Source organism: Schistocerca nitens, chromosome 1, assembly GCF_023898315.1.
Source record: "Schistocerca nitens isolate TAMUIC-IGC-003100 chromosome 1, iqSchNite1.1, whole genome shotgun sequence".
Classification (NCBI taxonomy): domain Eukaryota; kingdom Metazoa; phylum Arthropoda; class Insecta; order Orthoptera; family Acrididae; genus Schistocerca; species Schistocerca nitens.
In genome coordinates this window covers 161,814,024-161,886,112 of record NC_064614.1, presented here as the reverse complement: position 1 = coordinate 161,886,112, position 72,089 = coordinate 161,814,024, and the positions used below count along the sequence as shown (strand labels likewise).

The 72,089-nt window shown below is 40.9% G+C and overlaps 1 protein-coding gene across 1 annotated transcript; it reads right to left on the bottom strand.

Annotated features, from left to right (window-relative positions):
- Positions 1-26,854: 26,854 nt before the first annotated feature.
- On the bottom strand, positions 26,855-67,481 carry LOC126244214 (dynactin subunit 4). Its single transcript, XM_049948219.1, has 7 exons — positions 67,241-67,481; positions 66,881-67,130; positions 58,151-58,474; positions 54,630-54,813; positions 44,199-44,403; positions 34,113-34,303; positions 26,855-28,126 (listed from the first exon to the last, which is right to left on the bottom strand). Exons 1-7 carry the CDS (start codon positions 67,367-67,369, stop codon positions 27,910-27,912), a joined length of 1,500 nt encoding a protein of 499 aa, XP_049804176.1. The 5' UTR covers positions 67,370-67,481; the 3' UTR covers positions 26,855-27,909.
- Positions 67,482-72,089: the final 4,608 nt, after the last annotated feature.

Here is a 72,089-nt window from a genome sequence, read left to right as displayed (position 1 = left end):
AAATTAGAGACCTTTGGAGAAAACAGAAGCAGCCATATGAGTATCAAGAACTGAGAGATGGATCAGGAAGGGCTGTATGAGGGAACTTCAACACTATAGGTAGGTAGGTGAAGATTAGATGGCAGATATACCATGAGAAGAATTTGACAGAGTACTGAAAGTACTATACGTGTCACAGTTGCTATTTCTTTGAGGTGACTGTCGTTTCGGACAAAAAAATGCAAAGACTGGCAGTGGCGACCTTGAAGAAGTTCAGGTTCCTTAGAACACACAAAGCAACAAAGGTAAATTTATGTTTATACTTGTGCGATTATAATTTTGTATGATCAGAAAGGCTTAGTAGTAAAGTACCAGACAACAAATTCAAAGGTCTTAGGTTCGATCCCCAGTCAGTCTTAGGAATTTCGTCACTTATCACTTCTGGCAATCTTTGTTGATGTGAAAAACGGCAAGTTTCATCGTGGTTTGGAATCCGTGGTAAACTGTAGATCTTGCTATAATTGGTAGCTAAGTCTGTTCAAAGCCAGAGAAAGGCAGCGGCATACTACCTCCAACACGACCATGTCTAGTAAAGCACCATGGTGTTCAAAACAAGCTTTGGATCGATGGCTGATTTACTTTTATGATGAGAAACTGATAACTGCAATGAACCAACTAATGAAGTACTGGATGTTTATAAATCAGGTGCAACTACTCATGGAGGTCTGGTGGTGTAATTATCATATGGCAGCAAAACTTAGTTCCAATTGTGGCAACCAGGTACAAATTTGGCACTGTACACTGTTTGTATGACATCCACGCTGTCACTTGACAAGCCATAATGTGAATTAACTGCATGGCTATAGAGAAGAGAGACTGTGTGCTATTAGTAAGCGCTTATGGGAATGGCAACAATTACAGCGCTGCATTGAGAGAGTATTGTCAACTGAAAGCTATGAGGGGAGGCTTATGTTGCATCACAATCGAGGCATAGTGCAAAAAGTGAAAATCAATTAAGGATTCAGTTTTCAATATCTTGCACATTTGAACATGATAAGGATTCCTGCTCGCTGGATTTCATGACTCTTCACACTCATTCAAAACGCATGCTGCATGGCAGCAGTGGAAATGTTGCAGCTGTATTGCACTTCTTTAGCTACCTGATCACCGTGTTCTAAACAGAGGAAACGTATTCACCGCCACCCAACTGTCACAAGAGCTCACCATCAACATCTGCTGACAAGATTATGGGAGGTTGTCAATGCAAAGCTGGAAAAGCAGGCGTTTCTGCTCCATAACAACACCCCAGCTGCACAGCATGGATACTGTCTCACAGACTGCTTCTTTGAGCTATCAATTTTTTCTCCTGAGATGGCACGCACTGACTGCCTTTCCTAGGATAAAAAGAGCATTGTGTGGCAGGCATTTTCCGAATGGTAATTTGATTTTCACAATGGAACGTTTCCTGACCAGCCAAAATGCTGACATCTACAACTAATTGCTCTTCCAGGTCATTCATCGTTAAGAAAAAGTGTCGTATTGGAGGATGAATATGTGGAGGAGCATTAACACCAAGGCCAAGTTTAATGGTCCAAGATGTGGCAGTGGTATGTCATCTCACAGCACACACTTGTCTCAGAGTTAGTAGATAAAAATAATGCTGGAGAGCATGCATGAGGTGAAAACATATGAAAATGGCAGAGAAATTTTATTAAAGTGAGATGGTGAAAATCACATCCTGGTCTGAGGTAGGTAGCATGATATATTTGATTTTCGGTTGAGTACAATAATCCCAATTCACGGTAGCTGCAATAAGCCACCTTCTGAGCAGGAGGGTGTAGGCACGTGTAGAAAATGCATGTCAGTGGAATGGGAGTTTAGACTATGATGTAAGAGTACTGACAGGGACAAAAATCAAATCAAATATTGTGTAATTTGCAGGGACAGCCACCCCTCAGTGATTACTTTGGACAATTGAAAGCGATGCAGAAGGGGAAAAGAAAAATAGTTCACTATAAAATTATGGACTATCAGAATTAGGAGAAATTATATATCATTCTGATAGTGTCTCCAATATTGAATTAGGCCATTATAATATGAGAGGTATTAATATTCCTACAGTGGATTGTCTGGTATCACTGCAGCCAAGAAAGGGTAACAGTGTGGATGACAAGCCATTGTTCAGGGAGAATGTGGCTGTTGAAAGAGTGCCACTTCTATGGCATAAAAAGCTTTGTTTTTACTCATATCAAGTTAACAATATCTAATTAAGTACAGCCATGTAGGCATTGAATTTTATTGGTATTGATAAAGAATATTTTGATTTGTGACAAATATATTCATACTTAGACAATGGTAGGTAATGAGTAAAGTTTATGCTGTGCAATAAGCTATCGTTGTTCTCGGGTAGATCTTCTCTAGTTGCTTACTGTTTCAGTGTTGTTATTATATTGTCACTGATGATTTCTTAGTTGGAATGTCGGGTTTTTAATTGCCAGCAGATCCTAAACTGTCCTGGTGTAGTGGTTTTAAGTCCATGTGGTTAAGAGCATAAATACATATGCTACATAGTATAGAAGTGTTGTGGCAGCTCAGACTTGTAAACTAATATACAAGTAATAGTTTTAGTAGCAGAAGTAGTGCCACCATGTTGACTGGAAGTAATTCCATACTCGTGAGCTCTGTAAATTTTGAGAAATGACTTGTAACTTTGTGCTATTGACGTAATGAATGCACATCTAACAAATTGGAGGACACTGGGCCTAACAATATATTCAGATTTTACCACATTTATTTGCTATTCGTTTACACATGTACCAACCTCTCTCAGAGTGTTGTCTTAAGAGTAATACATCATCAGAGTTCTTATTTTGGAGTGAAGTGGATAGCAACTGCATTGAAGGTAAGTTTAACACATGTAGGATGCATGGATGAACTTCGAAGACACAGTATGAACAAGTAGGTTTATGTCTGTTATTCTTCTACTTCCTCAAACAGGCAGTTTGTAAAATAGTACGTTGTTGGGTAGGGTCAGGGTAGTTATTCTCTCTCAAAGCAAATCAGTGTGTTGTGTTTGGAATATCGCCAAAACACGCTAAATTCAATTAACTTCAAACATGAGATGAGTGACATGTTCCAGGCCACAGCCTGATTTTTGTGAGATAATGAAAACTTAATGACTACCTCTTGTACATCTACTGGAATATAAAGTTTTGGATCAAATCACTTTTCAGTCATCTAAAATTTCCAATTGTTATTAAAAGTTTAGATGATTGATACATGTTTTGACATTTTTTATTGAATAGTCTTGGTCCCGCAACCGTTGTGTAAAGGTGGACTTGATGGTGTTTGGTTTGGGGGGGCACTCAACTGTGCGGTCATCAACACCTGTGCGAAGTCCCAATTTTACACAGTCCAATCCAGCCACTGTCACAAATGATGATGATGATGATGATGATGATATGAGGAGGATAACACACTCAGGCCCCAGGCAGAGAAAATCCCCAATCCGGCTGGGAATCAAACCCAGGACCCCGTGATCCAGACGGAGCAATGCTAGCCACTAGAGTACAAGCTGCAGACGTAAAGGTGGACTTGCAGAGACTATAGAGGAAGAGTTTGAGAAGCTTAGTATGAAGGCTGTAGCAACAGTAAGGTTTACAATAAGCTACAGCCTCGAGGGAAGGTGCTAGACTAAATCCGATAACAGTGCTGTGCACAGTGATTCCCACACTCCAGAGCCCACCCGTCTGCGATTCGCTACATTGCTCAGTGTTGGCTTGGCAGCCATCACAGATGGGTGTGTTGATCGCACCTCCCACCAAGTGCGAGGCTCGAGCAGTAATCTGGTTTCTCCACACAAGGAAATTACCGACCATAGAGATTCATCGGCAGCTGAATGAGGTTTATGGTGAAGAGTGCAAGTCCGTTCAGCATGTCTGAAAATGGTGCAGGGCTTTTCCTGAGGGTCACATGTAAGTTCACTTTGAAGAACGGAGTGGAAGACCGCTGGTTTCGGATGTGATTGTCCAGAAGATCAACAGTGAGCTGCTCAAAATCGGAGGGTCACTGTCTGTGATGCATTCCTGAAGCTTCCCACTGCACAACTGAAAAGAACAGAAACATTGGGTTATCACAAGGTGTATGCTCGCTGGGTCTCCTGGATGCTGACTGACGGACAAAAGGAGCAAGGCTTTGACTGTGCTCGCAAGTTTCTTCAACAATGTGAGGGGAGAGGCAACAAGAAGTTGTTGGACTCTATCGTCAAGGGAGATGAAAATTGCATGTTTCATTACACCCCTGAAATAAAACAACAATCTCATCAGCCGCATCACCCTGGTTCTCCGCCACCAAAGAAATTCAAACAAACGCAGTCAGCAGGAAAGGTTATGACTATTGTGTTTTGGGATCGGAAGGGGGTACCCCACATTGATTTCACGCAACCTGGGATGACAATAAACTCAGACAGATATTGTGAAACATTGACCAAACTCTGGCGAACAATCCAGAATTGCTGGAGAGGCCGACGTAAGGAGGGAGAAGTGCTTCTTCATAACAATGCTCAACCCCAAGTCGCTCTTCAAACACAGGAGCTTTTGAAGAAGTTTGGGTGGACTATTATGCCCCATCCCCCATACAGCTGGACTTATCCCTCAACGATTATCACCTCTTCCCCAAGCTAAAGGAACACTTAGGTGGTAAATGCTTCAAGAGCGATGATAAAGTCTGAGCAGAGATCACACGCTTCCTCAGTGTGTTGGCGGGAGACTTCTTTGACTTAGGAATACAAAAGCTGGAGCACGGTCTTCAAAAGTGTGTCGAAAAAAATTGAGACAATGTTGAAAAATAGACAAAAATGTAAGCTTTTCAATGATGTATAAATTAATAACAATAAACAATGTTTCCTATTTGTAAAAAATATGGGAACCTTATCTTGTGGTGCAACACTCGTATGTATGTTTGTATTTTACATGTTCTCTCTTAAGCCTTTTTTGTTATCCTTTTCACAATAATTGGTTTTACTTTTGTTGATATTTGCTTAAAAATTTCTTCTTCTGAAATATCAGAAAAAACCATGTTTATACTCGGATTTGACTGCATGCATGGTGTCATTTGTGAAGCCCAAAGCAGAGATAAATTGATCACTTTTCAGTAATTATATCTCTTGTTTTGATTTTTATTCAGTTATTATCTATTTAGAGAATATTTACAATATGATCTTTCTTTCCTGCAAACTGGAATGAATCACTTTACTTGTGGTCATAGGGTGAAGATGGCCAACATTGTCTGACACACTTTCAATAATCACTACCTGACAAAAAAGGTGAACCACCCAGGAGACAGGATTGCATGATGATCTGTGTTTAAAGAGACTAAACTACTGGGTCAATAGTGCCTCCATTTCACGACAAACACATAAACAGCGAAATAAGTGGGGACTTTGCCACTCCAACAGTATAAGCAAGACAAAGAATTTAAAAAAAGGGTGTGACAGTAGCAGTAACACAACATAGGAAAGAAAATAGAGATAACCGATAACCCAGGCAGCATCTTGCATAACAGAGTTTAAAGGCACAAAAAGGCAAGGGGAGGAGAGAGTAACCTGCGGTCGCATGGGGGGTACCTGCCGTGGAGGTGGCTCTCCCCCCCACCCCCACAACCTCCCCTAACACTGAAAGTGGGGAGTATTATAGTTTAGTGTAAAATCTGCTCTCATCAGGAAAAGCAACACTTTAGTAGTGGGTGTCCTGTCATCTGCAAGCACATGAGGTAGTGGGGTAGGCAAACTGACAGCATGCCACAGATCAGCCAGCAGGGCACACTCAACAAGAACATAGACTATCATAGCAGTAGTGAGGAGGATCTCCCACTGAAGAAGGAACTCGTGGGCAAGTTTCATACATGTGGGCGATGTGCAGTTGGAACAACACAATGGCATCTTTCCAAGAGTCCTGGAAAGAGGCATGCCTCACCTAAGTGGACCCCTTAATTGCTCTTAACTTCTTTTGGGTCATAGTAGCCTGCCATTCCAATTCCCAGAGTCTCAAAATATTGCATCAAAATTGTAACCTTAAGTTTGTGCTCAGTATTCAGACGTCAAGATGATCTCCTGTAACTGCATCTTTAGCTAGAGGGTTGGTGTGTTCATTTAGTGGAATCCTATGTGGCTCACTGTCCCGATGAAGGTCACTCTTTTACCAGAGCTTTAGGGGTCAACCATTAGGTCCTGGATGTTGGCAACTGAAAGATTTTTGGGAATAACACAGGGATATGTCTTTTTAGCAACTCGGGGAATCACTACAGATCAGAAAGTTTATTATGGCCAGGGATATGACACACCCCAAAGCCTGAGATATGGCAACCAAATCTGCAGTGGAGCCACAAAAGAGTTCCATCTGTATCACAGGACAGGATACAGACCATGGGGAGGGGGGGGGGTCGAAAGAGAGCCCTAGGAACACAGACTAAAGGAGGCTGTTGAAGGTCCTTCGGTGGAGTATTGAGGCAGCTCCCAGCTGGTCCACCCGGTTTTGGCAGTGCCCAAAGAGTCTGAATTGTTGATTGTAGAACAGAGTTAAGTGACATGGGCGACTAGGCATTTGCCAGATTCTGACTACATAATTAGGCAGAAGCTGCTGTTGTCTAACCTGCATTGGTAGGACACCAGGAGGCTGTCAACAGGGCCCGTATGGAAGGCCCCAATTGCCCATTGCATGCCATGTGGTGAACAGTGTCCAGCAAGCTTGGTATGGGCAGTGCTGCCGACCCATAGGCAACATATTCATAATTGAAGCAGGATAAAATCAACACTTTGCACAACCTCAGAAAAACTGTGTGGTCCGTGTCCCAAGAAGAGTTACCAAGAAAACAGAGCATGTACTTTATTCATGGAAGTTGCCTTGAATCGGTGGTCATGTGGCAGCCAAGTCAGCTTGTTGCCAAATAAAATACCTAAGAATTGAAAAATTTCAATGACTTCAAGTAACTGGTCACCAGATAAATTTCGGGGTGTGTGTGCACAGTTCGGAGTTGGCAAAAATGCACACCAGGTGATTCTGCAGGAGAAAATTGATAGCCATGATTCAAAGCCCAGTCATAGTCATATATTTCCAGACAGCCCCTTGAAGTTGGCACTCAGCAGTGCGCTGTGATGCAGTGACACGGTACAGGCTAAGATCATTCACATACAGTGACAGAGTGACTGTTGGGCCCAGAACCGATCTCTGACAGGGAGTATGCGCGGACAAGGAAAAAAAAATTCCCGGTAAAAATAATACACTTTCTCCCGGATAAAAACACACTTTTTCCGTATTATTAAGTGACAGTATATTTTGGTTCAAATGGCTCTGAGCACTATGGGACTCAACTGCTGTGGTCATTAGTCCCCTAGAACTTAGAACTACTTAAACCTAACTAACCTAAGGACATCACACACATCCATGCCCGGGGCAGGATTCGAACCTGCGACCGTAGCAGTCGCACGGTTCCTGACTGCGCGCCTAGAACCGCGAGACCACCGTGGCCGGCACAGTATATTTTCCCTAGCAAATGTAAAACTTATCAATCCTTTAAATGGTTATGTTTTTATACACGTGCGTAGAATTTCCCGGCGCTTTAGAAAACGATACTCAGGGAAGAAAACAACTTTTGGAAAGATTTTGGTGTGCTGCATATTTTCGTATTACGAAAGTATAAATTCGAATTCCACCAAACACCTCATGTTACTTTCCGAACCATTGTAATCGAGATTGCGATGCGCTTTCGTAAGCCAGTCATAGCTCATGTCACGTGATCCCGCCAGCCGATGACAGCGGATTTTCAGACCACAGGACACGTGATGTCGTCAGCTAACAGCATCACTGTTAAGTTCAAAAATGGCTCTGAGCACTATGGGACTCAACTGCTGAGGTCATTAGTCCCCTAGAACTTAGAACTAGTTAAACCTAACTAACCTAAGGACATCACAAACATCCATGCCCGAGGCAGGATTCGAACCTGCGACCGTAGCGGTCTTGCGGTTCCAGACTGCAGCGCCTTTAACCGCATGGCCACTTCGGCCGGCTCACTGTTAAGTAGCGCGGATACACAAACAGAAAAGTTAATGTCTTAACTTACATAGTGTTGCTACAAGAAAAGCAAAGCTTTCACATATAATATTGGTCTCTAAGGTTAATAAGCTGCAAGAGAAGCTAAGCTTTCACATATAATGTTGATATTTTTTGCGCGTGTTACACTTTACGATACATCACACAAATGTACCAGTAAAATTTTTAGGTGATTTCAGTGACTTGTCCTCACAGTTTTCCACAAACAAATTAGCTACCTCAGAGGAGAGAGAGCTTCCCGTAGCACTACATCAATTTGCTCATAATAACGACATGAATGTCTGATCTTCTGGGCTAGAAATACTTCTAAAAGGCTCGTTATCAAACGCTCTGTGATTAAGAAATTCATCGTACATTCTTGCACGTAGTTCAACTTGCGTAAAAGTAAACTTACTTTGAAAGTAACGCTTTTCAAACAACCATTCGCAATATTTTCCCGCGACCTGTTAGAAATAGGTTCGTTTCAGTAGCCGTCAGAGAGCGCCAGATAACAGGCGCCACCGCCACTTTGGCAGCAGGAAGCCCGTATGTTCGTACGTGTAAAACATTAAAAGATCTTAATTATGTCCTAAAAGAAAAAAGGCATCAGAGGATACTTCAAGAGTATCGGAATTTCGAGAACCATACTAAAACGGCACATTTAAAGTGCATACTTAAAGAGCACATTCATATGTCCAGATTCCCAATGAAGTAAGTCTCGACCTGATATTAAGCTTTTCATTGTGGGTTTCGGGATGTAAATTTTCTTGGAGTACCAGTACTGTATTAACTCATTTTTGATTCATTAGATTAGATTTACTTTCATTCCAATTGATCCGTAGTGAGGAGGTCCTCCAGGATGTGGAACATGTCAGATTTATTATGGCATAATGCCATACGTGCTAGAAGATGAAAACGTGCACTTGAAATGCAGTGAGCAGTTGAAACTAGCCAACAGTGTGGAACTAAACACTTTGTTTCAAATATATTGACTGCCTCGGCGCAAAAGATTAATAAAAACCAAATTTCTTTAGCAAACCGACAAAAATAACTTCATTGTTCTACAAGGTAATTAATGCATGGCTGTCAGAAAAGTGGAAATAAAATAAAATCTGAAACTAATAACGTATGTTAGCCTTCCGTGATTATGTGAATGTATTTTAATTCACTTGATACCTCCCGGCCACAAAAATCCATTTTTTTCAGCAAAATCACTAAATGTAAACACGGGTCACATGGAGACTACACACTTCCCCACTATAATTCAGACTGCTCTGCCCATCAGCCTCGGATCTACGATATTTCCGAAGATAGTGGAGCCCCCCCCCCCCCTTTCCCTCGAGCGCTTGAGATGCGACGTCAAAAATTTAAAAAATCGAATTTTCAAAAATATGTCCATTTTGTAGCGCACATCTTTCTGAAGAGTCTGATACGTAAGACATATATGTTCGAGGAAATATAAGACATGTTATTTGGTCTTCAGTGCGCCACAGTGCCATCAATCTACATTCAGGACAGTGGAAATTAAAATGTCCCGTAGTGCCTCTCCTGCTCCCAGTCGCCCGGTTTGACATCCTGCCCCTCGCAATTAATACTGGATGGGACTATTTGTAATCGGGAGAACAAGAACTCTTTAGAAAATTTGCATTCTTTATTGCTTGTTAGCTAATAACTTTCTGTTTTGGGTGACATAAAATTAAATATAGGATACATAAAACCAGTAAAGACAAGAGAGCAGCAATACATTACACATATCTTCAATCCTTAGCTCCTAGTATTGCTTTCTCTCTAATCTTGCTACAGCTTTACATGGCGTGCTTTCCTTTCTGCGACAGAATCTATTACCTCATCAAAGTTCGTCAAACGTTTTGCTACATGAAAAATCGGAATATCACTGTCTAATACTGCGTAAGCTGTTAATACAAATAGTACCCAAGACTGGTGTGGTTTCTCGATCTGATTACGTCTATTTTGTTACTGTCTGCTAGATAAAACAAAATAGACCTTTATAGCACTGCAGAAATTGTAACACACACACACCAAATAAACGAGACTGTTTTGGCACAAATGGTTGCTTTTAAAACACGACAGAATATAATTCACGAAGGCCAGCATAAAATAATGCCTATTAGGCCTACAAGCAAAAAGCTTTATGTTAGAAAATACATCTACATCTACATCTATACTCCGCGAGCCACCTTACGGTGTGTGGCGGAGAGTACTTATTGTACCACTATCTGATCCCCTCTTCCCTGTTCCATTCACGAATTGTGCGTGGGAAGAACGACTGCTTGTAAGTCTCCGTATTTGCTCTAATTTCTCGGATCTTTTCGTTGTGATCATTACGCGAGATATATGTGGGCGGTAGTAATATGTTGCCCATCTCTTCCCGGAATGTGCTCTCTCGTAATTTCGATAATAAACCTCTCCGTATTGCGTAACGCCTTTCTTGAAGTGTCCGCCACTGGAGCTTGTTCAGCATCTCCGTAACGCTCTCGCGCTGACTAAATGTCCCCATGACGAATCGCGCTGCTTTTCGCTGGATCATGTCTATCTCTTCTATTAATCCAACCTGGTAAGGGTCCCATACTGATGAGCAATACTCAAGAATCGGACGAACAAGCGTTTTGTAAGCTACTTCTTTCGTCGATGAGTCACATTTTCTTAGAATTCTTCCTATGAATCTCAACCTGGCGCCTGCTTTTCCCACTATTTGTTTTATGTGATCATTCCACTTCAGATCGCTCCGGATAGTAACTCCTAAGTATTTTACGGTCGTTACCGCTTCCAATGATTTACCACCTATGGCATAATCGTACTGGAATGGATTTCTGCCCCTATGTATGCGCATTATATTACATTTATCTACGTTTAGGGAAAGCTGCCAGCTGTCGCACCATTCATTAATCCTCTGCAGGTCTTCCTGGAGTACGTACGAGTCTTCTGATGTTGCTACTTTCTTGTAGACAACCGTGTCATCTGCAAATAGCCTCACGGAGCTACCGATGTTGTCAACTAAGTCATTTATGTATATTGTAAACAATAAAGGTCCTATCACGCTTCCTTGCGGTACTCCCGAAATTACCTCTACATCTGCAGATTTTGAACCGTTAAGAATGACATGTTGTGTTCTTTCTTCTAGGAAATCCTGAATCCAATCACAAACCTGGTCCGATATTCCGTAAGCTCGTATTTTAATCACTAAACGTAAGTGCGGAACCGTATCAAATGCCTTCCTGAAGTCCAGGAATACGGCATCAATCTGCTCGCCAGTGTCTACGGCACTGTGAATTTCTTGGGCAAATAGGGCGAGCTGAGTTTCACATGATCTCTGTTTGCGGAATCCATGTTGGTTATGATGAAGGAGATTTGTATTATCTAAGAACGTCATAATACGAGAACACAAAACATGTTCCATTATTCTACAACAGATTGACGTAAGCGAAATAGGCCTATAATTATTCGCATCTGATTTATGACCCTTCTTGAAAATGGGAACGACCTGCGCTTTCTTCCAGTCGCTAGGTACTTTACGTTCTTCCAGAGATCTACGATAAATTGCTGATAGAAAGGGGGCAAGTTCTTTAGCATAATCACTGTAGAATCTTAAGGGTATCTCGTCTGGTCCGGATGCTTTTCCGCTACTAAGTGATAGCAGTTGTTTTTCAATTCCGATATCGTTTATTTCAATATTTTCCATTTTGGCGTCCGTGCGACGGCTGAAGTCAGGGACCGTGTTACGATTTTCCGCAGTGAAACAGTTTCGGAACACTGAATTCAGTATTTCTGCCTTTCTTCGGTCGTCCTCTGTTTCGGTGCCATCGTGGTCAACGAGTGACTGAATAGGGGATTTAGATCCGCTTACCGATTTTACATATGACCAAAACTTTTTAGGGTTCTTGTTTAGATTGTTTGCCAATGTTTTATGTTCGAATTCCTTGAATGCTTCTCTCATTGCTCTCTTTACGCTCTTTTTCGCTTCGTTCAGCTTTTCCTTATCAGCTATGATTCGACTACTCTTAAACCTATGATGAAGCTTTCTTTGTTTCCGTAGTACCTTTCGTACATGATTGTTATACCACGGTGGATCTTTCCCCTCGCTTTGGACCTTAGTCGGTACGAACTTATCTAAGGTGTACTGGACGATGTTTCTGAATTTTTTCCATTTTTGTTCCACATCCTCTTCCTCAGAAATGAACGTTTGATGGTGGTCACTCAGATATTCTGCGATTTGTGCCCTATCACTCTTGTTAAGCAAATATATTTTCCTTCCTTTCTTGGCATTTCTTATTACACTTGTAGTCATTGATGCAACCACTGACTTATGATCACTGATACCCTCTTCTACATTCACGGAGTCGAAAAGTTCCGGTCTATTTGTTGCTATGAGGTCTAAAACGTTAGCTTCACGAGTTGGTTCTCTAACTATCTGCTCGAAGTAATTCTCGGACAAGGCAGTCAGGATAATGTCACAAGAGTCTCTGTCCCTGGCTCCAGTTCTGATTGTGTGACTATCCCATTCTATAGTTTCACATTTCATTAATACGCTCCAGTTTCTCAAGCATGAGATCGAAAAGTAGTAGTATGAGATTTTTATACAAATTTGGAATCTTAATATTCATCCCTAATTTGTGAGATGTCCACGTTTCTTGTCCTTCCTCGTTCTAGCAAACAATCTTGTCCAGACTAATTCTGGAACTATTTCTGCCTTTGTCAAAACTTATTCGCCGGATAATTTCACTAACCCTACCAGAATCACCGGTTTAATTATCCGTGACTATTCTCCGGTTAGGCGTTGTTATGTTCGTACAAACCATTTTCCACGCTACTTCCAGAATAGAACTTACGCGGCTGCTAGCCGGGGACTGTACAACTGGCCCTTTCTAGTGTAGCGATCTGGCAAAAATTTTCTAACAAAATTTCATTTTCCGGGATACACCGAGAGGATAATACGTAATCTTTCTTACCTGTTAGTCGTTTATTTCCACTCTGGTAGTCTGAATCTATGGATTTCCCTAGTAATTATAACAACGCTGATCATTCGCAAACCGGTCCCTAGGCTTCCGCGCTACCTAATCTAACTTACGCTAAGGACAACACATACACCCATGCCAAAAGTAGGATTCGAACCTGTGATGGGGGCAGCCGCGCGAACCGTGACAACTCGCCTGAGACCGCACGGCTACCTGGCGCGGCTTATTATTCATTCAGAAATCAGCTTTGTAGAGTGTGTTCAAAAACCAACAGAGATGCGCATCAAAGTCGATAGACCAACGCGCGCTGGATGCTAGGCGCTTTGTGAAACGAGTCCTCAAGAATATGAATTTGCGACCCCCCCCCCCCCCCCCTACAAAGGTTTGGGCCCGCTGCGCATGCGTGAATCTGGCAGATTGGGCGCGGCAGTAAAATTTTTCCCGGTTGTATCTAGCTGCTTCCTGCGACTGCTTACACAGCCAACAGCCATATTTCTGTAGCCAGGAACCATGGAGGTAGAATAAGGGGAGATGACGCTACAGACTTATTACGCTGTTTTCAAGTCAGTGGTCGGGGCCTGCCGCCATCTTGGATCCCCCAAAACATTAGCAGACGAGTGTTTACAATTGCTTCTTGTTCGTTATTTCTGTCGTGTGCACGCGATATTTGATATAGTAAATGTTACACTATTTTAGTGAACACCACAGCACAAGGAACGCAAGTTCAAACGTTTTTCTGCTCTTAAATGCGGATTCGATACAGTAATATGTCACGAAAATACGACTCTTCTGGCCGCAGTACTGTAATTCCTTTTTTTTTTTTTACACACTTCGAATAACCAAGAAGAGAAGTATGTGCTAAGAAAAGCGTGCTTTCGTAATCCATTTCAATTCACTTTGATTATGTTTGTGTCGATAATTGATAAAGCCAGAACTCCAAAAGCGATGGTTGATAGTTTGGAGGCACCAATTTGTATTAGTTGCATTTTCAAGTCAACTGCCAATTTTCAATGTTCAAGAAACTTAACTTATTTCCTTTGGTGTCCCATAGATGTATGCAGGGATGATATAAACAAGCCAGCTGTCATGTCACCAAAGTGGAAGATTTGTCAGGCCCATTGTAGTTTACACATCTCCTTTGTTTTTAAATTGTACCTACCAAGTGACATTCAGGGTGGCAAATAACAGCAATTTACAAGGTGACATGACGACACAGTGATTAATGTAATGATCTAAATAGATCTGGACTTAAATAGGGAACTTTGATTTAACAAATATGTAACCCTTTAAGTACTTAAAATTTAACCACTGTGACAGGTGTTCCACATATTTTACTGAAGATTTAATTAACTAAATGTAGTTACATTACTTTTATATTAAATTACCGCATTTTAACATGTTATTCCCCATTTCTTGCCAGGACTTTTCAGTTACTTGGGAATTACCATACAATGAAAACCAAGTGTATTGCTGATCTTCAGAGCTCTTCGCATGTGATTGATTGGAAATCTAAAGTCAAATCACAAAAATAAAACCATACTGTAAAACTTTACAGTGCCTCAGAATTTCAAGTTGTTGTTGTTGTGATCTTCAGTCCTGAGACTGGTTTGATGCAGCTCTCCATGCTACTCTATCCTGTGCAAGCTTCTTCATCTCCCAGTACCTACTGCAACCTACATCCTTCTGAATCTGCTTAGTGTATTCATCTCTTGGTCTCTCTCTACGATTTCTACCCTCCACGCTGCCCTCCAATGCTAAATTTGTGATCCCTTGGTGCCTCAGAACATGACCTACCAACTGATCCCTTCTTCTAGTCAAGTTGTGCCACAAGCTCCTCTTCTCCCCAATTCTATTCAACACCACCTCATTAGTTATGTGATCTACCCATCAAATTTTCAGAATTCTTCTGTAGCACCACATTTCGAAAGCTTCTATTCTCTTCTTGTCTAAACTATTTATTGTCCACGTTTCACTTCCATACATGGCTACACTCCATATGAATACTTTAAGAAACGACTTCCTGACATTTAAACCTATACTCGATGTTAACAAATTTCTCTTCTTCAGAAACGCTTTCCTTGCCATTGCCAGTCTACATTTTATATCCTCTCTACTTCGACCATCATCAGTTATTTTGCTCCCCAAATAGCAAAACTCCTTTACTGCTTTAAGTGTCTCATTTCTAATATAATTCCCTCACCTTCACCCGACTTAATTCGACTACATTCCATTATCCTTGTTTTGCTTTTGTTGATGTTCATCTTATATCCTCCTTTCAAGACACTGTCCATTCCGTTCAACTGCTCTTCCAAGTCCCTTGCTGCCTCTGACAGAATTACAATGTCATCAGCGAACCTCAAAGTTTTTATTTCTTCTCCATGGATTTTAATACCTACTCCGAACTTTTCTTTTGTTTCCTTTATTGCTTGCTCAATATACAGATTGAATAACATCAGGGATAGGCTACAACCCTGTCTCACTCCCTTCCCAACCACTGCTTCCCTTTCAAACCCCTCGACTCTTGTAACTGCCATCTGGTTTCTGTACAAATTGTAAATAGCCTTTCACTCCCTGTATTTTACCCCTGCCACCTTCAGAATTTGAAAGAGAGCATTGAAAGAGAGTATTCCAGTCAACATTGTCAAAAGCTTTCTCTAAGTCTACAAATGCTAGAAATGTAGGTTTGCCTTTCCTTAATCTAGCTTCTAAGATAAGTCGTAGGGTCAGTATTGCCTCACGTGTTCCGATATTTCAACGGAATCCAAACTGATCTTCCCCGAGGTCGGCTTCTACTAGTTTTTCCATTCGTCTGTAAAGAATTTGTGTTAGTATTTTGCAGCTGTGACTTATTAAACTGATAGTTCGGTAATTTTCACTTCAGTCAACACCTGCTTTGTTTGGGATTGGAATTATTATATTCTTCTTGAAGTCTGAGGGTATTTCGCCTGTCTCATACATCTTGCTCACCAGATGGTAGAGTTTTGTCAGGACTGGCTCTCCCAAGGCCGCCAGTAGTTCCAATGGAATGTTGTCTACTCCGTGGGCCTTGTTTCAACTCAGGTCTTTCAGTGCTCTGCCAAACTCTTCACGCAGTATCATATCTCCCATTTCATCTTCATCTACATCCTCTTCCATTTCCATAATATTGTCCTCAAATACATCGCCCTTGTATAGACCCTCTATATACTCATTCCATCTTTCTGCTTTCCCTTCTTTGCTTAGAACTGGGTTTCCATCTGAGCTCTTGATATTCATACAAGTGGTTCTCTTTTCTCCAAAGGTCTCTTTAATTTTCCTGTAGGCAGTATCTATCTTACCTCTAGTGAGATAAGCCTCTACATCCTTACATTTGTCCTCTAGCCATCTCTGCTTAGCCATTTTGCACTTCCTGTCGATCTCATTTTTGAGACATTTGTATTCCTTTTTGCCTGCTTCATTTATTGCATTTTTATATTTTCTCCTTTCATCAATTAAATTCAATATTTCTTCTGTCACCCAAGGGTTTCTACTAGCCCTCGTCCTTCTACCTATTTGATCCTCTGCTGCCTTCACTATTTCATCCCCCAAAGCTACCTATTCTTCTTCTACTGTATTTCTTTCCCCCATTCCTGTCAATTGTTCCCTTATGCTCTCCCTGAAACTCTGTACAATCTCTGGTTCTTTCAGTTTATCCAGGTCCCATCTCCTTAAATTCCCACCTTTTTGCAGTTTCTTCAGTTTTAATCTACAGTTCATAACCAATAGATTGTGGTCAGAGTCCACATCTGCACCTGGAAATGTCTTACAATTTAAAGCTGGTTCCTAAATCTCTGTCTTACCATTATATAATCTATCTGATACCTTTTAGCATCTCCAGGGTTCTTCCATGTATACAAGCTTCTGTCGTGATTCTTGAACCAAGTGTTAGCTATGATTAAGTTATGCTCTGCAGAAAATTCTACCAGCCGGCTTCCTCTTTCATTTCTTAGCCCCAATCCATATTCACCTACTATGTTTCCTTCTCTCCCTTTTCCTACTCTCGAATTCCAGTCACCCATGACTATTAAATTTTCGTCTCCCTTCACTACCTGAATAATTTCTTTTATCTTGTCATACATTTCTTCAATTTCTTCGTCATCTGCAGAGCTAGTTGGCATGTAAACTTGTACTACTGTAGTAGGCTTTGGGCTTCGTGTCTATCTTGGCCACAATAATGCGTTCACTATGCTGTTTGTAGTAGCTTACCCGCAGTCCTATTTTTTTACTCAGTATTAAACCTACTCCTGTTTACCCCTATTTGATTTTGTATTTATAACCATGTATTCACCTGACCAAAAGTCTTGTTCCTCCTGCCACTGAACTTCACTAATTCCCAATATAACTACTAAAAAGGCTGCTGCCCCTCTTCAGGAACCACACGTTTGTCTGGCCTCTCAACAGATACCCCTCCATTGTGGTTGCACCTACGGCAAGGCTATCTGTATCATTGAGGCACGCAAGCCTCCCCACCGACGGCAAATATATATAAGAAAATATCTCTTAAATAAGTCCACTTATGAATGAAATGTGATTTGTTTAAACTTTAGACAACAATCAGTATGATTAGTACACCCGTGAGTGACGCAAACCAGCATTTTTTTTATCAAAACACTTCATGACTACACGGAATCAAACCATCAGAAGCGAATGTTTTGGGGTAGCTAACATGGCGGATCTTCACTTGGGTCGGCTTCAAGTATGTGACGTCATGACAACTCTTTTTTTTTTTTTTCCTTACCTCCATGCCAGAAATGGGAGAAGGTCCTACTCATATGCCACTCAACTGCACATGCGCACGAGCCTGCTCGTAACTGCTAAAACGAATCTAATGTAAACAGTTGTGGGTCACGCTCATCGGAGGCAACTTGCTGTTGGCAAATGTTTGTATGAACACTGTGTTTTGTTGTTGTATATGGCACATTCCCTTTGCAATTTATGTTTTATTTTCGGTTTTTTTCTCGTTCACGTTTTATTGTTGCAGTATTATTCTGCAGTAGAGGGTTGCAGTAATATCCTTTGTTAGAGTATCAATTCTTACCAGTAACAATTACAAAAATTTAACTGAAAACTAAAACAACGAAAAATTCCCGGTATTCTAAGAAATTCCTGAGTTTTTCCCGGTTTTCTCCCGGATGAAAAAATTCCCTGGCTTTTCCCGGATAGTATACACCCTGCTCTGAGCTACTTCAGTTTCCTGTGCATACTGGACGCTGACAGTCAAACCGATCCAGGTCCCAAAAAGTTGGAGAGATGTGAAATACTGGATAAAAATGTGTTAACTGCTCCAGAAACCCCCCTTATGCAGTGTACACAGGACATGATGTCATCAGGTGTTACTGTATGTCTTCTGTAGATCAAAGAACACAGCAATCAGATGTTGGAGATGTCCGAAAGCATTGCGCACTGCACATTCCAGATGAACCAGGTGATCTGTGGTAGAGCAGAAAGCCCGAAAGCCACTTTGGAATCACGACATATGCCCTCTGGCTTCAAGGCACCAATAAAGACGACGGTTAAGCACTTGTTCGAATAGCTTACACAGCCCACTTGTCAGAGAGATTGGCCGATATTTAGAATATGTGTGTCCTTTCCTAGTTTCAGGACTGGAATGGTAATGCCTTCCTGTCACTGAGAGGGAAATTCTCCTTTCCACCAAACACGATTAAAAAGCCCTAGGATATATTTCATGCTGTCAGGATAAGGATGTTTGAGCATTTGGTTGCGATTTTGTCGGTCTAGGGGGGCCATATCTCGCCATTCAGCGAAGATGATTGACAGGCAAGTGAATGGAAGGATAGCAAGTGGCACTCAGACACTGCAGCAAAGTGATCTGCAAAACAGTCAGTAAGTACCATGAGACCAGTGCAGATGTTACCATTAACAAGGATCCCAGGAACCACTGCAGGTAGTGGATGGCCGCAAATGTGGCAGGGTTTAGTCCATACTTGGGACAATGGCATGTGGGATTGCATAAATGATAAATATTGTTTCCAACAGTCCTGCTTCTTTTTCTTTATTAAAACCACCCTTTCACCCAGTCTCTCTTGAATGCTATTAAATTATCCATTGAAGGATGGCACTTGTGCCATTAAAGCACCCTGCAGTGTTCCCTGACAGCTGGGGCTATATCTTCAAACCACCACAGCACCGGTGGACATCGGGAGAGCTGGAGCAGGTGATCTTTGCTGCTACAGCGTGAATAATAGTATCTCGAACCGCTTTGTCAATATCTGTCACACGACTGGCTGCAGAAGTGGCTGTGGAGAAGAAAGCCTGCCAGTCAGCTTTCCAAAGCGACCAACATTCCAGATGTCTGAAAGTGGAGAGGGAGAGAGCAATAGGAAAATGGTGGTTGTCACAAAGATTGCAGTGGGCGCATCACTGAATCAGGGGTAAGATACTCAGGACGCAAACTGTGAGATCAATAGTTGAGTATATTCCGTGGGTTCGACTTCCGCAGCTCCATTGTTTAGAAGTCACATGTCCAATTCTGAAAGGAGGTGTTCTAATACTCGGCCTCAGTGGAACATAGTGTTACCGTCCCACAGAAGACAGAGGATCATGGGTATTAAAGGACCACCCCCCCCCCCCACCCCCCAATAAGAGGAAGGGGGCAGGGAGCTGTCGCAATAACTCTAACAGCTCATGATAATGGAAAGATCTGTCTGGTGGTAGATAAACATTACAGACTGTCATCTGAACCAGCAGATAGACACTAACAACCACAGCCTCTAGTGCAATGGTAAGTGCAACTTCTCACTGAAAATATCAGAGCACTCTTGACGGAAATGCAATTGGTACAGAAGGTTTTGTAGTTTTCCAGAGCAGGAAGATATGCTGTCGTAAACCGTGTTTGCTGAAGTGCTACGCCAATTACGGAATAAAGTAGCCAGTAAATGACGGAGTTCAGTCAGATGGTGGCAGCCATTACAGTTTCATTGAAGGAGTGTTCCAGTCAGGTCCACGAAAGTGGCGAATGGAAAAGATGGGTGTGATTACTTTGCTACCAGGTTGCAGTCCGGCTGATTATGTGATACATATTCAAGGTGCATAGGCTTTACATTTGCGGGGGTGGGGAGCGAGAACCTTATCTTTTTGCTTATCCTCCTTATCCTTGTGAGACTTGTGTAAAGATTTCCTCATGTTATCTTCCAGGAGTGAAGAGGACCATATTTTTCTTCGGCCTGCAGCTGCTGATCCTTATCTTGAGAGGAGGGCACCTTGACAGGTATCCTCATCCCTGATGACACCAAAGGGTGACTCGGCATCTCTGGCCACACCGATGGTCTGGGAACTATTGGTGCTACATGGATAGGGGGCATGGGAGCTGACATTTCCTTCCCCAATAGTGGGACAGGCTCTGGAATGTGACCAGGGCCAGGAGGTGTCTTGTGAGACCTTGTCCTTGCATGAAGTGTGGACTGTGACACACACACACACAATTTGAGACTGTATCAGTCAGATGAATTCTTTTGAACTTTTTCTTTACATCTTGTAAGATAGGCGGGAGTGTTTTATTCTCTTGACTTTACTTCTCTCTCAAACACTGAGCAATGGGTGTATGAGGAGGGTGCGATTCCAGACAGTTGCCACATTGAGGGGGTTTGGTCACTAGGGCTGCCCTTCCACATGCCAGACAGCCTCATTAGAACAGCAGGAGGCCCTGAGTCTGAACCCAGCCATGTGAAACATCTCATCTGAGGAGGAAATAAGGCCTGACATCACATCTATAAATGATGACCTTCTAAGGCAAAATGTTGCTGTTGAAGGCCGGGACAAAAGCTTCAGTATCCACTCTATTATCTTTGCATCTCTTCTGGATGCAGTGAACAAAATGGACTCCACTTGACACCAGATTAGTGTGCAGCTCATCATCAGCTTGTAGCATTAGGGCATGATGGAAGATAACACCTTGAATTCTAATGAGTTTTTTATGACAATAAATTGTGCTGTATATCTCCTATCTTTATACAGGCCTGAAGCACCTGTGGTTGGTTGGTGTGCAACGTTTCAATCGGCAAAGATCCACTTCTCATCTTTTCTATTGCTGCAATCTCCCAAAACCGATCTTCAATATTTTCAACGAGAAACAGTGGCTTCGTTGTAGGAAAAGATTCGCAGTCAGTTTGGCGAACTCGGAAAACTTTGAACTTCCATTTCTCCTTATCTGGCTCTCATCTGGAGACATGTTCGAAGGTGGAAATTCTGTAGGATTGTAAACCTCTGCATTAAAATCATTGTTACTGACTGTTTAGACAGGCGTGTCGGCAAGGCCACCATTAAGTTTAATCCATTTCATTGCAGATCATCCGCCCCTATGCCGCTTACGCCGATCAGAGGCTCTCCCCGTGGGCACCACCCTGCCACGGCAATGGCCACCTGTCACAGTAGCCACTGTGCAGTCCTGGTATCCCACAGTGGATAGGCAGCTACTTCTCGGCTGACATGCGGAGGTTAAGGCTTAGGCATTGGCAGTGCGATCCCTGCGTTGCAGAGGGCTACCACTGAGAGGGTACATGACAAACCCACCACAACAGAATGGCTACTGCACTGGATTTCAAGTTCGGGGGCAGATACACTTGATTAGTAGGTGCAAAAGATAGCAGTGCACAGCAGAGAATTAATGCACCTAAGTAAGGCAAAAAAAAAAAAAAATGTGAGGGAAAAAGGCATTAAAAAAAGGGAAAACCTTTGGAAGTCCAAAGTATAGTCAAAATATCAAGATAAAAATGTGAGCAAATAAAGATTCTTCTGAATCACCTCTTATAACAAGTAAGGAAGCGTTGCGGGTTTATTCTAGCCCCAGACACCACATATGGAGACAGGGTTAGATATCAATATAACTTCATACATGTATACATCATCAGTGGGTTTGTAAATGATTACGGTTGCAATTCTCTGTGACAGGTAGAACAGTTACTATGATGAATTAGTGTTGTTACCAGGTGTGGTAGGGTATATAAGTGGCGTGTACAATGTCAGATGTTGAGTGAGCACTGCAAAGAACATGGAGACGCTGTATACTCATGAGAGACAACATTATCAGCAACTAAGAGAGTATGAAAGAGCCTCAGTGTGTGTGTCCATTTGCTCCGCTAGTCGAATTGTGCAATATCCAAATTTGAGGGGTATTTAGATGTAACAGTGGTCCGATGGTGGACTGCACGATAATGTAAGAGCAGGCATACACGTTGTCAAGATTCACGCTTGGCCATCACAAGAGAGAATTACCTTATTGTGCATGAAGCACATCACAACCAATTAACATATATGACTGCCGCCCAAGAACAAATAACGTACTCCCTGGAACATTCTGTTTCATCCTGCACCATTGATGGAGACCTAATAGCAGCCAGCCCAGGAATTATCGTCCCATACATTGGCTGCTGTTAACACCACAATGCAAACAGTTGAGCTTGTAGTGGTACCATGACTGGGAACCATGGACTACTGGTGAATGGTATCACATTGTGTTCAGAGATGAATCACTGTTCTGCACTACCCAGATAACTATGACTAGTTAGTGTGGCGCAGTGTTACTGCTGGTGTCATGCTATGGGCAGCCGCTGGGTATGACTTCAGGTCACAGCTGATCATGACTGAGGGAACTAGCAACACCACAATGATATGTCACAGACATTCTGCCTCCTCATTTGTTACCTCTCATGTGACTGTATGGTGAAGCTATTTTCCAACAGGACAATGCCTGCTCACACATGGCACACATCTTTATGAACTGTCTGCATTGAGGTATTCCCATGGGCAGCAGGATCCCGAGATCTGCTCCTGATGGAATGTGTGAGACCAGCTCGGACAGCTCCATCTCAGTTCCAGTTACCAGAATATAGACTATTGTTCGCGTCATGTAAGAAGGCAGCTTAATTTTCCGCCGTTCGGCGCATCCCCCCCCCCCCCCCCAACCACTGGTGTCCAATAATGTTCATTCTCTTTCCAAGTGGCTAGCAGAGAGTTACAGCTAGAGAGCGAGAATCTCGCTCCTACATGCTGCACTGTTGCTGCACTTCACAACCAAATTATTCATTCAACTATAAACTTTTTCATTTCCTTTTTTTTTTTCTTGCAGCAGTATAGCTGTGAATGTGTATCTTAGAAAAGTTCAAGTGCGATTAAAAAAAAAAGGTCAGGTGATGGCAATAAATGTGAAGTGCTTCACAAGCAGGCGAGGCGGATTATTTACAGCATTTATAACTTTTTCAAATGTGAATTTAAAAGCAGGTCTCCTACTGTTGACATTGGAAAACACAAGAACGGACTGCAGAACCATTTGGTGTCGGCAAGAGAACTGTAAAGAGAATTGTAAAGGGTGTGTCAGAGCTGTAGGAACTGTAGAAACAGTTGGTTTCATGTTGCCTGGGAAGCATCGAAATCGCAAGGAACCTGTAACACAAATGGATAGTTTTAACAATAATGTTTTAAAGTGCTCCTAATGAATGATGAATGCCCAACATAACAAAAATGTGCTACAGTTATGCTGGCTTCAATGGTAAGCACTTCATCAAGGTAAAGAATTTTAAAATAGGTTTGTTCCAGATATGTTAAGAAGAGAGTTTTTAGTTCAAAGAAGTGACCTAGGAGCAGCATGAACTGTATCCCATATAAATATTCATGATACAGGAGAAGGAGGTAGTTCAACAGTGTATTACCTTGATGAAACATGGATCAATTAGAATCATTCCAAGAAGATCTGCTGGAAAACGAGTGATGGTACTGGCGGTTTTAAAGTTCTCATAGGGATAGTTTCTTGGATAATTATTCTGCATGCTGACTCATCTTCTGGTTTTATTTCTGAGAATAAACTTGTATTTACGTGCAAGAAAAACAGCAGTGATTACCATTCGGCAATGAACGCTGTCAGTTTCGTGACGTGGTTCACACTTCTTACATGCCTTGCTTCGAAGTCACTCAATGCATTATAATTCAACTAATATAGGGAAAACATCAAATACAAACACCATAAAAGCTGATGTTTTCCCCGGTTTAAAAATAAAAATATTAAGCACCGTATAAACCAGACTTATGTCGATCTCCTGCAGCTCGTTAATTTATACAGTACAAGTCATGCGACAGAACGTACAAACTTTACTTCCTTGCACGTGAATGGGATCACAAAGTTTTGCATTTACCCACATGTCACTGTCACTGTAGCCCCATGGAACTGATTTGGGCAAAGGGTGTTAAGGCTATGTGGGAGAAAGAAACAAAACATTCAAGATAACATACAGTGAATCGTTTGTGCACGAGACAATAGACAATGACGCAACAGATAAGCAACAGACAACATCCCAACTGTAGCATGGGTACAGTCTGTGTGGCATGCTGAAAAGCTTCATAAAGAAGAATTTGACAGGGAAGTGATGATGGATATAAGTCTGGAACCTATCATCGTAAATTTAAAATCAGATTGTTCAGAAACAGACTCAAATAGAAGTGATGATGGTATTACGATGTAGACCTTGGAACAAAGTAATAATGTTTCTTAGTTTCAAAGACTTGTGGTTTGAACAATGTTTGTCAACATATCGGTTGCATATATAATAATGAGAGCTTCCTCACCTTTTTGATTACGACTTTGTATCCTTTTAATTATGCAGACTATAATGTTCAACATATTTCCCAAGGAGAAGTTAAGCTTCTCCCACCATTTTGTACACCTCTATCATTTTCAAGGCACAAACTGGAAAGGCCCTAAAATGACAGTAACTGTTACTTGTCGAGATATCGGTGGTTTTCAATGTTGTCAGTCAGATTACCTGGAGTTATTTGCAGATGATGGTTAATTGGTTGCTTGTTCAATGGATTATAAATGCAATCTCTCACTGTAATATCGAATGTGTTAGTTTACACTCACACAGCCAGTTAACAACGAAAAATATGACGACTTACTGACCATTTTTACGATAGTCTTTACTGAACAGAAGCAGTAGTCAAGCAAATATAATGATTTTAGAATGAGATTTTCACTCTGCAGCGGAGTATGTCTCATTCTGGAAACATCCCCCAGGCTGTGGCTAAGCCATGTCTCCGCAATATCCTTTCTTTCAGGAGTGCTAGTTCTGCAAGGTTCGCAGGAGAGCTTCTGTAAAGTTTGGAAGGTAGGAGACGAGGTACTGGCAGAAGTAAAGCTGTGAGTACCGGGCGTGAGTCGTGCTTCGGTAGCTCAGTTGGTAGAGCACTTGCCCGCGAAAGGCAAAGGTCCCGAGTTCGAGTCTCGGTCGGGCACACAGTTTTAATCTGCCAGGAAGTTTCATAATGATTTTAGTTTGTGCTTGAAGTTAATTTTGTTTTGTATTAAATTTTTTACTTATAATGCAGTCAAAAATGCTATAAATGGTAATTATTGCAAGCAGTTTTAATGTCATTTTGAGAAAAATTGTACTTCACGCCTTCACAAGCGTATCAGTTGTTCTCGCCTCCAGACATCACGCAAAGTAAATCTTTGGAGCAGTGGATGTGAATTAATATTTCTCTCATGATGACTGATCGAAATTGGTTTCAATATTTGTTATTGCCCTCATAGATTTGAATGTATAATACAATGTACCATAGGCAAACAAGCCTGACTGTTATCCGCAGCAATGCAGTTCGGCAGCGTGGACTTTGATTGCCCGCTCTTTGCTGCCGTGCATGGGCAGTTCTCATCACCCCCACACTTCGCCTCTATGCACGGAAGTTCCATCCATAGTGGCACGGGCTTTAGTTTCAGCAGCTGCCAACCAACTTGGTTCAGGAGATGATACAAAGGCACTAGGACAGGCTTCTCAACCAAATCTGTGCATGCATCCACGCCAGATGGGGGTGCAATGCCTTACTGATAGGTGGGCTCATATTACCAAGTTCTTTGTAAATTTGACTTGATTTTGTAACCAATGAAATAGCCTCTACAAATGTGAAACAACTGAAGTTTAATTTCATTTCCTCCTCCCATGCAACTGAAAGGAGGTAAGTGTGCAAAAAATATTATATTTTTTTATTGCACAATAAGACAAATATTCAGTACAAACACAATGTTGAAAGACTGAATGTGATCACATCTAACAGATTGTATATTGATGACAAAGGACAGTTTCTGAGGACAGGCACTAATCTGTAGTTGTATTCTTTCTTACTTCTTGATGTTTCCATGACGAGATGTTGTCTCATAGTTCCATATGGATGTAATGCTTGAAAAGCGTTGACTACAGTGACCACTGTATTTAAACTTCACACATTGATCCCTCCTCCATAACAGCCACTAACAAAGACTGTAAACATGCCTATGTAGAGTATGATGTTGTGTGTAAGAAATTGGGAAATATTTATGTACAGGTGCAGATGTAATGTTGGCTACTGACATATGTTTCTCGTCTATAACACCAATTCATTGTTTGAATGTGTTGAGGCAAATTCGAAAATATTCCGGTACATCTAGCTGTTCTGCTGGAACTGAAAAATCTGCACAAGTCTGGTGAGTTACTGTTTTATTATAATAATTTGTTTCATATTTGTAGAGGCATGAATGCTTAAGTAAGAATGGAATTTCAGTGGGAACTGCTATGAATCTGAGTACTGTGCCATGGAATCCAAATTGTCTTACTGCATAAGGGACAAAATTGTTGTTACCGAAGGAGATATTTGTTCACATATACCTTCACTGTCACATTCACATATGCCAAGAATTTAATGATTACACTACCTTCAGCGGTATCAGGTCAGCCATGATAACATTCCAATATCAGGCTGAAAATCATTTTCACAACACTGTTAAATAAACATTTGTAACTACCAGAAGGTAAGTTTGCAAAAAAAAATGTTATATTTTGTATTGCACAATAAATATTCAGTACAAGCACAATGCTGAAAGGCTGAATGTGATCACATCAAGCAGATTCGTATTGATTACATAGAATTACAAAGTTCAAGGCAGTAATGCTGCTTCTGACTGCATCAATACATTATGTTAAACAAAATATCAGTTCCCTATATAAATGTCAGTTAATACTTTAATACTATGTTTGTATGGGCTGAGCATACAATCAATAATGAAAAGCAATCTGGTTGCACTTACCAAAAGTGTTGAGAATATGATGAAACCAACTGGTACATAGAAATGAATGATAGATATCTTAAAACTGCGTCACAGCTTCCAAACGAACAAGTCAAGTACTGCCAATTGGGACATTTAAAAGTAGCAAATAGCTTCCCTGAATTTTCCATTTTCTTCTTTGTTCTTAATTGCACTACTTGGTTTACCTTATCTTATCTGGACTGAGGTGGCACTGTGGTTACCAATGCACGACCTTCGAGTGCCTACTCTCTCTGTTACTTTCCCTAATTTTTGTCTCTCATAGTCCCTGGAATAGATGGGTCCAAGTGAGATGCACTTCCTTCGCAAACTAACCATCTTTCTGCCCTAAGGACGAAACTAATAGTCTCAAGAACTAGTTTAGATTTGCTCCGACTTTTAAATGAGTATATTGGCAGTACTTAGAATTTTGACTCATGTTTCCTCACAATTTTGCAGTTTTCTAAAAATGAATTTTCCTTTTGACACAAGGAAACACAAATACCAAAACAGTAGGCACCCTATTGTATACTTGCTAACTTAGAAATAATTTTGCTAAGTCTGGCAAGTACAGTCACTCCATTATTCATTTTAGATATTTTATATTCATTTCGCAAGTTACACTGTGTTGCATGAAGCTCAGTCAAATTCAGACAAATTAACAACAGTATATGATTAATAAATTAACAAAAAGTTACACAATAAATACAGATAGAGACCAGCATCTCATACTTCATTCACAACACTGCAACACCCATAACCCCATACCAGTTAAGCACCTTTTATAATTATCTTATTCAGAAATAGCAGTTTTACCTAATGTAACATATATTTTTACTTTGAGAGTAACTTTCTGTGGTTCCTTTTGTTCAAGAGTTGCCATAGTATTAACATATGTATACTGCATCAGAAAACCGACAACCACCTCTCCATCATGAGTTTTGCTCTCCTCTGTGGGGATGACTACTAGCTTCACTGCTGCTTTGTTTGCCTTTCTCCATACAACAACTCTGTAACAACAAAATTACTTCTGTAACCCAACTGATTTGGCACTTTTATACCATACAAGAGTAAATGTAAAATGTAACAGGATATAGGAGATGTACAATACAGGTCATAATATGTAGTGGAGTGATGGAGTGTTGTAAGCTTACTCATATTACTTCCCCGATGAAAATATGAACTGCACCTATGATCATAACCAAACAACATGAGAGATCAGTATAAGCTGTGCAATGGAGTTCACGAACATTGCACACTGCTAGCCACTGAAATTGTAAAACAGAAATAATGGAATTTTATTTATTGTACTTATATGGTATAGCAGCAAGAATAATTTATGTGTGATTTGGGGGTGTAGAGGAAAACAGCTCTCACTTGGCTGGGCATCGAGTCAGACTCAGTCGGGACGACATACAGCAATGCCATTCCGTTCTCCATCAACACTAAGCCATTGTTACACAATTATAGTGGCTGGCTAGTAAGGACGTACCAGTCTCTTACGAGTACATGATGAGATGATTTCAATTGGTGAGGGATCTGATAAACTTGCTGGCCAGGGTAACAGTTGAACATCCTCTGTATAAGGTAGTCAGGACAGCATGGGTCACTTGCAGTATTTTGTTATCTTGCTGAAAGATAATGTCATGGAGACCTCTAAGATAAGGCCCAGCCACTGGCCTTAATACACCAGAAATATGTGAGCTGCTCTCCAAATTACCAGCTATGTGAACCAGAGATAAATGTGTGCTGTACCCAATGGCACATCATACTGGCACACCAGGTGCTGGTCCTATATGGCAATGACAAATGCTATCTGGTAATATTTGTTCTCCTCGGAGCCTCCACATGTGAATATATCCAATGTGATGTACACAGAACCAGCCGAAAAGATGGTGTGGTGTTACTCCTATGTCCAGTGTTGACATTGAGTACACCACTGTTACTGTGCCTCTCTCTGCTACTATGTCAGGGGAAGCCACAACACTAATCACTGTGCTGACACACTGTGGTGCTCCAGATGTCATTACTCTGTCTGAGTGGATTCTTGTCTTGCTGCAAACAAGCCCATTTCCTGATTCAAGGAATGTGGCACAGGTGTACAGTCCTGCATGAAGTAACAAACAATATGTTTGTCCTCTTAGGCACTAATCACATGGGCATGTTACTCAAAACCCAGGATGAGAGTAAGCAACCTGTTGTGATTCCACTACAGTAATTACATTAATGTGATTGAATGTGTTATGTATGCCAGTATTTATTTAACTGATGCAAGGAGGAAATATAAAAATGAAGAAGGCAAAAGGGAATACAAATATCTAAAAAATGAGATTGACAGGAAGTGCATAATGGCTAAACAGGAATAACTAGAGGACAAATGTAAGTGGAAAGATAGATACCACCTACAGGAAAATTAAAGAGGTCTTTGGAGAAAAGAGAAGCAGCTCTATAAATAGCAAGACCTCTGATGGAAAACCAGTCCTAAACAAAGATGGGAAAGGTGGAAGGAGTGTATATATTGTCTATACAAGGAAGAACAACCTGAAGACAATATCATATAAATGGAAGAGGACGTAGATGAAAATGAGATGGGAGATATGATACTGCGAGAAGAATTTTACAGAGCACTGAGACATAAGTCGAAACAAGGTTGTTGGAGTAGACGACATTTCATCACATAGCCATGACAAAACTCTTCCGTCTGGTGTGCAAGATATTTGTGATAGGCAAAACAACTTCAAACTTAAAGAATTTCAGTTCCAAATAAGGCAGGTGCTGACAGATGTGCAAATTACCAAACTACCAGTTAAAAATGTTATGGTTGCAAAATACTAACACGAATTCTTTACAAAAGAAAGGAAAAACTGGTAGATGCTGACCTCAGGGATGGTCAGTTTGGATTTCGGAGAAATGTAGGGACACAAGAAACAATATTGATCTTACAACTTATCTTATAAGATATATTAAGGAAAAGCAAACCTATTTTTATAGCATTTGTTGACTTAAAAAAGCTTTTCATAATGTTGACTGGAATTCTCTCTTTGAAATTCTGAAGGTAGCAGGGGTAAAATACAGGGAGAAAAAGGCTATCTACAACTTTTACAGAAGCCAGACAGTATTTATAAGAGTCGAGGCGCATGAAATGGAAGCAATGGTTGATAAGGCAGGGTTGTAGCCTATCCCCGATGTTATACAGTCTGTACGCTGAGCAAGATGTGTAGGGAACCAAAAAGGTCATCCGAAGACCAGTATCAGTTGCAAAGCAATTTAGAAAAGATTGCTGTATGGTGTGGCAGGTGACAGTTGACGCTAAATAATGAAAAGTGTGAGGTGATCCACATGAGTTCCAAAAGAAATCCGTTGGAATTTGATTACTCGATAAATAGTACAATTCTCAAGGCTGTCAATTCAACTAAGTATCTGGATGTAAAAATTACGAACAACTTCAGTTGGAAAGAGCACAAAGATAATATTGTGGGGAGGGCAAGCCAAAGGTTACGTTTCATTGGCAGGAGACTTAGAAGATGCAACGAGTCCACTAAAGAGACAGCATACACTACACTCGTTCATCCTCTGTTAGAATATTGCTGCGCGGTGTGGGATCCTTACCAGGTGGGATTGACGGAGGACATCGAAAGGGTGCAAAAAAGGGCAGCTCGTTTTGTATTATCACATAATAGGGGAGAGAGTGTAGCAGATATGATATGCAAGTTGGGATGGAAGTCATTAAAGCAAAGACGTTTTTCGTCGCGGCGAGATCTATTTACGAAATTTCAGTCACCAACTTTCTCTTCCGAATGCGAAAATATTTTGTTGAGCCCAACCTACGTAGGTAGGAATGATCATCAAAATAAAATAAGAGAAATCAGAGCTCGAACAGAAAGGTTTAGCTGTTCGTTTTTCCCGCGTGCTGTTCGGAAGTGGAATGGTAGGGAGATAGTATGATTGTGGTTCGATGAACCCTCTGCCAAGCACTTAAATGTGAATTGCAGAGTAATCATGTAGAAGTAGATGTAGAAGAAATTTGGAAAGAGAATTAAAATTTATGGGTAAGAAATAAAAACTTTGAGGTTTGCCAATGACACAGTAATTCTGTCACAGACAGCAAAGGACTTGGAAGAGCATTTGAAAGGAATTGACGGTGCCTTGAAAGGTGGATGTAACATGAATGTTAACAAAAGCAAAACAAGGATAATGGAATGTAGTCGAATTAAATCAGGTGATGCTGAGGGCATTAGATTAGGAGACAAGACACAAAGTAGTACAGGAGTTTTCTTATTTGGGTAGCAAAATAACTAAGGATGGCCGAAGCAGAGAGGATATAAAATGTAGACCGGCAATAGCAAGCAAAGCGTTTCTGAAGAAGAGAAATTGGTTAACATCTAGTATAGACTTAAGTGTAGGCAAGTATTTTCTGAAGCTACTTACGTGGAGTGTAAATACGTATGGAAATGAAACATGGATGATAAACAGTTTCGACAAGAAGAGAATACAAATAGAAACTCTTGAAATGTGGTGCTACAGAAAAATGCCCACTAATGAGGAAGTACTGAATAGAATTGGGTAGACAAGAAATTTTGGGCACAACTTCAGCCAGGAAGGGGTCATATGATGATAAGGCACATTCTAAGACAATAAGGGATAGCTCTCTCTCTCTCTCTCTCTCTCTCTCTCTCTCTCTCTCTCTCACACACACACACACACACACATAAAAAAAAAGTTTTGCATCACCCGGGTTCAGAGAACTCCTGAAGACAGATGTTGACTGTGGATACTGTATCACAGACACAGACCTTTTGACTGTTCAGAGATATCACTAAACCCGCCCAAAGATGTAAACAACCATGCCTGAGCAGTGCCTATTAGACGGAGGGGATCTGACAGACAACCAGTTCCAGTCATTTCACCAGGAAGGAGGTACATGGCTTGTGTTATCTGTAGTTCAACCATGCCTAGACGGTCAATACTGCGGTTCAATTGCACCCACCAGGATGGGCTCTCAACAAGGGAAGTGTCCGGACTTCCTGGAATGAAGCAAAGTGAAGATTTTAGACGTGGAGGAGATACAGAGAGACATGAACTGTCGACAACATGCCTCACTCAGGCTGCCCAAGGGCCACTACTGCAGTGGATGACTGCTACCTAAGGATTATGGTTCGGAGGAACCCTGCTTTTCGTGCAGCCACAGGATGTCGTGTTACGACTCAAACTGTGTGCAATAGGCTGCACGATGTGCAAATTCACTCCCGACATCCATGGCAAGGTCCGTCTTTGCAACCATGACACCATGCAGCGTGGTACAGATGGGCCCAACAACATGCCAAAGACCGCTCAGGATTGGCATCATGTTCTCGTCAATGATGAGTGTAGCATATGCCTCTTCAACCAGACAATTGTCGTACACATTTTTCGAGGCAACCTGGCCTTAGACACACTATCCAACAAGTGCGGCAAGGTGGAGGTTCCCTGCTGTCATGGGCAATTCGCGCCTCTGTAAAGCACATCTTGTGTATGACTTCCTTCAGGATAATGACATCGCTCGACTAGAGTGGCCAGCATGTTCTACAGACATGAACCCTATTGAACATGTCTGCGATAGATTGGAAAGGGCTGTTTATGGATGATGTGACCCACCAACCACTCTGAGGGATCTAGGCTGAATCGCCTTTGAGTAGTGGGACAATCTGGACTAACAGTGCCTTGATGAACTTGTGGATAGTATGCCACGATGAATACAGGCATGCATCAATGCAAGAGGAGTGCTACTGGGTATTAGAGGTACTGGTGCATACAGCAATGTGGACTACCACCTTTGAACATCTCGCTGTATGGTGGTACAACATGCAAGGTGTGGTTTTCATGAGCAATGAAAAGGGCGGATATGATGTTTATGTTGATCTCTGTTCCAATTTTCTGTACAGGTTCTGGAACTCTCAGAACCGATGTGATGCAAAACTTTTTTTTATGTGTGTATAACACGATTGGAGTGGTTGCCTTTTCCTTACTTTGACCTGCTCTGGAAATGCTGTTCTGGTAATTTATGTTCTTCAGTTATCTAAATTAACTGAGCCTTCCATAAATCAACAACTGCATATGACACTGTCTATAACGGTTGTATGTTTGCAGAAAAAAAAGCCCGAGTACAAGGGTGAGAGAAGGAGATGACGAAATGTTTTAGATAGGTTATGTTATGCCACAACAGAGCTTTGGAAAATAAGATTTTAAACTGCAAAATGTTTCTGGGGCAACCGCTGATAGAAACATAAGGAGCACATAATGGTACTGGATGATGCATAATTACAGGTGTTTAACCTGAATGACTACGGTACAATTTATGAGAACTATGTGTGAGATAGCTTTGTGGAAGAAGGGTGCTCCATTTTTGAACAAAAGGAAAAAGAAAACAAATTCCTCATCAGCGTCTGCACTGTTGGGGGGGGGGGATGTAAAATAAAATCCAACTGATATGTTACTGTGGATGTTAAATGCAATAGTAATCAAAGCTGAGAATATAAGCTGGTGGCTCTGCAAGTGACATCAGTTTCTTCTGCCACAAATTTTATAGCCAGTGTTTTCTCCGAGACACCGAAGGCTTTTCAACAAGAGCTTTTCCACCCATCTGCCTACAGTCTGCCCAAAAGACAAGCAAGCATTTCCTAAGCAGCATCAGATCTGACAAATTTCTGAACCTACCTTACCATTCAGCTAAAGTCTCAAGTGATATAACTGAATTACAAAAAACAGAATAAACTCACTCTGGCAATTATCTCAAGTCCCACAAGCATCTGTAGCTTGCTACAATGAATTCCTCAACGGCCAACCTACAATATTTCAAGGAGTTGTTGATAAACGGTTTCAGAGATGTAGTGAATCTGACAGATAGTGTAAAGCAGTAACAACACTACATCCTTAAATACTGACTCAGACATTATCAAACAAATAATATTTATTACTCAATAATGTAAATGAAACAGGCAATTTCACCTGAAAACATACTTGGGATCATCTTGGAAGTTATGAGTATCACCGGAATCATCATATTCAGCTGCATCATCCCTTGGAGGTAGAATGACAGTGCTTGTTGGCAGTTCAACTTCCCCAGTGAGATTAACACGGACAGGTTTCGGCTCTTCTGTCATCGACAACTGTCGTGTCAGTGATGACGACAGTGAGAATGTCACCTCTTTCTGTAAAAATCAGGTGTAATTTATAATGTACTCAGGATAGCTTTATTAGCACAACACATACAGACTGCCACTTCACATTGGTTATTCATAAATACAATATTTTCGACACATAATATGTTCAAGAACAACAAAATCTGCAACTGCTGAACAATGCAAAAGAGTTGAGAAAATGGTCAGTACACCAATAAACTTGTTAAACAGCCACCAGTCAGCATTCCTCTGATGACCCAGTGTCATCCCGGCCCTGAAAACCTCAGCCACATCCTACACCAGGGCTTCGACTACCTCTCGTTGTGCCCTGATATGGGGTATATCCTACCGAACATCCTAGACATATCACCCAATGTAGTGTTCTACTGCCCACCCAATGTACACAATATTCCTGTCCATCCCTATTCCAATACTGCACTAAACTGTCATCATTGTCATTTACTTGTTGTCAACCTAGGTGCCAGAGGTGTCCCATACACCCACCTAGCACCTCCTACCTTAGTTCAGTCACAGGCATTTCCTACCCAAAAAAAGGCAGGGCCACACATGAAAGCAGCCATGTTGCAATTAATTAATGTGCAGCATCATGGGTGCCATTTAGGAACTCCCTTCTAGCACTAGTTTCTCAGAACTACACAATTGAGAACTGTCTCCCCATCATAACCTATGCTCCCAAAATCCCCCTGGCCTAAACCTCTTCCTCTCCTCTGTCCACACCACTCCTTCCCTGTTCAGATTGTGCACTACCTTTTCACATTCTCTCTCTCTCCTCCCCTTTTTCAATCTCTTTCTTTTTCTCTTCCCTCTCCCCCTTCATCTCCATCTTCCTCCTCATTCCTCCCCCATCTCTCTCTTACATGGTCTACCCACTGAACTATTTTCATCTTACTGTGCAGCTGCTGAGTCATTTGTCAAAGACCAGTACTACACTACCTCGCGACATCATCTTTGCTTGTGTGTTCATCCCTACTACCTCCATCTTACAAGCAACTCCTCTCAATAACTGATAATCAACAGTTAGTCTCGTTGTGTGTGTGAATGTACACACTTTCATTACTGACAGAGCATGAGCTTGAAAACTAGAGCAAATAAACCTTTTCACTGAGTGTTTCTATGTACCACACATCAGTCAGTCGTAGCTGACTGGTTGCCTTTCCTTAATTTTACATACTGTCCATAATTGAGACATTGAGAACTAGTGATAACGAAATTTAACATCTTTTAAAATTTGCTGTAAGGCTGCTACCTACTGCAAAGGCATTTTTTTTTTTTTTTTTTTAAATTTAAGTTTCGCTTCAACATAAATTTTAATCCTTATGTGTTTCAATAACTTCTTGACAACATAAGTCGAAGAACTGTTCATCACATTTGGGATCATGATTACAGATACATACTGAAGTATATATCACATTTATTAGTGAAGTTTATCATACATGATTCACTCTTTTACTACGATACTGGTTTCCCTTGCTTCCTGCGACTAAATAAATAAATATTCTCTGACCCTCAACTCTTAGACATATTGTTAGCCCCTTCTAGGGAAAACAATTTTTGTTTAAATTTTTATCTGTCAGCCTCCATCATCCCGTTTAGCAAATATGGTGATAGCTACCAGCAAATGTACAAATAACGGCAAAATATTTGAACAATAACAATCTCCAATGCTCATCTGAGCAAAGTAAATGAATGACAGGAGGTCCACTGTCACTATATTACTAACAGTAAAGTTCCCCTTGATGAAGATACGCAAATCTGACTACATAACATGAGTCATAGAGCCAGAGCAACTTCTGTAACTCCAGGACCTGGGCCTGATCTATGTGAAGGTCCCTCTCAGGTGACAGTTCAAGGTTAACCCACTGGTGTGCGCCACTGCATCTGCCTTTATACTGTATGGCAGGCCACATTGCCCATTCCATGTTGGCACTTCCAAAAGTGCCCAGTAGCATTCTCACATATTGGCAAATGTGACTTTATATGATTGTTCCTGCACAGTCAACGCCTTGCTGCACCTAATGAGGTACCCATGTTTCGCCTTACATCAACATCCTGCCATGCCCAACCAAAATTCTTCTGACAGCCTGTTATTTATATTCTAAAGTAAAATCGTTAACTCTGGCTTTTATTCTTAGCCTTTTAGGAATTGCATTACTGACATATGCAGCAAGTAGCTCCAACTAAACACTCACTTAACTCTCCTTCTACTGACACCAAAATAATTCACAAACATATACATCTAACCTCTCTGAAAAATCTTGTTTAATGACTCACCAATACATAGGACATGTTTATCAGATGAACACTGTTTATTTTTCAGTTCATCACAAAAATAGGGAGTAAGACAATGGCTTATAATGTATTTGCACTTAACTGTGCCCATTTTAATGTTACAAGCAATTGAATGGTCTGGGAACATCAGTTTAAATGTCTCTCCATCTCTGATTAAGAGGCAATGAAAACTTCCTTTTTGAGATCCCTTTTATAATGTTCAAAAGTCACACTGATTAGGCTTTTGTAACATTGTGCCTTGTTCAAAATGACCCAACTGATTGTCAAGAAGGGTTTTAGAATTACAAACTGTCTCACATTTGTTCGAAACTCAAATATTTGCTTGGAATTGACTGAGTTCAATTTTTATTTTACTAGCAACATTTTCTCTTTGAACACTTGTAGACGCACAACAAAAGTTTTTAAGGAAAGGTTGATCCTCTTTAACTTCAAGAGAACTCAAATGAACTTTCGTTGGGACGCAGACAAGGCACAACAAAAAGACCGCTAAACAAGTAAGCTTTTGCCCAAAAAGCCTCTTTCTGAATGAGACAAAACACACACACACACACACACACACACACACATATGCACGTGCAATGCAACTCACACACACAAGACCACTGTATCTGACTGCCATGTGGTCATCTGATAGAAAGTTGTGTGTGCGCGCTCGCGCGAATACCTGTCCCTTTTTCCCCCCAAGGTAAGTCTTTCCGCTCCCGGGATTGGAATGACTCCTTACCCTCTCCCTTAAAACCCACATCCTTTCGTCTTTCCCTCTCCTTCCCTCTTTCCTGATGAAGCAATCGTGGGTTGCAAAAGCTTGAAATTTGTATGTGTGTGTGTTTGTTATTGTCTCTATCAACATACCAACGCTTTTGTTTGGTAAGTTACAGCATCTTTGTTTTTAGATATATTTTTCCCATGTGGAATGTTTCCCTCTATTATATTCAAAAACAAATGAATCTGGAGATAAATTGTTGCACACTCATGCACTCAAAATTACCACACAATCACTCAATCTCACGTGCACTAAAACGAATTAGAAAGAGGAAAAATAGCTATACATGTATTCACAGAGAAAACAAAACACAAAAGAGCTAAAAGGAAAGCACAGGGAAATGTGACTGGCTGACCGCTTACAAAAAACTTGGGTGAGCTGTTAACACATTAGAAACATCTCCCTAAAATCTTGTTAAAAATGTTGGACAGTTCACAAAAGTTAAAAAACTGAGCCACATTCGTTTGAAAGTTACTTAAAGAGAGAGAGAGAGAGAGAGAGAGAGAGAGAGAGAGAGAGAGAGAGAGAGAGAGAGGGGGGGGGGCAGACGGCTCACTGGTCAGAAAATAAAAAAACAGTCCAATAAAATGTGGCACACAATAATCTGCACACCACAAACACCACACATTCGAGGGTCCTCTTGCCGGAGTAAGAATCCGTGCATCATAGGGTGTGGCCTATGCAAACATGGGTAAGAAAGACCTTGTCCGACCAACGTGGCTGGCAGGAGGTATGCCACTGTCGAGTTGTGGGCTTTACAACTCAGAGTTTACTGTCAGTCATTTCCAGCCACTAGTCTTCCCGTTGACGCAGGACTTTGTACCTGAACAGGGAGGTGATAGCTTGCATAGGGATGGCACACTGAAATAAATGAGGATCAAGACACATCCTTGGCTGCTAGATCCACCCTTTCGTTCCCTGCAAAACTCATGTACCCTGGTACCCAGTAGAATGACACCTCTTTCCCCAGTCGTCGTAGTTGGAGGAGGGCATCCTGGTTATTCTGCATTACTTTATCTGCTAGGTACAAATGTTAGAGGCAGTGGACAGCACTCAGTGGATCTGAACAGACAAGAAATTTAGCACTAGAAGAATGTCTCATCTTCTTCGGTGCCTGCAAGATCACATATAATTCTGTATCAAAGACAGTAAATTCTTGAGACAATTGGATCTTGAGGACACAATCTGGGGAAATGACAGAGCAACCAACAGTGCCACCTGTTGAAGACCCAGCTACACAGTTACAGTGCTTATATAAAATATCAGAAAAAACAGAAGCAGGAGTGCAATGTCTCCTGTACTGTACAAAATCTAAAATGGTACTGGGCTTCTGCAGTGACCAAGGCGGTAAACTGTTAAAACCCTGGGTTTGGGGTCGTACATGCTCCACACCGAGTGGCTCCAGCACATGCTGCACGCAGATGCCAAATGGAATAGTGGTTTGTGGATGGTTGGTCAAAAGGCGTTCCAGAGGCAAACGAGCAACAGTACATATACAGGTGAAGTTGGAGCTGTGAGGAACTTACATGCCCCCCCCCCCCCCCCCCACACACACACACACTTATCTGCAGGAAACTGAAAGACCATTTTTGCAGCCCACTACTCCAACCTCCACACTGTAAATTGCCACTGATGGCTTGCTGTTGCAACAGTGGAGGGAACACAGAAAACAGCAAAATTGTACACAGATATTGACCACTGTACAAGACTACTTATTATAGATGTGAAACTGTTTATGGCTACAGCAAATAGGGCAACACTTAAAACACTGTCCTGAGGAACAAAATTCTCCTGCTCAAAACGATCTGACAGTGAGTCACCTATTAAGGTCCTAAAAAACAGCTGAGACAAGAAGAACCATATGAACATGGGGAGGTGGCCACAAAAGCGTCACTGATGCAGCTGTGTGAGAAGTGTCTCCTAGTAGTATCGTACACCTTACTGATATCAAAGAGTATGCCAATTCAGTGATGTTTAGAGGAAAGCCTGCTGAATAGCTGCCTCCAGCTGGGTAAGGTTGTTGACAGTGGACCAAAATCTCCAGAAACCACACTAAGAGCAGCTAAGGAGCTGCTTGGTCTCTAACAATCACACCAGATGATAGTTAACCGTTTGCTCCAGGGTCCTTCCTACACAGCTCATTACGGTGATACTCTGATAACTAATGGGACGTATGTGGTACTTTCCTAGCTTGAGGAGAGGTATTAAAAGTGCCCCTCTCCACGAGTTGGGGAAGTTACCTGTCTGCCATATAAGATTAAAATATTCAAGGAGGATTTCCTGTGATGCTGCAGCCAAATGTTGAAGCATGCGGTACCAGACCTGGTTATTACGGGGTGCAGTATCACGAGTCTCAGACAGGGCTGACTCCAGCTCCCACATGGAGAAAGGATAGTTGTAAGTCTCAAAAGTGTTGGATGTGAAATCCAATTCCCCCACCCCCCCTACAGTTGCACGGTAGCAACAAAATGCCAGATCCTGGATGGAAGTCGCAGTAGTTTCTGCCAGCATCTGAGCGATCTCTCTAGGTGTTATTTGGAGATACCCTGTTTCAGTACTGCTGCTATTGGCAAGAAACAACTGTGTTTACCATAAATCCTCTGGATAGCTTCCCATACTTTCATAGAACAAGTGGAACGGTTTACAGAGTTCAGGAATGCATGCAATGAACTTTTGTTGCTCTCCTTGATTACGTGTTGAGCCTCGGCTCTCACGACTCTAAAGACTATGAGGTTGTCCTGCCCACCAAGGTACAGGTTGCCTCCTAAGATAAGCTGGATGGATAAGTCAGCGGCATGAGGGATAACTTGTGTGATGTGGTCCATCATTTCCTGGATGCTGTCGTGAAGTTCAAAGACAGCTAGCTGGCTGAACAGCGTCCAGTTACCTCTGCTGACCATCTATTTTGGTGGATTCTGTGAAGCAATCTGCCAGAATGAAGGTCGACAACGGCCTCCCTCTGAGGACAGTCTGCCAGGGCTGAAGAGCAGAAATGGAGGTTGGTGACTGAGAATGACCCAGTAACAGTAAAGAAACGAGTGTGTGTACTGCTGTTGAGGATTTACTGCACAGCTCATGAGAGTTCATGAGGCTCTCCAAAACCTGGCCAAAGGGCAAGTAGAGGTTGAGCCCCACAATATAATGAAGTCTCCCAGTAGGAGAAATGATCACGGAAGTTATTGCACAAGATATGCGAGAGCCTCAGAGTCTATAGCATCTTGCAGGGGTAGATACAGTGAGCAAACAGTGATCCTCTGACACTCGAATTTCAACAGAAACGGCTTGCAGGTCAGCTGCCATGAAAGCAGAGGAGTGACATGTGCTATTGACAAACACAGCAATCTCTCCCTTGGCTCTTTCCCTAGTCAGATCATCCTTGCGGTGAAGGGTATACCATCATAGCACAGGAGTATCAGTGGCTTTAAAATGTGTTTCCTATAAACACACCCACAGGGAGCATTCAGAGAAGTTTCAGTTCCTCCAAATGTGTCCTGTGCCCATTAATGTTCCAATGTAACATGGGAACCATCTATTACGTGGATTGCACTTCCACACTGTCTTTTCGCCTGAAAGGTGAGCCCATAATGGTTGGGGCTCAGTCTTGGGGCAAGATGATTGCCCCAGTCCAACATCAAGGCGTATTAGCTCTACCGAAGAGTCAAGGGAGATGTCAGATAATACGACCTCGACATCATCCGACTGTTTACTTCCCGACTCCATTGGTGGTGGACGTTTGGCCTTTGAATTCTTGCTCTGAATAGTCTTCAGAGCCACAACCGCGACAGTGGCAGTGGCATTACTGGACGATGGAGTAGACTTAATCTTTGGTCTAGTAGGGATCTTTGCAACGTTAGCAACAACAGAATTGTCTGATGTTTTGGGAGGAAGTGTTGGCTTATTAGGAACTGCAGTAGCACAAGTGCACTGGCAAATGCAGGTACTAGTGCTGTCACTAGCAAACTCCGTTTGGATAGCAGCATTGGGCTTGTGAACTGGTTGTTTAAGAGCAGATGCACAGCAGACAAAGGAGGCAGCAAACTTTGGGAGCCGCAAAGATCTTTTTGGACTCTCCATATGAAATATGTTTAGTTGTTTTTATTTCCTGTATCTTCCTTTCTTCAAGAAAGACACTGCAGTCCCTGCCCTAGAGAGGGAGATCTCTGGAGCACTTGACACACTTCACAGGAGACTAACAACCAACTCCTTCATGGGGTGGCCTTCCCATATTTGCCACAAGTGGCTTCTCCCTTACATCCGACAGTAGTGTGCCCAAAGCGCTGTCACTCAAAACAGCACATTGGGTTTGGGAAACAAGGTCGCACCCGGGACGAAGGAAACCTGCCTTGACGTGCTCTGGAAGTTTTGTTCTGTTGGAAGTAAGTACCAAAGAGGCCGTTTCACTATATCACCACCCACCATTTTCATTATATTTAGTACATCAACAATGCCTTCTTGGGCCCACTTATTTTTTAGTTCTTCTCTGGGTACGTCAGCGAGATCCCTACAAGTCACACCACCTTTGCTGTAGTTCAAGGTGTTGTGCAGTTCTGTCTCTATAGCACACTCCCCAAGACATCTAGCTTTTTGGAGGTTAACTGCTTGTTGGGAAGTAGAAATTTACACTAAGAATATTCCATTTCGCAAGCACGTGGCTGACGTTTAAGTGTCACAGATTTTCTCTAAGCCATTTCAAATATAGAATGGTAAAGCCTTTTCCAAACCACCCTCTTTCCTCTTGACGGTGAAAAACACATTCTGGCTAGCAGCATGTGTTCTGGTACTAGAAATACCACCATTCTGAATAGGTCCTGAATTAGCAGGACTGGCCACATGAGCCCTCTTGTTTGAGTGGGTATTGTACCTACCAGCAGTCCGCCCTTTCCTCTGAGAGGAGTAAAAGAAAATTTTGGAGAATCTCTGTCAGTCGCACACGTAGCTAGGGAAATAAGGGTCCACTCAGACACAGCCCTGCATGCCTGAGCAAGCCTTATATAACTGAGGTGTGGCAGGTTCCCCAGAGGTTACCCGTTAACAACTGTTTCACCTCAACAGCCATGCACCTCATCCAGTGCTCAGGATGAAGGTTTTCATTAAGGTGGTTTATTCTGTCCTTGAGAACCAGGCGGTCATGCCAAGATCCCTCTTCCCTGTGCCACACAACGTTGCACTGCCGCACTGCAAAATGGTCGCCGAAGCATGCCCAGAGCTTACAGTGACGGAGGACTTCTGGTGCTTACCAGTTCCCAGCTCAGGAACCCTGGGGTTGCCAAGTCTGTACTCAGCAAATGGATGTTGAGCCCCTGAGTGGTCTTTAAGAATGAGATACTACAGTCTGACATCTCATATTCGCCGAATCAAAAGTTAAAAAAAAAATTATTATTACAATTTTCTTAACCAGCTAACAAATTAAGGTTTGATTTCAGATTCTAACCATTGTTCATTGAAAAGATTGTACCATGTTTCAATATTGCTGGGAGCTCAAATGCCATCAGTGTGATGTCGGGCATGCTGCATATCACTGGCTCAAACCTGACACCAGTAATTATTTGTTATTTTGTATTTACAATTTCTGGAAGCTTCTTGAAATACCTTATATTTGTAAAGTTTGTATATCTGAAATATTTAAGTGACTCAGTTCACTCCTCCATCCAACTGTGATCCACTCCCACTGTCCCCAAATCACCCTGTTAGCTTCTCAAATTTCTTAACCTCAACATGTAAATCAACTTTACATCCACAGAAAGAAACACAATTCACCACCTAAAAACTTATCCTGACCTTATAATCCTAACCGCTGACAACGGCTTCACCACTGTCGTCTTTAACTCCATTGATTACCTGGCAGAAGGACTCCGCGAGGTGTCAGATTCATCTGCCTATAAACCCTGCCACAGTGACCCCATTCCAGAAATCCAGCAGGCTCTCCAGTCTCTTCTCAAATCCTTAGGCCCATCCCAGAACCTCTGCCCAGGGTCCATCTCTCTCCTCACTCCTACCACTCCCTCCACTCCTACCTTCTACATGCTTCCTAAAGTCCATAAACCCAATCACCCAGGATACCCCATTGTGGCTGGTTACTGTGCACCCCATTGTGGCTGGTTACTGTGCACTCCATTGTGGCCAGTTACTGAACCCCCACTGAGAGAATCTCTGCTCTCGTAGAACAACATCTTCAGTCTATTACCTGCAACCCATCCTCCTATATAAAAGACACCAACCATTTCCTCCACTGACTCTCCACGGTTCCTGTTCCTTTACCACTCAGCACCCTGCTCGTCACTACTGATGCCACCTCCCTTTACACTAACATCGCTAACGCACATGGCCTTATCGATATTGAACACAACCTCTCCAAACACCTGAAAGATTCCAAACCAACAACCTCCTTCCCAGTAACCATGATGAACTATATTCTCACCCACAATTTTTTCTCCTTTGAAGGCAATACCTACACACAAATCCGGGGTAATGCTATGGGCTTATGCCAACCTATTCATGGGCTATTTAGAGGCATTCTTCTTAAATACCTAGAATCCTAAAACCCTCACCTGGTTCCAACTTTCGTAATCTGTATTGAGGATGAGGACACCCTACCCGCATTCCTCCAGAATGTCAACGCTTTCTCCCCCATTTGCCTTATCTGGCCCTACTCAACCCAACAAAGTGCACAAAGTCACAGCAATGAGAAAACAGCTCTAAGTGTATAAGATAAGAAATGATAAAGCAAATAAAATTTCCTCTTGCGAACTCTTTCTTTGGTAGCAAAGACAACAGGAATAAAAGATTAGGAATGTGATTTTGCATACATACACTTTATCTAAGTTAAGTTTTTATTAGAGAGCAGAAAGATACCTCAGATTCTTTCTTTTCTAGTTTTTTCTTCTTTTCTTCCATTTCTTTCCGCCATTCCTCTAGGTCTTCATCAGGAGAAGGTAAGATCAAGAACTGCACAGTGCTTTGGTGCTGTGTTGGGTTACACAACTTAAGAATGAATTCACTTCTCTGACCAATCTTCAGAGGTTCACATGTTACAATCCGTACTTCTGGTACATGATAGCTGAAATTGAATATCAGTTGTGGAGCAAATGAGTTTCATGTAATTCTACTTAAGAGCAGAAAACTTTACACGAAAATACTGACTTCCAGATGGAGAAAAATCTGGATAATGCTGCAACAAAAAGTTGTAAAATAAAACACACACACACACACACACACACACACACACACACACACACACACACACAGAGAGAGAGAGAGAGAGAGAGAGAGAGAGAGAGAGAGAGAGAGAGAGAGAGAGAGCAATCCACACCTCTTGAGCAAGAGACAGTACAGGTAACAGGTATTTTAATATTATATATTTTACAGACTTTACTGAGGTAAAGTCTGTTAAATCAGTTGATAGCTATATTTACTTATCATAGAACACATGGTAAATCAAAGTTAATTCACAATTGTGTGTTAACGTTGGTTTACCGAGTCTTTTATAGCAAAAATTGTAATCTAGAGAATAAGAATAAAATGTACAAAACAGCATAAAAGAGCCAAGAAGTCACTTCTGACCATATACAACGCACCTGTACTAACTGCAACAAGGGTCTCTAATGTTATGACCTATTAATCTTATTAAGCTGACTATTCAATTACTGCTGGAATCTCATCATTTCAATAAATTTCACAGTACATAATAAAGAACTGGCATATCAGTAGATGACTGTTTGAAACCTAACACACTGAGACAGTTAATAGTCCATACAAAAATATTACTTCTATGCCTTTTTTTCCCTCACTTTCCACTTTCTTTCTAATTTATTTAATTAAATTTAGCTACCAAATGCATCAATAGCATTAGATTAGATTAGTTTTTCGTTCCATAGATCTGTGCTGAGGAGATCCTCGTAGATGTGGAACATGTCAAATTTTTTTTTTCCAAGCTGAAATAACAATACTAATAGTATGATATATACAATACATCATTTGTTTCTATTAAAAAATTAGTCAATGGAGTAGAAGGAGTTGGCCACTAGTAAGTCTTTCAGGCTCCTTTTAAACTGATCTTTATTTGTAACTAAATTTTTTATGTTTGCTGGCAAATGATTGAAGATGAGTGTTCCTGAGTAGTGGACCCCTTTTTGAACTAAAGTAAGTGCTTTTAAGTCCTTGTGCAGATCATTTTTGTTCCTGGTATTGTATGTATGAACTGAGCTGTTTGCTGGAAAAAGATATATATTATTTAGGACAAATTTCATTAAGGAGTAAATATACTGAGAGGCAGTAGTTAGTATACCCAATTCTTTGAAGAGGTTTCTACAGGACGTCCGTGAATTTACTCCACAAATAATACGTATTACACGCTTTTGGACTCTGAAAACTTTTGTTTGACTTGAAGAGTTACCCCAAAATATTGTACCATATGACATTATGGAATGAAAGTAGGCAAAGTATGCAAGCTTTTTCATTTTTATGTCCCCTATGTCTGCTAATACTCGAACCTGCAAATACAGATTTGTTAAGGTGTTTCTGCAGTTCTGTGGTGTGCTCCTACCAAATGCATTCATTATCAAGTTGTAATCCCAGGAATTTAAGGCTGTCAACCTCTTCTATCTGCTCTTCTTCATACTTTATGCATATGCTATGTGGAAACCTCTTACAGGTTCTGAATTGCATATAGTGAGTCTTTTCGAAGTTTAATGTCAGTGAGTTGGCTTTAAACCATTTATTAATATCCATGAAAATATCATTAGCAGAGTTTTCTAGAACTACACTTGACATACTATTTATTGCAATACTTGTGTCATCTGCAAACAAAACGTTCTGGCAGTGTAACTGATGAGAGATCATTAATGTACACAAGAAAAAGCAGTGGCCCTAAGATGGATCCTTGTCGGACACCACATGTAATTTCTTCCCGTTCTGATGATGACTGATGTCTTAATTCACTAGTCCCTTGCACTGACACCCTTTGTTTTCTGTTAGCGAGGTATGACTTGAACCGTTTTGCAGCACTGCCCGTGACACCATAGAATTCTAATTTATTTAAAAGGATGTTGTGATTCACACAATCGAATGCCTTTGACAAATCACAGAAAATACCTGCTGCTTGTAACTTGTTATTTAGTTAATTAAGTACATTTTCACTGTAGGTGTAAATAGCCTTCTCGATATCAGAACCCTTCAGAAATCCAAACTGTGTTCTTGATAATATGTTATTTGTGGTCAGATGGTTGAGAAGCTGCCTGTACATTACTTTTTCGAAAATTTATGAGAATGCTGGCAATACTACAGAGAGAGTTTACTGTTAAAACAGTGTACATGTAGTGTTTCAATGTCACTTTTCTTTAGTTAATATACAATTAACTAATGAATGAATGAATGAATGAATGAATGAATGAATGGATGGACAGGCAAAATTCTGGCCAGACAGTTCACAAAGGCTTTTCTCAAATTTGAGCATTTATACTAACAATGCAAAAAATATTTAAATATACTTATTGAATACAGTTTAAGTTAACCTAATTTTAGTTAATATACTGGTAAGTAATATGCATTTTATTACACCTCTCATAACTGATCACATTTTATAATATAATTAATCAGACCCTACTTTTTCTAAGTGTCTTTTAAACAGCATTTATTATTACATTTTTATATAAACAATGAAGATTTTAGATTAAAATAGCTTCCAAATTATTGGATACTACATAAATCAAACACATTTCTATAATCGGGAAGCATCTTATTTTAACTAAATTAGTGGAGGTCGCTTTTCCAGACACAGTTTATTAGACCAGTCAAAATTTTTAGAAATTGTGGTATTCTGAACTTCGAATATCAAATTCCTCTATAAAATAAAAATTCCCCCAAAAAAGTAACTACACTACATCAAGCAACAGAACACAAATTCCTGTCTTATAAGAATTTGGAAAACATAACCTGTAAAGTAAATTTGGATGTTTACCATACAGTTGTAGAAAATTATCAAAGGAAGTGAAAATGCTCCATTTTGCTGGGTTTCTATTTAACAATAAGATACTCCCATTTGAAATTCCGATTTGATACAACGAGGGAGGGGAAATGACTGGGGGTGGGAAAGAAATGAAGGTAGCAAAATTCTCATAGGGGTGAAGACAAAAACATTTGGGACTGGAAAGACAATATTATGAAAAGGATAGATTGCTCCTCAACATATAGAGGAGATGTTGAGTCACCAACAAGTGCAACAAAAAGACTGCTATACATTTAAGCTTTCACCCAAAAGGCCTTCTTCTAAACTAGAAAACACACACACATTTATGAAAGCATAACTCCTACATAATGCTCAGTGCCCCTGGCCACTAAGGCTAGACCAGTGGCTCAGTGGGCAAAGACAGTGGTCATGTGTGTGGGAGTTGTGATTGTGTGAATATGCTATGGCGACAAGTGCAACAAGCGCATCAATCATGGTGACGGTATTCCAGTCTGTGTAAGGTGGAAATTCAAACCAGCCTGCGTGCTAGCAGGTTAACAAAGGGCAACACTAATAGCTGGAGCAGCAGCAACCGCAAGGTGCATGCGCACCCCTGATCAGCGCACTCAGACCGATCTATTTCCTGCTTCGGCTGAAATGCAAGTTTCAGCCAATCAAACAGAAGTATCACTCTGCAGGACGACTATTTAGGGCCATACTGTGATGGCAGCCAGCAGTTATAGTGCAACCAGCAGCACTGGAAAGACCTCCGATAATGTGCTACCATGATCAACTCTTCTAATCTTCGTCATCACCAACATCATCATCATCATGAAATGGAACTGGCAAAATGGGACACCACCGAGTGGAGAGTTCACGGTATTCTGTTTTGCTACAACTCCTACACTAGACAAGTGTCGCACTTAATGCCAATATTACAAAATTCATTCCTATGGACTTTAAAGGGATTCAACTTGTGATTGTTACTTTTTGGAACTCAGATTATTTGAACATTCACTTGGTCAAGAGAGCTTTTATTTTTGTGCTTCAGAAGTCAGCTATTGTGTCCATCATAAAGCAGTGAGTTAACTTCTTGCATTGCAAATAAAACTGTTTAATTGGTATACCTGGTAAACGTTTTGTGGGACATATCAGAATGTTGTGCATTTCTTACTACACTCCTGGAAATTGAAATAAGAACACCGTGAATTCATTGTCCCAGGAAGGGGAAACTTTATTGACACATTCCTGGGGTCAGATACATCACATGATCACACTGACAGAACCACAGGCACATAGACACAGGCAACAGAGCATGCACAATGTCGGCACTAGTACAGTTTATATCCACCTTTCGCAGCAATGCAGGCTGCTATTCTCCCATGGAGACGATCGTAGAGATGCTGGATGTAGTCCTGTGGAACGGCTTGCCATGCCATTTCCACCTGGCGCCTCAGTTGGACCAGCGTTCGTGCTGGACGTGCAGACCGCGTGAGACGACGCTTCATCCAGTCCCAAACATGCTCAATGGGGGACAGATCCGGAGATCTTGCTGGCCAGGGTAGTTGACTTACACCTTCTAGAGCACGTTGGGTGGCACGGGATACATGCGGACGTGCATTGTCCTGTTGGAACAGCAAGTTCCCTTGCCGGTCTAGGAATGGTAGAACGATGGGTTCGATGACGGTTTGGATGTACCGTGCACTATTCAGTGTTCCCTCGACGATCACCAGTGGTGTACGGCCAGTGTAGGAGATCGCTCCCCACACCATGATGCCGGGTGTTGGCCCTGGTGCCTCGGTCGTATGCAGTCCTGATTGTGGCGCTCACCTGCACGGCGCCAAACACGCATACGACCATCATTAGCACCAAGGCAGAAGTGACTCTCATCGCTGAAGACGACACGTCTCCATTCGTCCCTCCATTCACGCCTGTCGCGACACCACTGGAGGCGGGCTGCACGATGTTGGGGCGTGAGCGGAAGACGGCCTAACGGTGTGCGGGACCGTAGCCCAGCTTCATGGAGACGGTTGCGAATGGTCCTTGCCGATACCCCAGGAGCAACAGTGTCCCTAATTTACTGGGAAGTGGCGGTGCGTAGGATCCTACGGTCTTGGCGTGCATCCGTGCGTCGCTGCGGTCCGGTCCCAGGTCGACGGGCATGTGCACCTTCCGCCGACCACTGGTGACAACATCGATGTACTGTGGAGACCTCATGCCCCACGTGTTGAGCAATTCGGCGGTACGTCCACCCGGCCTCCCGCATGCCCACTATACGCCCTCGCTCAAAGTCCGTCAACTGCACATACGGTTCACGTCCACGCTGTCGCGGCATGCTACCAGTGTTAAAGACTGCGATGGAGCTCCGTATGCCACGGCAAACTGGCTGACACTGACGGCGGCGGTGCACAAATGCTGCGCAGCTAGCGCCATTCGACGGCCAACACCGCGGTTCCTGTGTGTCCGCTGTGCCGTGCGTGTGATCATTGCTTGTACAGCCCTCTCGCAGTGTCCGGAGCAAGTATGGTGGGTCTGACACACCGGTGTCAATGTGTTCTTTTTTCCATTTCCAGGAGTGTATATAAGAAGGTCTTTTTGGCCAAAACCTTAAATGTATAGAAATCTTTTTGTTGTATCTATCTGTGACTAACATCTCCTCTGTACAGTGAGTGGCAGTCTATCCTTTTCATAATACTATTGTTATTCAATTCAGGATTTTCCATTGTTGTAACTAGAAAGAGTAATTCTATTATGAAAGAGCATGATACATTGAAAATTAAAGAAAGAATGTATACAGTTACAAGGGTGAATAATGTATCAGTCAACTTGGACTAGGGTCAGCAATAATAATAAATATTAATAATAATAATAATAAATAAACATCATCATAGTTGTTGATAAACGTAGGAACTTGATCTTTGGTGCCCACAGAACTCTCCACACTCATATTGCAGTTTTACACCAACTATACAGGCTCAGGCACTTCATCACAATTGGTGACAAACTTTCCACATAAAGGGAGCATCAATGAGGTGTAAGCAGAGCAGTAAAGCATTTTGCTGGGCAGGTATGCAGATTTAGATGGGCAGCTCGAAGGAGAAAAAAAACACACACACACACACACACACACACACACACACACACACACACACACACACACACACACACAGAATTAGTGTTTACGTTAATTAATGCATTATTATTTTAGTCCTAATCATGCAACTCCACTTAAAAACCTTTTTTTACTAGCTACCTGGTTTTAAGTAGAAATTTGTCAATGGAATAGAAGAGGTTGCCCAGGAGAAATGATTTTAAGTATGATTTAAAACTTGCTTTGATATCTGTCACACATTTTATTGGGCAAATAATCTAAAATCTTTGTTGCTGAAGATTGGATTCCTTTCTGAGTCACTGACAACTTTAACAATAGTGATAAAGGTCACTTTTCCCTCTAGTGTTGTAGGCATGGACATCACTTTGTTCTCAAGCTGCGATGGATTATTTGTGCTGACGTTCATTTGTGAATATATGTACTGTGACAGCAATTAAAATGCCTAGCTCCTTGAAGAGCCACCTACATGACATCCGTGGGTACACCACATGTTATTCTTACTGCTTTCTTTTGTGCAGTAAACCTTCCTTTCTACATAGTGACCTCAGGAAACGACTCCATAAGACATTATTGGTTGGAAATATGCAAAATATGTCAGGTAGTTGATTTGTCTATTTCCAAGATTAGCAATTATACAAAGAGCAAAAGCAGCTGAACTTAATTCTTTGAGAAGCTTATTAATATGCTCTTTGTAGTTCAAGTTTTCATTAGTATGTACACCCAAAAATTTGGAGCATCCTATTTACTGACTCCTGCTCACGTGCTTTGTCTACTGTTTGTACAGAACTGAATAGAACTGTTTTCTAAAATTTAGGGAGAGACCATTTTCAGAGAACCATTTTATAATTCTTTGGAAAATATTATGTACCATTGCTCTCATTGCTTTCTACTGCAATTTATTACAACACTAGTATTATCTGCAAAAAGTACCTATTCTTACTGTTGAAGGCCAATCACACAGATAAGAAATAGGAATGGACCCAAAACTGAATCCCATGGGTCTCCTTTTGTGATTTCTCCTCAGTCACTAAAATTTTCTATCCACTTGATGTTGTTTGAAATATCCAGCACAACCTTTTGCATTCTGTTTGTTAAGTATGAGTCAAACCAGCTGTGTAAAAAGCCATCATTTCCATAAAACTTGAGTTTTTCCGAGAGAGTAACATGATCTACACAACCAAACGTCTTGGAAAGATAAGAAAATACCAACTGGTGATATTTTATTACTTCAAGCTCATATTATTTGGTGAGTGAATGTATACTTAGCATTCTCATTTGAACCACCCCTCTGGAATCTAAACTGTAATACACTAAGTAAATTGTTTCCACTCAACTGAGTGACTACCCTTGAGCACATTACGGTTTCAAATATTCTGAGAAATGATATCAGTATGGAAACTGGATTATAACTGTTTAAGTTTGTCTTGTCATTTTTCTTATAAAGAGGTTAACAACTTCATATCTTAACCTGTCTGGAAAAATGCCCTGTGCCAGTAGTGCACTGCATATATCAATAAGTTATCAACTCCACATGGGCTTTCCTTTTTTAGAATTCTATTAATTTCAGTGAGGCATGTTGGTGCTATTGCTAGTTGCTGAAAGTTTTGTGGAATGACATTTTTAGTATATCCTCTTGCTTCTTCAAATAAACCATTTAATCCTTTTTTTGCTGTTACATTTAAAAAGTGATTGTTAAAAGTATTTGCAACTTGTGAATTATAGCAATGTATTTTCATTTAGTTTGTTGTGAAATCTTGTACACTGACTGCTTTCACTGTCCCATGGGGGCATTACCAGTACAAATAAATATAATTTGGGCAAAAAAATGCACCTGGTATGGTCCAAAGAGTATTAGATGGAGTTCTGTGCAATTGAAAGCAAAATACTTGCATGTTATATTTGGAGGACATCACTGTATTCCAAAGGAGATGCCATAGGCTGTGAAAGGAAGACGTATTCGACAGGCTACCTCCACATCTGACACTTAGCACAGGCAAGTGCCATTTTGTGCATGTGGGTAAACTACAATGGGAGAGTGATTAGCAGGAAAAGTGATTAATCTTTGCCTAACAGAGGCAATCCACAATTTTGCAGGGCCACAAACACAAAACAACTTCAGTCATTCCTAGGGTTATGCAATTACTATTGCAAATTCATAAAAAAAATTGCGCAGATCAGGAAACTCTCAAACTAATTGAGGAGGAACGTAGTGAAAGTCCAGTGGTCACCATGATGTCAAGCTCTGCTTGAGACTTTGAAGGCAGCACTGGTCTCTGATCAGGTACTAGCTTTTTTGTATTTTAAGAAAGAATTTAGGAGACACTAACAATGGGGGTGTTAGTTGTATTTTGATCAGAATATCAATGGGCAGGAACACCCAGCAGAGTATGCTTCAAGGCAACTGAACAAAGTGGAGTGTAACTACTCCAATAAAGAAAAAAAAATGTTGGTAATGATATGTGGAATAGTGTACTTTTGTTGCCATTTATACGGCTGAAAGTTTAAGGTTGTCATGGAACATACTTCATTAAAATGGCTGTTGGGGCTGACAGACCCATCAAGTACGTTAACAAGATGGCCATTCAAACTCCAGTGAGTATGATTATGAGATAGTTCAGAAACTGGTTAGAAAGCACAAAAATGCAGGTATGTTACATAGGAAAGCTGCAGCGCATGTGCTAGGCAAAAGTTTAACAGAGTGGCAGAGAACACAAGCAACCAACAAAGACTGTCAGGCAATCAGGTCACAATCACAATTCGTGACGCACGAGGGCTTGCTCTGCAGAATGATGAAATACGGGTCGCGCGTAGTGGTTCTGAAGGCATTCAAGGATGCAGTACTGAATCAAGTGCATGACCACATGTTCTCAGGTCATGGAGGGTGCTGAACAACAGACAGACAAGTAGTGGAAAGATTCTTGTGTAGAACAAGAAAACGTGACATTGAGCAATACGAAAGGGATTGAGTGCCTTCTGCACAAAGAGCCGATCTTAGTCATCAAAACATCCCTTTGAAAACACCACAGAGGCATTTAAACCTTTTCAAATGATTGGACTTTATGTTTTAGGGCCTCTTAATAGAACACCTGCTGGAAAAACATGTGCTGGCAGTTATAGATCATTTTTCAAGGCTGTTAGTGATGTCATGATTCCTTCGCAGCAGGCTAGTATAGTAGCCCAGGCTTTAGTTAACAACTGGACACTTAAGTTAGGGGTACCTCATACCTTAGTTATGGATCAGGGCCCAAGTTTTGTATCAGATTTGATGAAAAAATTATGTCATACTTCGTATCTGGAAATTACACACAAGCCCGTTCCATCCTCAGACATAAGGAATGCATAGGACAATCTCTACTATGTTGATTTGTTACAGTAACAGCAGTCGTATGTACTGGGATATGTATTTGCAATATTTAGTTGTGTGTATAGCTCCGAAGTGTACACCGATAAAGGTCTCACTTTTTCAAGGTGTTACACAGTAGTGTCTAGAGGGCCGTCCGCATTCCTATGCATGGCACTACGAGGATCACCAAAGTATGCTGTGTTAACTTCTACTCACAGAATGCAAATTTATCCATCCAAATGTCTTTTTAAGACACTACATATCGAGTTTCACACTGGAAAACTCACAGTGGGAGTACAACTACGAACATTGTACGACATTATTAATATTCAATGACTATACAGAACTATTTCTGAAACAATGTGCAACATATAACCAGTGACATAAAGGAATGTTAATTTTACCAGGCTGTACATACTGTAAATAAATGAGTTGATATTTCGGTCATTTATTCATTGTTTGGAGTGTTCGAGGTGTATCCAGCCACCTCACATAATGTATGAACACAACAGAATGTAATACATTCATCATTTTGTACGATGCTTAATTCAATCTTAAAATTCTAGTCTATCTGTGATCTGGAAACTCTAATAACCAGCTAGTTTAGATGTACCACACACCCTTGTAGCAGATTTACCAATATTTCAGACATACATCAGGTACCCACCAAACCATTAAGAAGAATTCAGACCATTTATAAACTTACAGAGATCTCAAATCAACTGCATTTCTGTTTAAGAGTTTGCTTTCTTATCAAACATCTGAAACCTTACAAAAGAGTATTTACATACTGAACAGATCCATGATATGATAAAAGACTCACGATTATCGTCATGCCTTGACATTCCTGTTTGTTACAGCACTATTTTTAACATAAGAACTTACTATGCAGACAGCTGAATCTTGAACTTTATTGAAGCTGGGTTATATTCTGGCTTGCTGACATTATGTTCGCAACTCCGGCATCTTTGAGAGCGCTTGATAAGGAGCTGTTTGTGTGCTGGATACAACTGTGATACCTTCGTAGGCTGAAACTCTGGCTGAGCAAGCCTCTGTGTTAGTGTTGTAACTGAAAGCAAAAAAAATAGTATGTAACTTCAATCAGATATATATCTCATCCATCAGCTTAAAAATGCTAGAAACAGCATATATTTAAAGGACTTAGCTAATTTAAAATTTATCATTTATTTTGCTGTCTTAAATTTATAACTAAGATGGCAAAATAAACAAATTTTAAACATCTACTCAGTTGTAGATTCTCTCACAATAAAATATTGACAACAGTGACTGCCATAATTATATATTTTATGTCATCTTATATAAGTAAATGCTAAATTATTCAGGATATGAAGTAATGCATGTTGCATGTGATCATTACATGCCCTCAGAATAGGGGAACAGAATGGGTGTTCCAAACTGGTCAGTGGTGGGTCTGCTCTTGTTTCTAACTTCCAAGAATAACCTTCCTATGATTTTAAAGGATGATTAAGGAACTGTAATTTTAGCTGATGACAAGCAAAAAACTCAACTGCACCAGATACAGTTCAGATGACAGTGGACCCCTTTACATGCAGCAAAACCATTTAACTACCTTTTTAGTAGTAATATACATAATATGATTAAACCAAACAGAAAAAAGTATACTCCGCCAAACAAATATAAAATAAGCAAATAATCAATGTCAATCAGCATCGTCACACGAGATGAAACAGCAAAAGCAATGAATTGACTAAAAAAGCTCTGCTGGTCTTTATGGTCTTTCTGCAATAATCTTAAAGAAGAAATGCAAATTAACTGATCCACAGACACACTTATGTGCTCGTTCCAAGTAGGCACTGTACCATACATGCTGGAAATGCCAGTGTAAATGCTATTTACAGGAAAATTGAAAGGGATAATGTAAATAACTTAAGACCCACTGCAATTTTCTCTTCCTCTCAGAGAAAATCTTTCGATGAAAGCTCTATACACAGAAAAATGTAAGTTGATGCAGATGAGTAAAAAATACAAACCAATAATGTTCAAATACTGTACTAGTAGTGTGCTGCTTGACAGTTACGTCAATTAAATATCTAGGCATAATGTTGCAAAGCAATACATATTGGAATGAGCATATAAGGACTATAGTAGGGAAGGTGACTGGTCAACTGGGATAATTTTAGGAAAGTATTGTTCATCTGTAAAGGAGACTGCATGTACGACACTAATGTGATGCATTGTTATGTACTATTCAACTGTTTGGGATTCGCACCAGGTCGGATTAAAGGAAGGCATCAAAGCAATTCAGAGGCAGGCTGCTAGATTTATTACCAATAGGTTCAAACAACGCACAAGTGTTATGAAGATGCTTCAGGAATTCAAACGGGAATCACTGGAAGGAAGGTGACATTCTTTTTGAGGAGCATTATTGAGAAAATTTAGAGAATAGGCATTTGAGGCTGACTGCAGAACAATTCTACTTCCACCAACATACATTTCGCATAAGGACCGTAAAGATAAGATTAGAGAGATTAGGGCTCGTACCAAGACAGTTGTTTTTGCCTCACTCTATTTGTGAATGAAGCAGATAAGGAAATAACTAGTAGTGGTACAGGATATCCTCTGCCATGCAACATATGGTGGCTTGCGGAGAATGTTTGTAGATATAGATATAGACATTAAACAATATGTTGTGAACAACACAGATTCAGAAATAGGTCATCAATAACTGCCATTTATGAGTGCGTTAAATGTATACTACACCTTACAAACAGTAAATAGGAAACAAGAATATTTCTTGGCCTATCAAAGGACTTTGATTTGTTGGCTCATAAAACTTTAACAGTATGGCATTCAAGACCTGTGCATCAGTTGGATCTGCTCCTACCCAAATTATCATGAGCAGGCAGTAAGCATATTACAGAAAGGTGAAGCTACCACCAACCTGAAGGTTTGTTTGGAAGCCAGAGTACATTACTAGGCATTGTCCAACTGGAGGTGATTGCTACTGTCTTCCTTCGACCTTCGAAATGACATACACAGCCAATTATAGGGGACCCTACAGCTTAATGTGGACTTCAAATGGCAGAGCAACAAGGCATTTTTCACATTAATGAACATTACCATATGTGAAAGAAGTTATAACTGTCAGAGAAAACCTGAAAGAACCTAATAGAATACTTATCAGGATATAATTTATTAAATATGGTGTGCCTCAAAAGTCAGTAATGAGATCCCTTCTCTTCCAACTATACATTAACTAAAATGTGGGTGATTGTAATGCTAGCATTTGCTGATGATACCACAATCCTGATAAAAGGGAAAAGTAATGAACTACTGCAACAATCAGTAAACACAACTTAGCAACTTTGTGCAGAATAAAAAGCTATTAATAAACAATAAGAAGTTACCTCAATAAAATTTCACAATTTCATAACAATGACCCATAATTCCCACATTTATCTAAGAACAATGAACCAGCTGGTAACAGCACGGAAACTAAATTTTTAGGCTTGTGGTTACAAATCCTTTTAAAATGGATAAGTATAGAAAATGTTAAAGCAAAATTAAGAAAAAGATGCCACCTACTTTGCAAATTTAAACTCTGTTGTAGTGAGCTAACAGTAAGAAGTGCTTATTATACCTAATTTCATTCTCATTTTAAATATGTCATTATATTCTGGGGTAACTCAAAGGCAGCTATTAGTACTGCAGCCTGCAAAAAAAGCCCATCAGAATCATGAATGGATTCAAACCTAGAATATAATGCAGAGCACTACCACAAGCTGGTAATGGGAAATTCTGGTAAATATATTTAGTAAGCTGCTACCTTTACAGCAAAAAATGTTTTAGGTATTATAAAAACAGAGAGAGAAAGTAGGCCTAACCAATTTGTGAAAATACGTTAGCTTTAGAATATCACACTTTTGTCAAATCTTTATGAACTATGAATTGCACACACCGAAATTGACTTGAGTTAATCTCTATTCAAATTCTCAAATAACTACTTAAACTCATTATATTTACTATAAATTAATAATTTTCTGAAATTTTTAAGAAGAAAGTATGCTTTTTTCAAACATATAGAACTAAACCCTCGCTTACAAGATTACAAACTGTAGAACAAAATTCTGCTTTGGACAGTTACCAATGGCTCAACTCCCAAACATCTCAAAACACTGGATAAACTTTAGATCAGAGGCTTGTACATCTTTTAAAGAGTGTATTGAAGTTCACACAAACTAAATACGATAAATTTTTATGACAAAATCATTGCAGTTTTTGAGTGAAAATTAATGTAGAAATGGAAATCAACTCTATTAATATTAAATTATTTTCACCTTTCTATTTTGAATAGAACATAACATTTCCATTCAAATGACACAAAAAACTAACTCAGTAATATAATTAAGTTTTTCCCAACTTACTCTTAGTCAGATCTAAAGGTTTTTCAAAGATATCGGCAGGCAAGTCATCAACGTCTTCAGTTGCCACTGCCCTTTCCAAAGATGGAAACTTCGATGGATCATCTTTCAGGGGCAATGAGCTGCCAAGCGAACTTAACCCCACTCTCTTACGGGCTCCGACATTTGACAGGGCATACTTTTCTAGTACAAGATAACTCCTCCTGGGAGTAAACTTCTTGCGCTCTTTTTCTTGTTTTTCTCTTAAAGCAAGAGCTTTGTAGTATTCCAAGAGAGCATTCACACGAGGTGCAAATACATTCTCCTTCTCAGGCCATGCTCCACTAGCTGCAACAAAAGTAACTCAAAATAGTAAATTTTTACTTCATAAATAGTAGCTGTTTCTGAAATGTATGAAAACACAAATGAAGCTGTGAAAAGTAATTCTGAATGGAAGTACTGTAGTAAAAAAAAAAAAAAAAAAAAAAAAAAAAAAAAAAAAAAAAAAAAAAAAAAAAAAAAAGGGTAGTGTTATAGCCCAAAGAGAGAAATAAATTTTCAGGGCAGAAGAGAGAGGTAAATGCACAGACAGATAGAATATCGGAAAGCCAAAAGTGGAAATCAAAACTCAAACACCCAGGTCCAAACCAGACTGTCAACAAACTAATACAATGAGCAAAGAAACAACCAAAAGGTCAAGCCTAAAGTTTATTAAAATAGTATGCAGAGATCAAAATAAATACAGGAATACTAAAGACAAAAAACACATTCAATATTTCTTGACTTTCAGTACCTTCCCAAGGTTCAACAACACAAGTTAGATCATAAGTGGTACCAAGCTGCACCTAGACTGAGGATTTCTTGGTACGGAGACAGAAGAATGTTATTTTGGATGGAGAATCATTGGCAGAAATTGAAGTAACTTCAGAAGTGACAAATGGAAGTGTACTGCGACTCGTGTTTGTGTATTATATCACCTGACATACAATATTAATAGTACCATCAGAATTTTTGCAGATGATGCAATTATCTTTACTGAAGTATTATCTGAAGAAAAAAAAAAAAAAGGCCTGCACAATTATATAGTCAGATCATGACAGGATTTTAAAGTGGTATAAAGATTTTTTTTTATTCGTGTCAGAAGCACCATGGATACAGGAATATAAAAAAATGAATAGCACACAGAAAAAAAATTAATTACAGGCATATGAAAATATATATACAAATATGTCTAAAAACAAAGATGATGTGACTTACCAAACGAAAGCACTGGCAGGTCGATAGACACACAAACAAACACAAACATACACACAAAATTCAAGCTTTCGCAACAAACTGTTACCTCATCAGGAAAGAGGGAAGGAGAGGGAAAGACGAAAGGATGTGGGTTTTAAGGGAGAGGGTAAGGAGTCATTCCAATCCCGGGAGCGGAAAGACTTACCTTAGGGGGAAAAAAGGACGGGTATACACTCGCGCACACACACACACATATCCATCCACACATATACAGACACAAGCAGACATATTTAAAGACAAAGAGTTTGGGCATATATACAAATATGTGTGCACAGAAACAAAATGTTATAGGCATTTGGCCCATAAGCGGGCTACGTCGACAGCATTTGGGGTTGCCAACATCAGATCCTCTAAAGTGCAGTGTGAAGGACATTCAGGGCAGTTATACATGTGCTGGGTCGTCTGCACCTCTCCACAGTCGCAGAGATTAGATGTAGTAGGATATCCCCACTTCAGAAGGTTATCTCTTGACCGTGCAGTGTTGGTGCGTAGCCTGTTTAGTGATCTCCAGACCACCCAGTCCTCATCGTAACCTGGTGCCAATTCTTCCTTTGGTTCCATCCAGTGCCCTTCTCCTGACCGCTTCCATCTCTCCACCCTAGACCCAGGTTGGTCGCTAAAATCTTCGGTTGCTCTGAGAAAACTGCGTCTAGATTTCAAGCGTTTGGTGGCTGGTTGAGTTTTGTGGAGGGGGTGGCTCTCTGCCATCTCAGCCCTCGCTCTTTCACTATAGGCTGCCGCTTCTCTTCGCACTGCAGGAGGTGCAATCCCAGCAAGATGGTAGAGCTTGTTTGTTGGCGTCGGTTTCAGACATCCAGTGACGAGCCTGCAGGTCTCGTTCAGAGCAATGTCGACCTGTTTAGCGTGGGTAGAGTTGTACCAGACACTGCTTGCATATTTGCCTGCTGGGAAGCAAACTGCTAGTGCTGTGGTCCTCACTACCTCTGGCTTTGCACTCCAGGAGGAGTTCGTTATTTTCCGAAGAATATTATTTCTGCCGCTCACCTTCATTTTGGTGTTAATACAGTGCTGTTTATACGTCAGAGCCCTGTCTAGAGTTACTCCTAGGTATTTGGGGTTAACGCAGTGTTCGAGGAGTGTGTCCTTCTAGAAGACACGCAGCTTACGGGATGCCTGCTTGTTACGGAGATGGAAGGCGCAAACTTGTGTTTTGCTAGGGTTCGGCTTGAGTTGATTGTCGGCGTAGTACTGACAGAGTATGTCTAGCGCATCCATGAGCTTTGTCTCAACATCCTCAAAGGAGTCACCCTGTACGGCCATAGCACGGTCATCGGCGTAGATGTAGTTTTCCGTACCAGCTGGCAGTGGTTGATCGTTGGTGTATATGTTAAAAAGTAAGGGTGCCAGTACGCTGCCCTGAGGGAGACCATTTTTCTGGGCCCGCCACCTGCTATGCATCCCTTGGAATTCCACAGAGAACCTACGGTTCTCTAACAGACTTCTAACTGTGGATGTGAATTTAAAGTCCCTGGTAATGGCATACAGCTTCTTCATTAGCAGACGTAAGTTGACGGTGTCATATGCAGCTGTCAAGTCTATAAAGGCGACACCGGTTATTTTCCGGTTCTCATAGCCGTCTTTAATCAGCTGCGTGAGGTTAATTACCTGAGATGCAGTGCTTTTCCCTGGGCGGAAACCTGCTTGTTGGGGGATTAGGTAGGGTTCTATGGCACTGGAGAGGCGATGCTGGAGTATTCTTTCAAAGATTTTAAAGATATGGCAGAGAAGTGATACGGGTCGGAAATTTCTGGGGTCATCGGCATTTTTGCCTGGTTTTAAAATGGCAATAACTTTAGCCTTCCTCCAGATTGTGGGAATCTGACCTGTTTCCATGCAATTGTTAAACAGTTTCAGTAGCCATTGTTTAACGTTGGGACCAAAGTGTTTAATCTGTTCAACAAAAATCCCGTCCAGGCCCGGGGCCTTCCTTAGCTCGCATTTCGCTATGGCTTTGTCCAGATCTGTCATTGTGAGAGGGGTGACCAGAGTTGAATTTTCTTGGTGTTCAATCCTGTCTATTTTGGTCTCCGACTTCCTGATTTTGGTGTCGGGTTTCCCACTCTTGAGAAGCTGGTGGGCTATTTGGTCGGCTGTGACGGGAGCATGTCCTGGAGAGAAAGTCGGGTCATTGTTGAGACGTTTCAGGAGTGTCCAGGCTTTCTGACTGCTCCTTTTCATGTCCAATTCCTCTATTGTCCTCAGCCATTTCTCTCTCCTGGTTTTAGCTAGTGACTCGGTTAGCTGATCGCCCGCAGTGATAGTTTCCGCGGATAGAGGGTTTGCGTCAAACAGTGTCAGGTATTGCTGCAACTGATCCTCTAATTCTGGCGTAAGACCTTCAACATAATTGCTTCTGCATCCTCTAGGGATTGATTGCTTGGCACACCACTGCACAGCCTTCACGAAATTGTCATAGAATCTTGGTTCAGGTGGTAGGTTGTTTACAGAATCTTCCATGAGGTTTTGAAAGGTTGACCATTCTGCTTTCTTAAAATTGTACCTACGGCGAAAAGGTACGCTATGGGGTTTAACAACAGATGTGATCTGGCACATTACTGGACGGTGCTGGGTGTTTGGTATTGGTGAGCAAACTCCTTTTGAGCATTGGGACGTTACTTGATGGCTAACGAAGATGAGGTCTGGGTTATAACCTCTCCCCCATCTGCCACTGTTGTAGGAAGCAGGCAGTTTATTGTCATGTATCAGTTTTAGGTTGTTTAGCTTGGCCCAGCAGATCACAGCCGTGCCATTGTCGTCGTCTTCTTGGTAGCCCCACTGCGTACTGTGGCTGTTGAAATCACCGATTACAAAATTAATTCTGCCTTTATTAAAATTGTTTACGTTGGAGCTGGAAAAGTCCACAGTTGGTGGTTTGTACACTGATGTAACAGTGCAGTCACTAAGTTCAATGGTTAGCACTTCAGTATCATTGATGTCGTTTATACTGCTTGAAAGGATCTGTATGTTTGGCCTGGTAAAGATTGCGCTGCCATACTGTCGGTGTAGCCTTTCAGCTACTAGTCACATGCCGTTTATCTTGGGTCTTTTGAGTGTGCTATCTCTGTGAGTTTCTTGTAGACACAGGACATCACATTTCTCTTTCTGACAGAGGTCTTGTAGTAGACGTTCTTTGCAAGCAGACAGGCCTTCAATATTTACAGAGATAATCGTCAGTGCTGGGCCTGATAAGGTCCTTTTCTGTAGGATTGTCATGTTGCTTCTGGAGTGAAAGGATCAGCTGGTATACAACCGCCCAGGGGACGCCCGAGTATGTGTATTGCATTGACATACTCTTCGTGGAGGCTCCTTTCTTGTCCCCCGGTATAAAGATTAGGATTTGCTTTAAATGCAAAGAAATGTAAAATGCAAAAAAAGTTGTATCCAGTGACTAAAATATCGATGACTCATATCTTCAATCAGTGACCATAAAAAGAAATGATAAAATAGGCTCAGCCATAGGTAAGGATGGAGGCAGACTTCGGTTCATCAGGTACGATACTGGGGAAATTCAACCAGCCTACAAAGGAAATTGCTTATGAAACACCTGGGTGTCACATCTTATAATATTGCTCAAATGTGTGTGGAATTCATACCAAACAGGACTAATAGAGGATAATGAAGAAAGACAGTACCAACAGTGACAAGTTTTCCTGACTCATGGCAGACCACCATGGGAATGCTGTAAAGAATGAATTGGAAGATGCTCGAGAATAGGTGTTAATTATACTGTGAAGGTATACTTAGAAAACTTCAAGAATCAGTATTAAATAAATAATCTAGGAATATAATGCACCCTCCAACATACGACTCCTGTAAGAACTGTGAAAACAAGGTTAGATTAATAATACTGTGCTAAGAAACATTTAAACAGTCATTCTTCAAGCACTCCATATGCGAACAGCACAGGAATAAATCCTGACGTGGTTCAATGGTAAGTAATCTCTATCATGCACTTTACAGTGGTTTATAAACTACATATGTAGATGTACAAAAGCTGCACTTAAGTTTCTTCAGCTATTTCAGAATGTTTTCAGTTAATTTCTAATCTGTATGAACAAAGAAAAGTTGTACATTTGGGATTTTTCCAATTTCAGTTTCTGTGACTCGTTCAGAAAATGCTATTTTACTACATTTACTATCTTCTGTTTTTGATGATGGATAACACTGATACATACCAGAATTCAGATCTTAGGAAAGAGCTCTATATTGGAATGATCCCCAACTGTGCAGTTATCACAAAACTGCCCCACCCCCCTCCCCCAATCTCTATGTAACCCTACAGATCAGCCCTCTTTGATTTTCTCCATCTTGGGAGGATTTCAAGGCCTTCGTCTGCATCTATGCTCTGCAAGCAACCGTATGGTGCGTGAAGGGAGGTACCCTGTCCCACTACTGGCCACTTCCTTTCCTGTTTCATTCGGAAACAGAGCAAAGGGGAAAACTACTGTCCATATGCCTCCGTACAACCCTAATGTCTTCAGTCCTATCTTCATGGTTCTTACACGAAATGTACATTGGCAGCAATAGAATCATTCTTCAGTTAGCCTCAAATGTCAGTACTCCCAATTTCCCCAATATTGCTACTCGAAAAGAACATCGCCTCTCCTCCAGTAATTCCCATTTGAGTTCCCAAAGCATCTCCATAATACTTGTATGTTGTTTGAACCTACTGGTAATCAATCTAGCAGCCTGCCTCCAAATTGCTTCCATGTCTTCCTTTAATCCAACCTGGAGTGGACCCCAAACATTAATGAGTATTTAATAATGGATCACACTAGTGTCCAATATGTGGTCTCCTTTACAGATGAACCACACTTCTCTCAAATTCTCCCAATAAACTGAAGTTGACCATCTGCCTTCCCTACTTTGATCATTACATTTTCATTAAATTTTGTTTTGCTTTGCAACATTATGCCTAGCTGTTTTACTGACGTGCGTTTCCAGCAGAACACTACTAACTTTATTTTACAGATACATCTTGTGTAAAATTTAAAAACTTCCCAGTAAATTAAACATTCAAAGGGATTTTGAGATTGCAGCCGGTCATCATAAATTTCACTACACAATATTTCAACCGGACACTTGCCAGTCATCTTCAGGTGAGCCATTCGATGGCTCACCTGAAGATAACAGGCAGGTGTCCAGTTAAAAGGTAGTGGGACTAGAAATACATTACCCCTCTTCTTGCCTCTCATTGGTTATGATAAAGAACCATCCCACTGGTTATGCAATACTGGCATGTTGTCAACCTATGAGCTGTAGTTATGAGTCACCTTACTGCCACTGGCCCTGATCTAGACTTTGGCCTTTGCTCCATATTTTGCTGTATTAAACACACTTTTTGTTGTAAAAACTTAAACTGGAAAATAAAATCAGAATACGTGAATTAGATAATGGACAAGTCTAAATGAGTATTTTGATGCATATTATAAACATCCATTGCACATAAACTATGAGTCTTATAACTGAGTACCCTGGTCGAAGAATACACCACTGGCTCACATTATTCACTATCTCACTCTTTCCATATTTTATATATCCTGTGACACATTTTTTGTCCATTACTCATGATACGTTCACCAAAGCTTCTGTTGTCAACATTCACAGAAAACGAAGATTTTTACTTGTAGATAGACAATATCCACTACACAGCTCCCCTATAGGGAGCAAGCACAACAAACTACTTCAGACATATTTTGTTTGGCTGCAAACATGTAGCAATGTTCATTCATTTCCATTTTTTATGTAGTAGTGCATATGCATGCCCCATTATCTGATTTTTCTTGAAGCTTTTCCAGATTGTGGTGAAATGTACCCAGCCAGTAGCTGCAATCTCCATTAACATAGTGGAAAAAATCTTTCCCTTACAGAACTGAAGAATGCTGCAGGCCAAGCAGTATCCACCAAAATGTGGAAAGGTCTTAACTGAAATGTGCTTCCCCATAATTTACAGCAGTCCACCTATCTTTGCACAATGTGGGCCTTTGTCTATATATGAAATGGAACTGCCAATATTTTTCCCTCATGATTAATTCAACACAGTTATCTACCTTTCCTCTTTTTCTCACCATTGGTATCTTCTTAACCTGCTATGCCCACATGCTTTACCACCATGGATGAATCACAGGCACAATTTTATAACAGATAACGAGGTACCTTGGCTTTGACCAGTGATTTAGGAAACATGCGACAAATGCCGTAAACAACATGATGACTGTAATGGACTAAGCTAGAGACCAATCTGTCACCACAACCAGGTATCTTGCTTGGACATTCAACTAACAACCAATCTGTAAGAATACACACCAAAAGGTGATGTCACAGCAGCTATTACATTAAACGGCAAAGCCAAAGACTAGTACTGAATATTCCTTCTGACCCTCCCATAATACATATGAATCATAATGTTGCATAAGTGGGTAAGTTATGTGTTGGAACCCACCTCCCCCTTGCATTTTTTGTAATTTATGTTCGATAAATGTGCATAAAATACTCTTCAGAACCTTGTCCATTAATGAATATATGTTTTCTGAATTTATCTTGAAATTTTAATGACGAAAAGTGGGTTAAATATTTCGCAAATATACACATTAGCCTACACTACAGGTGAATCTGTTACCACAACCTTCCTTCAGCATTCACGTTGGATTGCCAACTAACAACCAAATTATTACCTTTCAACCTTATCTTGACCTCAGGCTACACTACAGATGTATCTGTCACCACTACCATGACTTCGAGGGACTCCAGTATCAAACTCGAGCCCATAATTGTGTACATGCAGGTATCAAGGTAAATTATGATAACCTAAATGTGTTCAATTGGAGTTTTACTAGTAGTACAATTACAATATTTTATGTGCAAACAGATGTGGTTTGGAAAAGTGACTTATTTCCTATCAAAACTGACACTGTAGAATAATACATAATTTCTTCATAAATGTTATTTTCTTATAAGTGATTAAATTTGTTCATCCTGATTCACTGTACAACATAACAGCCACCAACTCTTTTTAAGAGTTTTACAATAATATTATGAAAAGCACGTTGCTACTCACCATATAGCGGAGATGCTGAGTCCCAGAAAGGCACAATAAAAGGACTCTCACATTTAAAGCTTTCGGCCCTTGGCCTTCGCCAACACACACAGGCACACGCAAACGCAACTAGCACACACGAGACGTGTGTGTGTGTTGTTGACGAAGGCCAACGGCCGAAAGCGTTAATTGTGTCTTTTTGTTGTGCCTATCCCCGGCATCTCCGCTATATGGTGAGTAGCAGCTTTCCTTTTCATAATATCGTTACACTCCATCCTGGATTTTCCATTGTTAAGAGTAGTACAATAATTAGTTTTCTGGTGATATAACAATTGCCATTTTCGAATGTAATGAGATAAAACACCATATAAAACTTCAGGCATGCAGATTGTGTCTCATACCGACAGTTTGGTCGGCTAGTCCCACATCCCTTGAAGTCCAACGACAGCAGCCGCAAGACAAATAATATGCTTTACGCGTAACTGTCTTGGACGGGTCATCTGGATTATGAGTCGTCTGCACCGTTGTTCGTGTAGACAGTGTGTTTAGGCAACTAGGGCAATCAAAACAACTGGCACATTTCTGTTTTTTAAGTCTCGCTTCTGCTGAAGGGATGTTCTCAAGGCAATGAGCACAGTAATGGGAATCCACCTGTAAAAGAATGAACGAGTAATATTCAAATGCGCGAAGTGAATAAATCAATCTCTTTTAGTGAACACACTGTCATCAAGAAGCATTAGGCGATCTTTCAAAAGTTTTACCTCGTGTAGAACACAGTATCCACATCTTACTTTCAGACAGTGCCTGCAAAAGTATATCCTCGAAATTGGTTTCAACGAACCACAAGTGCAAGCATAACGAACTATCTCTGGGAGATGAATGAAAGCCATGTTTCCAAGGGAAAACAATGTTCAGGCTATTTACGTATCTTCTGGCATTTTGTCATTATTTGAAATAAACACATTGACAGTTACTCCCGTAAGCCGATACAAAGTTTATCACACCGACGTACCGGAAAGTTATGCCACTTCCCCTAAGCGCCTTACACACGAGCGACGGATCTACATCTACACTCTGCAGACCACCGTGAGGTGCATGGCAGAGGGAACGTCCCATTGTACCAGCTATAAAAATTTCTTCCTATTCACGTAAGGAGCGCGGGAAGAATGACTGTTTGAATGCCTCTGTAAGTACAGCAATTATTCTCATCTTAGTCTCACGATCCCTATGTGAGCGATACGTAGGGGATTGCAGTATATACTTGGAGTCATCATTTAAAGCCTCTTCTTGACACGCTGTTAATAGACTTTCTCGCGATATTTTCTTCAGGAGCTTTCCAGTTCATTTCCCTCAGTACCTTGTGACACTCTCCCACGAATTAAACAAATCTGTCACGATTCATGCTGCCCTTCTCTGAATAGGTTCAGTATCTTCTGTTAGACCTATTTGGTATGGGTCCCACACACTTGAGCAATATTCTAGGACAGGTCGCATGAGTGATTTGTAAGCAATCTCCTTTGTAGACTGATTACATGTCCCCAGTAGTCTACCAATTAACCGAAGTCGACCACCTGCTTCATCCACAGCTGAACCTATGTCATCATTCCATTTCGTATCCCTACAAAGTATTTTTATGAGTTGGCCGCTTCCAACAGTTACTCACTGATATTGTAGTCAAAGGATACTACGTTTTTTTCATTTAATGAAGTACACAATTTTACATTTCCGAACATTTAAAGCAAGTTGCCAGTCTTTGCACCACTTTGAAGTCTTGTCAAGATCTGGCTGGATAATTTTCCAATTCCTCCAGGTAGTACTTCATTATAGATAACTGCATCATCTGCAATAAGCCTGTTTTTGCTATTAACATTGTCTGCAAGGTCATTATTATACAACACGAACAGCAAGGGTCCCAGCACACTTCCCTAGGGCACACCCGAAGTTACTTCTCCATTTGACAATGACTCTCCACTCAAGATAAGATGCTGCATCCTTACTCCAAAAAGTCCGCAATCCAGTCACAAATTTCGCTTGATATCCCATATGATCGTCTTTTGACAATACGTGTAAGTGTGGTACTGAGTCAAATGTTTTTTCAGAAATCAAGAAGTGTAGCATTTAGCTGACTGATCCAAATCTTTCAGTACGACGTGAAAAAAGTGAGAGTTGGGTTTCACATGATCGATGTTTTCGGAATCTACACTGGTTAGCATTGAGGAGTTATTCTGCTCAAGGCACCTCATTATCTTTGAGCTCAGAATATGTTCTAAGATTATACAACAAATTAATCTAAAGGATATTGTATGGTAGCTTTGTTAATCACTTCTACTACCCTTCTTGTAGATACGTGTGACCCGTGCTTTTTTCCAAGAACTGGACACCGTTTTTCAAATCTAAGGATCTACGATAGATCAGAGTTAGAAGAAGGGCTAACTCAAATTCAGTATAGAACTTGACAGGGATTCCATCAGGCCCTGCAGCTGTGTTAAATTTTAACGATTTCAGCTTTTTCTCAACACCACTGACACTAATACTTATTTCAGTCATCTTTTCAGTGGTATGAGGATTACATTGGGGCAATTCTCCTGTGTTTTTCTTTGTAAAGAAACACTTAAAAGTAGAGTTAAACGCTTCAGCTTTTGCTTTGCTGCCCTCAGTTTCAGTTCCTGTCTCATCACTAAGAGCTGAACACTGACTGTGGCGCCACTAACAGCCTTTACATATGACCAGAATTTCATTTGGTTCTGTGAAAGATCATTTGATAATATTCTGCTGGGGTCATTGAAGGCATCACACATTGCTTTCTTGACAGCCAAACAAGTTTCATTCACCATCTCCCTGTCTATAGCCCTATACTTTGTTTTACACTGATTATGAAGTAATATCCGTTTCCTTAGAAGTTTCTTTATAGTGACTGTATACCATGAAGATTCCCTCCAGTTATGAACTGTTCTACTGGGTACATGCCTATCCAGTGTGAGGTCAATATTCTTATAAACTTGAGCCATAGTTCCTCTGCATGCTCCTGCTGAAGTTTCAAGTGCGTCATTGAGCTTTGACACTACTGATTTTAATATCTAGTTTACTGAACTTGTATATCTGTCTTCATGGTTTAGTTGTCATTTGTGTTTTGTTAGCCATTATTGCCACAACCGTGCTGCGGTCACTGACACCAGTTTCGATGTGGACATTTTCAAAGACATCAGGTCTGTTTTATATCATGAGATTCAATATGTTTTCATCATGAGTTGGGTTTCTAGCTATCTGTTCTAGGTAGTTTTCAGAGAAGGCATTTAGTGATCCATCGCTTGGGAGATGGCGCATGTGTGGCCAGTGCAGTGAACAGTCACTGATCACATGGAAATACCAGGCAAGCTGATAAATCACACAAGCAATTCAGGCATACAATGCTGGATGGCAATATGGTTGCCTGTCTGCAACTTGTTGAGCATGGATGTTTAGATTAGTTTAGATTATATTAGATATACTTCATGTTACAATGAATTCATAGTGAGAAGATCCCTCAGGATGTAGAAGATGTCAGATGAACAAGAATGCACAATAAACATTTACAATGAAAAACAAATATGAGTATGCTATGTATCTTTGACAGATCGCAAGTGGAATGATCTTCATGGATGTGGAATGAGTAAAAAAATTTTAAACCTATTTTTCATCTGTGAGATAGTAAACACTGAAGAGAAGAATCATTGTACAACATTTATTTACAGTTATGGCACTACTACACTGAATTGGTACAGCAGACAGACTGTACTAATATTTGCATTATTATTAGAAGTAACACACACACACACACACACACACACACACACACATGCACACACACACACATGTGCATCAGTTCATTGAAAATGTGTGTTCCTGAAAAATGGATGCCTTTTGGACCAGAGTAAGTGATATTAAAAAGGAAAGATACTTCTAATTGTTCTACAGATTACATTTATTTGGTCACCTGAAGATGGCCTGAGAAGAATAAAGCCGATTCTTGACCAATTAATCATAATTTTGCAGAACATTGGGAAGTGTTTTTCCTTTTTAACATTATTATTGTGTTCTGCCTAGTACTGACGGAGAATTCAGATAATGTTCTACATCTACATCTACATTTATACTCCGCAAACCACCCAACGGTGTGTGGCGTAAGGCACTTTACGTGCCACGGTCATTACCTCCCTTTTCTGTTCCAGTCGCGTATGGTTCGCGGGAAGAACGACTGTCTGAAACCCTCCGTACGCGCTCGAATCTCTCTAATTTTACATTCGTCATCTCCTTGGGAGTTATAAGTAGGGGGAAGCAATATATTCGATACCTCATCCAGAAACGCACCCTCTCGAAACCTGGCGAGCAGGCTACACCGCGATGCAGAGCGCCTCTCTTGCAGAGTCTGCCACTTGTGTTTGCTAAACATCTCCGTAACGCTATCACGCTTACCAAATAACCCTGTGACGAAACGCGCCGCTCTTCTTTGGATCTTCTCTATCTCCTCCGTCAACCCGATCTGGCACAGATCCCACACTGATGAGCAATACTCAAGTATAGGTCGAACGAGTGTTTTGTTAGCCACCTCCTTTGTTGATGGACTACATTTTCTAAGGACTCTCCCAATGAATCTCAACCTGGCACCCGCCTTACCAACAATTAATTTTATATGATCATTCCACTTCAAATCATTCCGCATGCATACTCCCAGATATTTTACAGAAGTAACTGCTACCAGTGTTTGTTCCGCTATCATATAATCATATAATAAAGGATCCTTCTTTCTGTGTATTCGCAATACATTACATTTGTCTATATTAAGGGTCAGTAGCCACTCCCTGCACCAAGTGCCTATCTGCTGCAGATCTTCCTGCATTTCGCTACAATTTTCTAATGCTGCAACTTCTCTGTATACTACAGCATCATCCGCGAAAAGCCGCATGGAACTTCCGACACTATCTACTAGGTCATTTATATATATTGTGAAAAGCAATGGTCCCATAACACTCCCCTGTGACATGCCAGAGGTTACTTTAACGTCTGTAGACGTCTCTCCATTGATAACAACATGCTGTGTTCTGTTTGCTAAAAACTATTCAATCCAGCCACACAGCTGGTCTGATATTCTGTAGGCTTTTACTTTGTTTATCAGGTGACAGTGCAGAACTGTATCGAACGCCTTCCGGAAGTCAAGGAAAATAGCATCTACCTGGGAGCCTGTATCTAATATTTTCTGGGTCTCATGAACAAATAAAGCGAGTTGGGTCTCACACGATCGCTGTTTCCGGAATCCATGTTGATTCCTACAGAGTAGATTCTGATTTTCCAAAAACGACATGATACGCGAGCAAAAAACATATTCTACAACAGATCGACGTCAGAGATATAGGTCTATAGTTTTGTGCATCTGCTCGACGACCCTTCTTGAAGACTGGGACTACCTGTGCTCTTTTCCAATCATTTGGAACCCTCCGTTCCTCTAGAGACTTGCGGTACACGGCTGTTAGAAGGGGGCAAGTTCTTTCGCGTACTCTGTGTAGATTCGAATTGGTATCCCGTCAGGTCCAGTGGACTTTCCTCTGTTGAGTGATTCCAGTTGCTTTCCTATTC

What these genes read in the sequence shown, in the direction of transcription:
- LOC126244214 (XM_049948219.1), bottom strand. Translation starts at nt 67,369, where the DNA reads ATGGCTTTCATTCATCTCCCAGAGATAGTTCGTTATGCTTGCACTTGT. An exon ending in ACTAGCCGACCAAACTGTCG is followed by an intron (nt 58,475 to 66,880) that starts GTATGAGACACA and finishes CTTTTGTTGCAG; the next exon opens with CTAGTGGAGCATGGCCTGAG. An exon ending in TAGAAAAGAAAGAATCTGAG is followed by an intron (nt 34,304 to 44,198) that starts GTATCTTTCTGC and finishes TGATTTTTACAG; the next exon opens with AAAGAGGTGACATTCTCACT.